The sequence below is a fragment of the Haliotis rubra genome, unplaced genomic scaffold (genome assembly GCF_003918875.1).
Source record: "Haliotis rubra isolate DU_JTF1 unplaced genomic scaffold, ASM391887v1 Scf4, whole genome shotgun sequence".
NCBI classification, from domain to species: Eukaryota; Metazoa; Mollusca; class Gastropoda; order Lepetellida; family Haliotidae; genus Haliotis; species Haliotis rubra.
Genome location: NW_025767079.1, coordinates 4,245,319 through 4,317,407, shown reverse-complemented (window position 1 = coordinate 4,317,407; position 72,089 = coordinate 4,245,319). Strand labels below are relative to the sequence as shown.

Here is a 72,089-nt window from a genome sequence, read left to right as displayed (position 1 = left end):
ACACCAAATGATGTCATTTTATTCAAGGGCACAATCAACATAACATACTAATTTTTCACTCAATGGCCCAGTAAAATATAATCATTTTACTCATTGTCACAGTTAACATTACACACCAACTATTCACTCAATGCCACGGTCAATGCCAAATATAATCATTTTACTCTTTGTCACAGTTAACATTACACACTAACTGTTCACCCAATGCCACGGTCAACGCCAAATATAATCATTTTACTCATTGTCACAGTTAACATTACACACTAAATGTTCACTCAATGCCACGGTCAATGCCAAATATAATCATTTTACTCATTGTCACAGTTAACATTACACACTAACTGTTCACCCAATGCCACGGTCAACGCCAAATATAATCATTTTACTCATTGTCACAGTTAACATTACACACTAACTGTTCACCCAATGCCACGGTCAACGCCAAATATAATCATTTTACTCATTGTCACAGTTAACATTACACACTAACTGTTCACCCAATGCCACGGTCAACGCCAAATCTAATCATTTTACTCATTGTCACAGTTAACACTACACACTAACTGTTCACCCAATGCTACGGTCAACGCCAAATATAATCATTTTACTCGTCACAGTTAACATTACACACTAACTGTTCATCCAATGCCACGGTCAACGCCAAATATAATCATTTTACTCGCTGTCACATTTTGCACAACAATGACCATTAAACACTGACACCTAATGGCACATTCTACATGATCCTCTGACATTGGGCCAAACAAATCGGACACACCCCAAAAATATGTTGTAGCATGATATTCCCCAGCACTTTGCAAAGGTTCATGCTTTAGTCCGGCATGTAACGATCAACTTCAAAATCGGACCAAAGCCACTGCACTATTTCCAGCTGTGAACTTTGTCTTGTAATAGAATTTCTTGGCTTCATTCCATGAGTATTATCATCATAATTCCACAGCATGAAATCAGGCACATTAATGCGAGTTATATCCAGGGTCAAAGGGCATTACTTTTGATTATTATCATAAGTGTGATACAATTTTCCCTTTTAAAAAACCTTTGGTCAAAATGTTCATCAGCAACTTCACGAACACATATGTTTTCTGTTTCAGGACATTGCTGATGAGAAAAGGATGTGCCCTGTCAAGTCACCGTGAAAATGTGAATCTTGCAAGATATTCATTAAAGCAACTTGAATGTAAAACAATATGTGTCATTGTTTTTAAGCATTTAAAAAAATGAAAAACAAACGAAGCAAGTTGGAACATTCCGGATTCATCCCAGGATCCTGATCAATCCTGCTTTTCGGTATGAAAAACGTGATTCTTCCAAAAAAACGTAATTCTTCCAGATGGGGGTATGAAACAGCTTCTGTGACATGGTCACCCCTGCCAGTTTCAATCTTTCCTTCAGGAAGTGGGAACTCCCCAAGAATGTTTGATTTCTTCGTCTCAAAAACAAATATAATCGAGGATCCCCGTGTGCAAAAAATAACCGGTTCTAATTATGTAGCTGATATCTTATACATCCTATCGATTCTCAGGCCAATGGCATATACGCCCAGAGGTGTACTTCATCGAGTGACTGAGTATGGCTTTACGCCGCTTTTAGCAATGTTCCAGTAATATCACAGCGGGAAACACCAGAAATGGGCTTCACACATTGTACTCATGTGTGGAATCGAACCCGGGCCTACGGCGTGACGAACGAACGCTTTAACCACTAGGCTACCCCACCTTCCCATTTTTTCTGACGATAGGATACGATGACATGTGTCAACCAAGTCAGCAAGCCTGACCACCCGATCCCATCAGTCGCCTTTTTTCGACAAGCATTAGTTACTGAACTCTAATTCTAACCCGGATCTTCACGGGTCACACAGCTGGCAGTTGAGATGAATAGGCATTGTCCGTGGTGTTGAGTTGCAGTTTGATATATGTTTGTTTGTTTGTTTGTTTGTTTGTTTAACGCCACACTCAGCAATACTCCAGTAATCTGGCGGTGGTCTGTAAATAATCGAGTCTGGACAAGACAATCCAGTGATCAACATCATGAGCATCGATCTACGCAATTGGGATACGATGACATATGTCAACCAGGTCAGAGAGCCTGACCACCCGGGTCGTTGTTGGCCTGAGCATTATCAACGGTTAAACAGAAGTTTTTTATAAGCACATCATCAACCACTCTCTCTAAAGGTCACAAAGCACATGGGTGTTAATAGCATACTTCCAACAGAAACGCAAACATTCAAAGTGTTTTCACATGCAAATTGGCAATTGCGACAAGAATTATTTAATTTCCGAGTATCTTCTTTTTGATTTTTTTATTGATCGTAATGACTGTTTCTGCCATAATTTCATTCGATTTTAATTTAGTCTTGTTAACTATGAACTATATTGATCACATTTATACAGCAGATCTAAAAAAACGGAAATGAACCTGTATGTATATGATGCCCCAAACAGTGCTGGGGTTAATATCTCTGTGTGTTGGTTGATGAACATGGAATGGATTGGTTTGTAAGGCACTTTTAATGTAGGCTGAATATCTGCCCGGCATTACCCAGAGTGTCAGAAAAGCTGTGTTCTTGACAACACAATTGGGTATTGTCAAATTGTCCGTTAAGAGGTTAGGAGGTACTAAACCTAAAGCACCAAGAACAGTGGGGAATCGAACAACATGGGTCTTGGGATGCAAGCGTGACATTTTGAATGTGAGGTCCGCGCATTTGCCATGTGCCTCGAGCTTGTCATGCACATGTGTCAAAACAGCCAGATAAAATGAATGAAAGATGATTGTATTTAATGTGACATAAACCACAAACAATCTTAAAATTTCAAGATACATAGTTTGAACTTGAGCGAGGAGAGCGCGTGAGTGAGAAGGAGAGGGGAGGGGGGAGGGGAGCGGAGAGAGCCAGAAAGGAGAGAGGGTGGGGGGAGAGCCAGAGAGATAGAGAGGGAGCGCGAGGGGAAAGACTGAGCGAGCCAAAAAGATATAGGGAGGTAGGGGGATAGAGGAATAGCCAGACAGAGAGAGAGACGGTAGGAGAGAGCCAGAGTGATAGAGAGGGAGCACAAGGGGACAGAGAGAGAGAAAAAAAAATAGTCTCACGTCAGGGCCTCGTCAACTTCCGTTTGAGGACGTCCAAGTTCGGGACAAGTCCTGGTGTCGGGGAATGCGTCTGTGAATACTAATCCCACGGAATCGTGCCATGTTGTTGAAAACGCCATTTACTCAGAAGTTGGCGGTTCATATTCTCCTCAGTGCTGCCCGTATTATACCGTTGTTATCCTTGTTGTTAGGAAGGTAGTACTTATTTTACGGGTCAAAGCTTGGAATATGAAGGATGACGAATCTCAAGCCTTTGCGCATGTCTATGAATACCGCGCTGTCATTCTTGGTCACGTGACAAGGGATCCACGAAAGTTTCCAAAGGGCGGTGAAGTGAATGTCGAAGATATTACTATTGCATTGTTTCTTACAACAGATTAAAAGATTTTCGTTGCAAATAGTATGGCCTCCAGCAAACGCAGTTCAGCGGAAGGTACGTTTTAGTATGTTCAATCTTTGCATTGTTTCATGAAGTGTAAGGATGATTTGGTGCAAGCTTGACTTTGAGAAGTCCTTCGGTCTCGAGCCTGAAACACGTTACAAGGGATGTATCCTAAGGCAAGTGACTTGCATTTATTTCACCCAGCTGTGAATGGGTACCCGGTAGGATTAGACGTTTAGGTGACTGTTAATCTGTATGTGACTGATCGTCAGCTGGGGTGGAATACTCCCCCAAATGGTAAGAATGGCATTTGAGAGAACAATGATGAAGACGCCGAGGTAGGGTGGGTGGGGGGAGGGAAGGAGTTGAGTTTAACGCCGCTTTGAAGTGTACTTCATTTCGCCATGTGATCACAGCAGAAGTCCTAAACTTAGAAGGTAAGCCAAGGAAACAGCTAGCTATCGTCCATTAGATCATGTGAAAAGATCAATCCAACACACACACCGTGATTTTGACACATTGAAAAATTAGTAATGAAGAAGTCGCCGCTTCTGAGATGACACAGTAGTGACAACTAGTTATTCGATTTTTATGCATGAATGATGTTGTCACACTTGCTTCGATTATTTGAAGTGGGATCAGAATTCCTACCGGCAAGAAAGAAGTGATTCTAAATAAATATCAGATTCCATGTCCAATGGTTGTTTAAATTCCGCTAGAGGACCAATAAGAAGCGAGGATCCAAACCGTCTTGGTTGAATATGATTTCCTTAAATGGGAAGTGTACACGCAAATATCACGTATATTCTCATGTGAAACAAAATGGTATTTTTAATTAATTATATCAATGTCTGAAAATATACACTCATTTTTCTTACAATAAACGTATAACCTTCAATATAAGTGCTGAAATGTTATGCCTTCTTGAAGCCTTTGTTGCCGAGCTAAACAGGCCAGAGTTACCGCCCTTTTATAATGACGTAACTGGTGCCAATTCATTTACATTGGCCCCTGTCTAGTCCCAAATCAAAAGATATAAATGCTGACATCAATCACATGAAAACAGTTTTGGCTGTGAAACTATTTATGCTGAAAACGTCCGGGACAAAAAGGTTAATTATCAGGTAAACTTGCCCTTTAATACTGCATGTACAGCAAACGGTTCCCTGTCTGTGAGTAACCATGCCAAGGGCAGCACGCTTCCAGACACGTATCCCACGTTCTGCCAGAAGTACACATCTCGCAGATGGCGCATCGCATTCATGATGGTGGGTGCATTCACGCTCATCCAGTCAATGGAGAACTGCATGTCGTTCGCGCTCGTCTGTATGACAAGGGACGTTACTCTGGAGCCCTACGTCAACCACACTGTCATGGCGTCGCACGAAATGGACCCTGACGTTGGGAATAAGAGCATGCTGTACAACACGTCAAATGTCGGTAAGGTATGTTGGTTTGTTGCGTTTAATAGTGACATGGCATGATACAGTTTTACATGGACAGCCCACTTATGTGTTGCTTAGTGTATTCGAGAGAGAGAGAGAGAGAGAGAGGAGAGAGAGAGAGGAGAGAGAGAGAAAGAGAGTGGGGAGAGAGATAAAGAGAGAGAGAGAGAAAGAGAGAGAGAGAGAAGGAGAGAGAGGGAGAGAAGAGAGGGGAGAGAGAGAGAGAGAGAGAGAGAGAGAGAGGAGAGAGAGAGAGAGAGGGAGAGAGAGAGGAGAGAGAGAGAGAGAGAGGGAGAGAGAGAGAGAGGAGAGAGAGAGAGAGAGAGAGAGAGAGAGGAGAGAGAGGGAGAGAGAGAGGAGAGAGAGAGAGAGAGAGAGAGAGAGAGAGAGGGGAGAGAGAGAGAGAGGAGAGAGAGAGAAGGGAGAGAGAGAGAAGGAGAGGGAGAGAGAGGAGAGAGAAGAGAGAGAGAGAGAGAGAGGAGAGAGAGAGAGAGAGAGAGGAGGAGAGAGAGAGAGAGAGAGAGAGAGAGAGAGAGAGAGAGAGAGGAGAGAGAGAGAGAGAGGAGAGAGAGAGAGAGAGAGAGAGAGAAGAGAGAGAGAGAGAGAGGAAAGAGAGAGGAGAGAGAGAGAGAGAAAGAGAGAGAGAGAGAGAGAAGGAGAGAGAGAAAGTGAGAGAGGGAAGGAAAAAGAGAGAGGGAGGGAAGGAGAGAGAGAGAGAGAGAAAGAAGGAGAGAGAGAGAGAAAGAGGCGGGAATCTAAGTCTCACATTTAGTACGACTATACCACGCACATTATATTTTCATTGCCAGGTTGGAAAAAACGTCACTATCTGACTAGTGCACAAACCAGAGTGACTGCCGATCAAAATCAACAGTGGGCCAGGGAGATTCAGAGAGAGGGCATTGAGACAGGGTGAGGGTGAATGAGCTGGGAGAAGGGTCGGAGGGAGAAAAGCGAGAGGGGGGATGAGAGAACGACAGAGCGAGTTAGAGGGGAGAGAGAGCTGGTAGAGAAACGGAGAATGATCGAGAGGGAAGGGGGGGGGGGGGGGCGAGAGAAAGGGCAGAGTGAGTGAGTACCTGCAAAGGTAAACAGATAATGTTATCCGTTCTTACTACTAATATAGCAACGTGCATATGAGATGATGTAAAAAAAATATTTTTGAAACGATATAGCATTATTAATAGACAATGTTTTAGGTATTTAAGAGGTACGGTAACTTTTCAACTACATCAAACAAGTCGTTTTTGTTAAAAAGCCATTAGCACATTCAGTTTTAACAATGATGTCCTATCTGGGATGGGAGGGAATTTCGTTAATCAGCCTAACATCGCCATATCACAATGACGTCATGTCGGACAAGAACTTTCACATCATTTTTTTAAAACTCTAATCACGCGCTGTGTGTTTTATATCTAGCCAATCAATGTATGCTTCTTTTACAGACGATTGCGGGCGAATTCAGCTACACTAGCGAGATGCAGGGGCTCTTCATTTCCTCCCCATTCTATGCTGGCATCGTTTCACCAATATTCGGCAGCCTGGCGTCTCGGAGATTTGGACCAAAGCGAGTTATCTTTCTTTGCATGCTAGCAGGGGGCGCTATGTCAGTTCTTATACCCACAGCTGCACGAACCGCGGACTATCTGGTCGTCATTTGTCGGATTATTATGGGATTTGTCTTGGTAAGTGACAGATAATCATTTCCGTGTAAGAATTATATATTCGCTGCCAGCATCATCAAATCTTTATTTCACATTTATTTCTATATTTACGCCGCTTTGAGCAATATTCCAGCAATACCACGGCGGGGGACACCAGAAATGGGTTTCACGCATTGTACCCATACGAGGAATCGAACCCGGGTTTTCGGCGTGACGAGCGAACGCTTTAACCACTAGGCTATCCCAACGCCCCTCGTTTGAAGACCTCAGGCCTATAGACATATATATATACGTACTCCAAACAGCTATGAAGGCGTTATTGACAAATTATCGAGTGTCAATAAATGAGGAACGTCAATGTGCCACAAGAATAAAAAGACAACATTCTAATATCAACGATCAAATACCCACAAACATTAAAATATCAGTATGCCCCCTTGTCACTGATGGTCAGCCATTTTACAAAGTGATTATATATACGTTTTGAGATACGCTTAATATCACATGATTCAGGCTTAAATATAAAAATATGTCATATTTGGAGGTTTTGTATTGTATATATTTTGTTTTTATGAATTCCTGAAACATTAATGATATATATGACAAAAGAAAAACACAGTGTAAACTAGTGTACAAAAAACATGTTATTGTTGCAATGAGTTTGGGGATTTCGAGGGTTTTCTCCCTTTTTTTAAAGAAAGACCCTGAGGCTCGTTGTATTTATTTAAATAATGTCTTATCTTGTAGCTTTTACCAATCAGTAACTAACGAATTTATGAAATATTCTTTTCACAGAACATGATTTTGCCGACATCCCTTGATATCTGGCTCTACTGGTCCCCTGCATTAGAGAAGGCCCAGATGGTGGCTTACACATTTGCAGGTACATCCCGATGTTTTTCAACCATAAAAGTACTTTGTTATATATTCTTTAACGTTACACCCGCAATATTCCTAGGACATGGAAATTGTCTTATATAATCGACTGATTGACATTATGAGCATCGGTCTACGTGAATCGGAAACGATGAACCTTGACCCCACAATCTATACTCTCCCAAAAAAGAAACGCAAATAGGAATTTCAACTGTATTTTTATGTTTATTTTGAAACATCTTGTAGGCTTTATGAGTCAATCAAATATAGCGAAATTGCACACTGGGAATGCAGACTTATCCGTCTTTGGCACCAACTCGAGGAAAGTCAGTTTGAGTGTCACATGGAGACGTGTGGTGGCGCTGAAGTCAATACCTCGTGTGACCATCCAGAACTGCACGGCATCGCCTCGGCATCGAACGAATAAGTCTCAGAATCTCGTGTTGCCCAATCGCAGCTGTAGTGCCTGTGCGAGTTGCTGAAGTGTCTGGGGCTTAGGGTTACGGCGTTGCACCCGTCTGTCCAGGGCATCCCACAGATGTTCGATCGGGTTTAAGTCCGGTGATCTTGAGGGCCAGGGGAGCACATTGATGTTGTGGTTCTGGGGGAAGTCTCTAGTGTGACGTGCTGTGTGGGGCCTGGCATTGTCCTGTTGAAACAACTCCCTCTGGCGATCAATAATTGGAAGGTGGTGTGAGCGTAGGATTTCGTCACAGTACCGTTGAGCTGTCAGGTTGCCCTGGATCATCACCAAATCACTTCTCCTACGGCAGGTGATCTTTCCCCACATCATAACACTTCCCCGGCCGAATCTGTCAACCTGGGGAAAGCAAGCGTCGGCGAAACGTTCATGTCGACGTCTGTACACCCGCATTCTTCAATCGCGTCGTTCCAATAGAAATCGCGATTCATCACTGAACCAGATTCTACGCCAATTCGGTAGGTTCCAGGCCTGAACATTGGTGCACCATTGAACTCGATGTGGACGATGTTGTTGTCGAAGCACAGGGCCAAAATAAGGTCTTCTGGCACGTAAACCAGCCTCTCTCAACCTGTTTCTGACGGTCTATGCAGAAAGCCTCGTCAATCCGGGTATTTGTCGAGCGGTACTGGTCGCCGTAGCTGTTCGATGACGCAGGTGATGTACCCGGATGTAGCGATCCTACGCCGCAGTGGTCGCTCGAGGTCGCCCACTACGAGGGGCATCTGCTACCGCATTCTGCCGGCGATATGACGATTGGCTTCACTTAGACGTGGCATTTTGCGTTCGTCAGCAATATTCCAAATACAGTGAATAATCGACAGACAGCGATCAACCTTTTATACCCATCATTGAGACTATCTGATCCCCAACTTGCATCTGAATTGTGTATTCTGTGACACTACACGCCGAAATTGAAAATCATGCATGCTGTTAAATACGGGTATTTTACGGATGGTGCGTCTTGTTGTGATGTTTCAAAACATAACACCATAGGACTCATAAACAGAGCAAAACCTTTTGTAAAATGAATCACGTTTTAATTCATTGCAACATGAAATTGCTATTTTCATTATGCGTTTCTTTTTTGGGAGAGTATATTTAGTCACCCCTTCTTCTTTTCTTTATTTTGGTCAGCATATAATACACTTTCTCTGAACTGAGTGAGTGAGTTAAGATTTAACGTCACATCGGCAATATTGAAGACAATATATACAATAATGATGAAAACATTTTGAAGAGTAAAACCAGTCGACGATGGACAGTAAAAATACTAGAGTATCACAGATATGAATATAAAACTAATATGGAAAAACTAAAGAATTAAAAAAGAAACACACCGAAAAACACCCAGGTCACATAATTTCAGGGCGCCATTCATCCGACCATTTAGAGCGTCAGTGTTTCTTTTACTGTTCACTGATGTTGTTTTTTTGCCACCTCGAAAAAGTTCAAAACGGGCCACTCCGAATGCCTGTTCGAGAATCGAGAACTCGGTCAGAATGTTTTTCAAAGTGAAGTTTCGACTTGAAGTCGCTATTTTGCAACCACATGTAGTTCCGTAAACCTCAAAGAAGCTGCTTTTTGATGGGCTGATGTCGACCTCGTGTAAGTCATTTCATTGGCCGGTCAAAGCTCGCGAGAGTTTGTTTTGACATGACCTGTGAAGGGATGTTCGCGGATCTTTGGTATAGCGGATACAAGGATCTGATGAGCTGCAATTCGCTGTTGCGCCCCTTAGTGCCAAAAACATGCCTTAAACGGGTGTGTCCTTCCACATCAAGCCGACACGCAGTTCTATACCACTCAAAAAGGTTAGGGAACACTCTTAGTTGGACGTCTGTTGCAGTACATGCCCACATATGACAGATGAATTATGATCACATAAAACATCGGGTGTTTTAACTTCTCTTGAGCGGTATATAACAAAGAAGCCCAAGTATCATGAACTTATTACCTAGCAGGGTACCTATAGGAATTCGTTTTTATAACAAACTCCTGAACGTAGCCTGTTTACACGCCGATATTATTGTAAATATTGTCAATTAACTTTTGTTTTAAATTTCAGGTTTCAACGTTGCCAATGTCGTTACCTTCCTGATATGCGGTTTTCTCTGCCTTATTCCAATTGATAACGGTTGGCCGTTCATATTTTATGTCTTTGGTAAGGCAATACGTGACATGATGACAGTTATATTTGATCGCTTGTTCTACCGAATCTAGATAGCGTAGTGGATAGCGTAGTACGTGAAGCGTCGAATCCCTACATGGCTACCGTTTCTTGTGTTCTCCGGCCGAAATATTGCAGGATTATTGCTAAAAGCGGCGTAAAACCACTTGGCACCCCCACCGCCCCGTGTTGGGGTAATTGTCTAACCCACGATCAAAAAGATCATTTATTAAGAAACAACGACCAATACCAATTTCATATCTAGGTCTGGGGCGGTGGGGTAGCCTAGTGGGTAAAGCGTTCGCTCGTCACGCCGAAGGCCCGGGTTCGATTCCCCACATGGGTAAAATGTGTGATGCCCATTTCTGGTGTCCCCCGCCGTGCTAAAAGCGGCGTAAAATCAAACTCACTCACTCACTCATATCTGGGTCTGGATTATTATAAACCGTGGAGATACGTCATTTAGTGCAGCAACAGAGCCATTCTCTCATCCAATGCTATATTTCTATGGGTTTGTTTACTAACAGGTGGATGCACGTTGGTGTGGTGTCCGGTATGGCTGACCCTATCCCACGACAAACCAGAACAACATCCAAGTATATCACACGAGGAAAAGTCTTACATCTTCGAACACAGGACCAACGTAGAAGATAATCGGAAGGTGAGTTATTGAGGGGACTCCGCTTGCTAGTTTCGACGGAGAGTATATTGAATTTAGATTTAATCGTTTAAAGTGGCTAGAATTTAGTCCGCAACGAGGAGTTGAACAGCAATTATGCAGGCTAATATGCTACCATCATCGATAATCTTCAGGATATACGTTCCAATAAATTTCCACTAGTGCCCTGGATGCATCTACGACTCGGTCCGATAATTGTATTACCTCGATCTGCTGTGATATACACAATGCCATTTTAGAAAGTGGTCAAATGTAACAGGGTGTGGGTTCGAATCCCGGATGGGACTCAATCCAACAAAAAGTACTAGAATCTGTACGTTACAAATGTGAGATGAGGTGAAATTGGGTTTAACGTCGTGCTTGAGAATATTTCGCTCATATGACGATGTGCATGTGTATGTATGTGTATGTGCGGCTGCTTGTACTAGCCCAGACTTCAGCTGGTTTTATAGTGCTAGCCCACTGAGATACCATGCCACAGTGAAGCATGAATACCCCACTCGGACACAAAATACTGACTCCGAGCCGACTAGTCCTTGTTGTACCCATTAATGCCGAGCGCCAGGCAGGGACCAACAAGTCCTTTGGTATGACGCGGCCGGGGATCGAACCCGCGACCTTCCGCTCTCCGGGCGGACGCTCTAACCACTACACCACGGAGGCGGTCTTCTTTACAAAGAAAGTGTAATCCCACATATAACATATGTTACACTCGATCTGCTGGTTTTGTATCCAGTCAGGTGTCTACGCTGGGAGGTTGAGTGTACCAATCACAAGGATTCTATAATAACTCACTTGTTGCAGAGGTACCCTGAAAGAGGTAGGAGTTCTTGATTGTATGATTTTTCCTTAAATCTGAGTCGCACAGCCAGCAAACCTTAGCGACTGCGGCCACCATCTTTGTTGACACTGGTAAGCTCGGTTGTAACGGCTGATCTGATTGGCTACTGTGAGAAGGCTGGGCCAGCAAAGGGAGTTAATACAATTATCGGGCCAAGCCGTAGATGCATTCAGGGTCTTGTGGAGATTTATTGGAACGTATACCTTGGAGATTATCGAAGATGATATACTATCGACAGGAAGTAATTGGCCGCATGAAATCACGCAGATGGTGGACGGATAAGGTGAGGTGAGGTGAAATTGGGTTTAACGTCGTGCTTGAGAATATTTCGCTCATATGACGACGTGCATGCGTGTGTATGTGTATGTGCGGCTGCTTGTACTAGCCCAGACTTAAGCTGGTTTCATAGTGCTAGCCCACTGATATACCATGCCGCAGTGAAGCATGAATACCCCACTCAGACACATTAAACTGACTCCGAACCGACCAGTGCTTGTTGTACCCCTTAACGCCGAGCGCCAGGTAGGGACCAACAAGTACCCTATTTTAACGTCTTTTTATGACGCGGTCGGGGATCGAACCCGCGACCTTCCGCTCTCCGGGCGGACGCACTAACCACTACACCACGGAGGCGGTCGTGGACGGATAAAAGACTGTTGAAATGTATATTTTCATATTTTCACAACACTTGCTTTTCAGAACCTTCAGCCTCTCCAAATCTCTGATTTATCGTAGTACAAATTCGGGCCAAAATGTCTTTTTCCTGTATTTTCTTCAACAAATGATTAAATTTTGTTTCAAGAAAGCTTTTACCTTAAGGTTGTCCATAAGTTTCTGTGTTTACCATCTCCCGCCCTCCCTGAATTTTTATTCTAACGTGACCTCTTGTCTCAATTTTCCGAAATTGTACACAACGATGGGAAAATACAAATACCCTAAAACTTGCTTATTTATTTATCTTTCTGGGTTTGGAGTTATTTAAATAGTGTTTCTGAAGCAAAACGACTCAATCCATATCATACAAATCTCTTCTTTAAAAAAAAAAAAAAAAATACCAATAATAAATTGCTCAATCTGTGATTTATCATATTTTCGCCTCTCCGCCCTTTCCCTGATTGGCTTCGAAATGGGAAACACATAACGAAACACTGATGGCCTAAACATCAAATGGATTGTCTAATACAAGGAACGCCGCTGTTCAGCATCTCGCTCTTAATGCAATGTTTTCAGGAAACAAAGATCCCATGGAAGAGCATCTTCTCCAGTACACCAGTGTGGGCCTACTTGCTGGTTATGTTCCTCCATTCGTGGAGCAGCAGCGTGCTCTTCAGTTATCTCCCCATGTATATGGCCACAGTGCTCAAGTTTGACGTTGAACAGGTTAGTAAGTAGTGCGTCTCATACTTCCTGACCCACACTGTTGTCCTTTCCGTAAAGTGACCTATCTGAGTGAGTGAGTGAGTTTTACGCCGCTTTTAGAAATGGCAACTGTATAATAGACTTGACCATCCTCCAGATAGTAGGGCTGCGCAATATAACCGGTTCAGACATGAAAACGATACGTATTGCAATACACTGATCGAAAACCGGTATTTTGACATGCGTTCGGAAAATTTCGTAACACTCGGAAATCTTCGGATATTTCCGCTTTTTAAATTGTTCTTTTCCTTGTTTCATTAGTGCCAAATATTACTTACATTTTTATTTTGTCATGATTAAAAGTTTTTATTAAAGGTTAATCAATCATAGTGATTTTATTGTGTTTTTGCTTTATAATCAAGCATTAACTAGATTATAAGTAGTTTTTGTTTAAAAAAATAATTCTTGCAACATATTGCAATACATATCGCAATGCAATACATCGCAATTCTCTGCAATACCCACCCCTACCAGATAGCAAAGGTCAAAAGTTATTGCAGTGGACTCCGTGTATCCTTCAACAAAAAGACGTGATGGTTTATGATTCGGGGTAATTTTGCTGAACACCGGGTGTTAAAAGCTTGATGTGGGGAGAGAGCCCAAAATGAAATGATTGAATGAGTTTGGTTTTACGCCGCTTTTTAGCAATATTCCAGCAATACCACGACGGGGGACACCAGAAATGGGCTTCACACATTGTACCCATGTGGCGAATCGAACCCGGGCCTTCGGTGTGACGAGTGAACGCTTTAACCACACCATCCTCTTATCTGTGATGAATCATAGATGTAGATGAAGTTAGTGATTATTGTTTTAGCCGTCTTTAGCAATTTCACGGGGGGGGGGACACCAGAAATGTGTGAAATTTAACGACTGGCTTACGCCATCACCCCTCAAAAGAGGAAGCATAGGTCTTCCATTTTTCTGCTGCTCCTGTTTAAGATTCTATGGAAGTATTTATTTTCAGATATACCACGTGGGTTGATTATCGGGTCAATATCTGGGGTTATTAATTTTTGTGAACAACCTCTTAAGGGGTTGGTTACCATAACAACCCCAAGGGCGGTTATCTGACCAACTCTCGGTGCGATGCCGGGAACAAGGCTCGGCTTCGCCCCACCTTATTCCCGGTATCGCACCTCGAATAGCACTTTTCCCTTGGCAGATCGGGGTTGACAACTGTATGCCTCTACCTCAAATGTTTTTGTTGGAAACATCTTCAATAAATAAACAAAAACAGAACCATTCAAAATGATTTATTTTATTTACAATATCTGCACACTGCAGTTAAGAAATTGGAACCGGCGAGATCTCCTTCCCCCTTCCCATTCTCCTCAGGGTCACTTGAATCATCTGAAAAATGAAATAGATGTTTAGACAGGATCCTCATAGATAGTTTTGTAATGAATAATTTGAGTTACAACAATGATTAATTTGATGATACATTCCTAGAACGTAAACATGACGTTTACCAACAAATTACATTCATCAATATCAAGTATAGTTTTCATGAAAATCTCAAATACCAATACACTTGGGGTTAGTACAAACTCTTGACCAATGGAATGACAGTTCGGTCGGTGGGCCACTGGCCTATGAGCAGTGCATTTTCCCCTGACCAATAACGTTAAATTGCATTAGAAGAGTCAGTAATGAGAACGTTTTAAATTTTTCCCTAAAATTTTGTTTCCACTGGGAGAAAGAAAACATACCTTCTGGAGTTGAAGCCTTTGTGTACACCTGCAACAGTTGTATAAAATCAATGGTACTATTGAACAATCAGATAAATTCCCAAATTGTGTTTGTTTGTTGTTGTTTTTGTTTTGTTTGTTTTGTTTTGTTTGTGTGTTTTTTTGTGTTTGTGTGTGTGTGTTTGTGTGTATGTGTGTGTGTGATGATTATTTATTTTTATTTTTTATTATTATTTTTTTTTTTTTTGGGGGCAGGGCGTGTCACCCGTTTTGTTCAGGGAGGTTTGTTTTGTGTGTGTGTGTGTGCGTGCGTGTGCGTCATCTTTGTACACATACACTACGGGTTGGGGTGGGTGGGCGTGGTCAGCAATTTTGTACATGACAAGCAGGCGGGGTGGGGGTGGTGAGTGGCCACTTTATATATAAAGTGTTATCTTTTTAACCCGTAACCCACGCTTGAAATGTATTCTATTAGGATTATTTCGAGGGGGTGGGGTTTAGCATTAGGTTTAGGGTTGAGGATAGGTTTCTTTCCATAAAAAACATAGGCCTATATTCTTAGGCATAGAATGATTAAAAAAGAGTACGGGGGTTACGGGAGGATGTCTTTCCCATATAGTTTAGGGGGGAGCATTCACATTATACATGCACCCCCATAACCCCTACACCCATAAATTATGAAGGGCCCTTAGCGTTAATCAGAAGAATAGGACAGTGGTACGAGGTAGTCATCTACATATGAGACACATCAATACATAACAAGCAATTCAATTTAATTTAGATTACTTCATTATCTGTGAATTTAACTTCCTTAATATGACTTCCAATATCCTAATATACTGAGTCAAAAAAGAAACTTCACATTCTTTCTTCAGCGCTATAAAAGAACAAGAGATGGTAAGATGGTTAAATTGTTATTATTTCATTGCTCAGATCTGTGTGATGTACTCGATACACTGACAGTGCCATAATCAGTTCCATTAGGCTACACCGCCGTTCCAAAACATGGGTATACAGAATGTCAAGTCACAAGAATAAAAATGCGAAATTTCTCAGTTCAATATCGTGTATGGCCGTCCCGCGCATTCACCACTGCCAAACACCGTCTCCTCATCGACTGCCTGATGCTTGTGAACACGTGGTTGGGGATTCTGCGCCATTGCTCTTGCAAGGCAGCGCCAAGTTCCTGCAAATTCTGAGGTTGGTTCCTAAGACCACGAAGCCTTCTCCCAAGTGCATCCCAAACGTGCTCTGTTAGATTAAGGTCAGGGGACCTCGATGGCCAGTCCATGACGTTGATTCCAGCGTTTTGAAGGAAATTTCGTGTCAACATCGCGGTATGCGGCCGAGCATTATCATGCTGGAACTGTAGACCTGGGCCATGAGCCGCCATGAAAGGAACGAGTTCAGGGGTGAGCACCTGGTCGCGGTAAGCAGCAGCTGTGAGGTTTCCACGGATGACCAGAAGTCGGGAACGGTTGTTCCCACAGAAAGCACCCCACACCATGCAACTTCCGCCCCCGCATCTGTCGACTTACTGTACACAACATTGAGCATACCGTTCACGACGTCGTCTGCAGACTCTATGCCTGCCGTCCGCGAATCTGAGGGTAAACCTGGATTCATCGCTAAAGACGACTCGATTCCAGTCTCTCTGGGTCCATCGGAGGTGACGTTGGGCCCACAGCATACGTTGACGTTGATGAAACGGCGTCAATATTGGCCCACGATATGGACGTCGAGAATGGAGATTGGCAGCCCGCAACCGATTTCGAATGGTCTGTGAGGACAGTCGACCTCTAAACATCTCAGCCCTGGTTCGTGTAGCCGGCAGAAATCTGTCACGTAGGTGACGTAGGACGATTTGACGGTCTTCTGCTCGTGACGTCACACGTGGACGACCCGACCTTGGGGGATCAGAAGTGGTGCCAGTTTGTTGTAGACGAACTCGCAAGTCATACACAGTACGACGGCTGCATCCCCTTGCTCTTGCGACGTCAATAACTGATCTTCCCGTTTGCAACATGCCAACGGCACGGTCACGTTGCACATTTGACAATCGTGGCATTTCAAGTACCGTTAGAAATGTGGTTTAAAAGAGTTTTTTCAATTCTTGAGGCCAATGCAAACACGTGCATATGAAGAAAACTTCGATGCGAAGATCACGTATTCGACTGCACGTGCAAAACCTGATTTGGCACTAACGTCATTTGCACGACGAATGGATGGGTTTGAGTGGGTTTTACTAACGTTTTTTCTAGAGTCGAAAGATAGGGATCCCATTTCGGATACATAGATGTATCATCAGAGAAAAATTATACATTTTGTGAAGTTTCTTTTTTGACTCAGTATATTTTCGAAAAAGAACCGCTAGATAGGCGGTAATGAGTATAGCTGTTTTGAGTACAAATACAGATATAGACAAATGCTATGTAGGGCACGATACTTACCAGATGGCCAGTTTGCTTCAAAATGCACTCCGGCCTGGAACAGAATCGTCGCAGCTCGCTGAGAAGTCAAGAGCATCTCCTTGTCGCAATTCATTTGCTGTAATGGCAGTTTAAATCACGTGGTTTTACATTGCACGTGATTGTTTAGAGCTCGACTTGCACGACATTCTGGTGCAGGAACGTATTTCGCACACTTATAGTCCGTTTGGGTTCAAATGAGAACGACAAATGATTAAATAACTCGAAATTGGGATAAGTGCATAAAACATAAGAGAGACACATAGTCCTGAAACCTCTGTACCCAACAGGATCTGAAATCAGACGTTTTATTATCGATCACGAAAAAAGTTGTTTAGTAAGAAACCATCATGTAATATTGTGCTTTTTTCACGCTTCACACCGGGGGATGACAAACGGCTGATGGAACAGCGCCTGACCAGCCAGGGTCATCTCACCTGCGTTGCACCTGAACGTTTTCGTGTGTGTTATCTGACCAACTCTCTGTTCCATACCGAGAACAAGGCTCGCCTCACCTTATTCCCGGTATCGCACCTCGAGAAGAACTTTTCCCTTGGCAGATCGGGGTTGACAGCCTGATGCATCTACCTCAATGTTTTTATTGGAAACATCTTCAATAAATAAATACAAAACCATTCATTTTTTTTATTTCATTATATCTGCACATTGCAGTTAATAATATTACACCTAGAATAAGAATGTTTTTGACCTCGTGGTATATGTGAAATAATAACCTTAAGCTCGTGATTGGCTTCGATAACCACCTCTAGTGTACTCTCGGTTCCCCCGAGGTGGTTATCACAGCGAACCACTCGCTTGGCGGTTATTATGTGACCAATAATAAGAGACCTACCTTTGAACTTTGATCAATAGTAAATTCAAATTTCTATCTTGTATTACTATGAAAATTAAATAGTTGTAATGAAAATATATGCCATGAAAATTATGTCAAATATGGACAGGTAAATTCAAAATATACTAGTCCACAGCAAATGCTAAAATAATCAAATACAAGGTGTAATAGTAAAGAACTGGTTATACTGCTTTCTGTGACAAGTAAATTTTCAAAATGATTTTTCTAAAACTATTTAATAGGGGTGGGTATTGCAGAGAATTTTCATATTGCGATGCGAAAGGATGTATTGCGATATGTATTGCAATATATTGCATGAAGTATTTTTAAACAAAAACTACTTATAATCGAGTTACTTCTTGATTTATAGAGTAAAAACACAACAAAATCACTAGGCTTGATTAAGCTTAAATAACAACTTTTAATCATGATAAAAAAAAAATGTGAAAAATACTTGGCACAAATGAAACAAGGACATATCCGAACATTTCCGAGTGTTACGAAGTTTTCCGAATGCAAGTCAAAATACCGGTTTTCGATCAGCGTATCGCAATACGTATCGTTTTCATGTCTGAACCGGTAAATACCGGTAAACCGGTTATATTGCGCAGCCCTACTATTTAATACATATGGACTGGGTTATCTGCTTACTCTGTCAAATATATATTTCGAAATGTACTAGTCCGCGACAGAGGCGGCCTGATAGCCGTGTGGAGGGCCTACTCGTCACTCCGAAAGAGGGCTCTATTTTCCCTCATGGGAACGAACAATCAATAATGCCCATTTCAGGTATCGCCACAATTGGGTGTGTATGGTTTTACGCCGCTTTTAGCAATATTCTAGCAATATGACGGCGGGGGACACCAGAAATGAACTTCACACATTGTACTACCCATGTGGGGAATCGAACCCGGGCCTTCAGAGTGACGAGCGAACGCTCGAACCACCAGGCTACCCCACCGCCCCTGTATCGCCACAAACACAACTGCAACCGTCAGTCACAACTAGAGTCTATTATCCTTTTAATCAGTCAAAAAGTGTCGGACCACCAAATGATGCTATTACGGACTGTACAGGGTTTCGCTTCACCATTTCTGGGCGGTAGGGCGGCCTAGAGGTTAAACATTCGCTCGTCACGCCGAAGACCCGGATGTGAAGCACATTTCGTCCTAAGCTATGATATTTTTGGAACATTGCTAAAAGCACTGTAAAACTACACTCACTCGTTCCTCACCTTTTAGCATGTATTTGTACCAGTATGCTGATGGAACTGCTTGTATTGCTGATGATACATGATACATGCCTATGATACAAAAGATGCACGTATCTTTCAGAACGGCGTGCTGTCCTCCCTGCCATACGTAACCCGAGTGTGTGGTACCGTGGGATGGAGCATAGTGTCTGTGAGGTTGGTGAAGGTTCTCTCCGTCACCCACACCAGGAAGCTCATACAGACTCTAGGTGCGATGATCTGCACCATCTGTACATTCACACTACTATATGTAGCATGTCAATTTATTTATTTATTTATTTATTAATTTATTTATTTATGTATTTATTTAAACTTTCATATATGTATTTATGTATTTATTTATTATTATTTATTTCTTCATTTAAGCTTATATTTCTTTCTTTCTTTCTTTTATTTATTTATTTATTTACTTATTTATTTAAGCCTTTATCTAAGCCTTTATTTATGCATCTATTTATGCTTTTTTGGATTTATTTATTTATTTATCTATTTATTTATTTGTTTTTCTATTCATTTATATATTTATTTATTTATCAAGAAGGGTTTATACACAGGTAAGCGCCTCTGTACATTCCTTCGTATTTATGTGTCTGTTAATGACAAAGTGACCTATTTATAAAGGCGCAAGCGATATTTATCAGAACAATCTATATTTGTCACAGTAATTGGAAACTATTTACTGAGCATCACCAAACAATAAAATTTATTATTTTCGCAAGAAATGACTTTTGAATATTCAAACCCTTAATTTCCTTACACCACTGCCAACAGAGCATTCATTTAAAACATACTTGAGGTAAAACTCTCGGGGTTGGTTGAATGAGGGGCATCCAACCGTGGCACCCCACTAATGTACTCGGGTACAATCACTTCACTAAGGGGCAGTGGGGTAGCCCGTTGATAAAGCGTTCGCTCGTCACGCCTAAGACCCGGGTTCGATGGGTACAATGTGTATAGCCCATTTCTGGTGTCCCAGGCCGTGATATTGCTAGAATATGGCTAAAAGCGGCGTCAAACCAAACTCATTCAATCATTTCATTTTGGGCTGTCACCCCACATCAAGCTTTTAACACCCGGTGTTCAACCAAATTACCCCGAATTATAAATCATCACGTCTTTTTGTTGAAGGATACATGGTGGCCGCTGCAATAACCTTTGGCCTTTGCTATCTGGAGGATGGTCAAGAGTATATTGCAGTTGCCATGTTCGCAGTGGCCACGCCGTTCATGGCTGTCACAGTCAATGCAGCAATCATAAGTCCAGTGGACCTTGCTCCACAGTAAGTATTGAGTGAGTGAGTGGTTTACGACGCTTTTAACAATATTGCAGCAATATTACGGCTTTGGACACCTGAAATGGGCTTCACTCATTTTACCCACGTTGGGAATCGAACCCGGGCCTTTAACTTAGTAACGTTCTATCTTACAATGCAACTGGATCACCGGATAGTCAGCTTCGGTGATAGTTTATTGCGTGTCATCGAACCCTGAAGGTGGGTGTTGCTCATGATATCAATCACTGGCTTGTGTGGTCTGACTTAACTGACAACAGGTCACCACCATTAAAATGAACTGTGACGTTAAGCAACTAAAAGCGCATTTCGAGTGTGTACAACAGGTTTGGATTTTAAACAGCAGGGGTTCAGAGTTGTGGGGCTTCGCGGTGTAGCATAGTGGTTCAAGTGTTCATTGGTTGCACCACTTATCCGGATTGATTCCCAGCATGTATAGCTGTGAGTATGCTCTTCCTGGTACCCACACACCACTCTTTTGCTTTTGACTTTTGACTTTTGCTAAATATGACTAAGTCTTACAACCGGCTCACAGTTTTTCCGAAAGTGTCAACGTTGTGACATAGCAAGTCAGACCGCTGGTATATATTGTCAGTGAAAATCAGTATATTTTTAAGCTGCTCTTTTTGTTTGAAGCTGCAACAATTTCAAACTGATGTTCGCCATGAATGATAGCTGACTTGTGAGGTAGCCTTGTGGTAAAAGCGTTCGCTCGTCACGCCGAACACCCTGATTCGTTTCCGCACATGGGAACAATCTATGAAGCATATTTCCGATGTCTATCTGCCGTGATATTGCTTGTATGTTACAAAAAGTGGCGTAAAAGCCAACTCACTCACTTCGGCCGGAAGTGATATAATCTGGTTATTGTTGACTGCTGCGGTAAGCAACAGTGACCCCCTCACCCAATTATATATAATTCTTGGCAAGAATGAAAAGAAAGCAAAATAAATAAATAAATGAATGAATGAATGAATGAATGAATGCATCGACATATATATTAGTAATCCTTCAGTGGGAAATGCTGTCTACAGTTTGGACGTTTTCCTCAGATACGCTTCCATGATAACGTCAGTTGGGATGGCCTCGTCGATGACCGCGATGTCTACAGCACCAGTATCAGTGGCCTTCATGATCACAGAGGTAATATTACAATTCTTGCACACCCATGGCAAGAAGTCCATGTCTGATAAATGGCATCAAACCACTCCCTACCCATGGGACCATACGGCCAGCATAGCACCTCTGCCACAGGGGTCTTCTGGTGACGTAAACAACCGGCGATCAATCATGGAACAATATTCACTTCTCTTTTTTGTCATTTGCAGAAAACCAGGGAACAGTGGGCTTCGGTCTTTTATTTAAACTCCGCCGTGTATGTTTTCGGAGCCTTAGTTTTCCTGATTTTTGGCAGTGGGGAGCTCCAGCCATGGGCAGATAACTCTGTCAGGAATGACGTTGAAGTGCCCAGGCCCGAAAAGCAGAGTGAAGTGAACGCAGGGTACATCAACGACGCGGACGAGATGTCGCAGATGTGATGTTGTGATGATGTGAACAGCGGAACGAGGGCTTCAAGGCAGACAATTTCTTCTCTAAAAGCGGTCAAAATTGTTTGTTTATCAAGTTTGACATGCAGTCAATATCTTTTATTCATTGTTTTGCCTACAAATAATGCAAAGAATAGTGTATTTAAAAAAAGAAACGCCTTCATTTCTCATAAACATATATAGCCTTCATTTGTCCCACTCAAACGCGCGATTAACGTAATCAGTTATTTGAGTCTTAGTCTGGTCATACAGACCGTGAACAAATATACCCAATGAAGCCCATGCAAGTCTGAAAATGAAGAAAGCCCCTCTCCAAAATTTGAACAAGACCTACTTCTCTCAGATGATATTTCTAAACCGAACCTAAAATTTAGAACATGCAACCATAAACTCCCCATAGAAACTGGGAGATGGCAAAATACCCCAAAAGAACAAAGATTTTGTAACTTATGTGACTCACATTTGATTGGAGATGAGTTTCACTATTTGTTTAAATGTAACTATTTTGCAGACATACGTAAATCGTTGTTAAAAGAACCTTATAGTTCCTGGCCAAATTTGTCAAAGTTCCGTCCACTTTTTTCAAGTAAAATATCTTCCCTTAAAATGTATCCAAGTTCATTAAGATTGTTTGTAAACATTTTAATTGATGTATCATTTAGTCATCTTGTTGGACAAGATAGGCAGGTACTCCTTTGTTATACTCATGTACCACCGATGGTGGAGTATTTTGAGCAATAAACGTGTGACACCACTATTGCACAGACGTCTTTTGGGGAGTCATAGGTGCTTCAGGGCGCTATTTGTACTGAAGGGCTGGCGTCTCACAAGCCTTGTTGCTAAATCCCGATCTTCAACTTGAGACGTCTTTCGGGGTTGACCTGGCCTTTGTCAGTCCTTACCTTTGTTGGTTTGACGGTGTTTTTGAACAAATCGAGGATGTGGTGCATGTCAAGCTGTCGCCCCATAGCCCAATAGTCGTACATTCAAATAATGTGCCATCTTCTTGCTTCTGGTAGTCTCCTTCGTGCCATTGTAACAGATATTGGTAAAATCATTAAAACGTTTTGGCGTTCTACACAGTTAGCCGCGTTGATAGTACTTCTTGAGACAGTCGTGGGTAGTGTGCTTCAACTGCATTTTGGGATGTGTTTTGACGATTGATTCAGCAAAACCCTTAAACAATATTGAAAGGGAATACAGTTCAAATAACAGTCATCGTTCCAATTCAAGATTTATCATTAGGTAAGTCAGAAACTTATAATTTGTTAGTGGGTGCTTAATTATAGTCCGTTTTTCATTTTAGACGGATGAATTGCTCACTAACACAAAATCTAATAAATGCAACGAAATAAAACTGTGCACAGTTACATGAAATCGACAGACCAACTCTGATGAATTGTCTCATAATTTTGGACACACGAATAAAAAAGTTGTTTAACAAACGATCATTGTTTTGTTGTCACGTTTCGGTATGTCTTACGAGGGAGGACCACTTGCTGGTAGAACAGTCAGGTGCGCGAGTTGTACGTGTGAAGTGAAATTTCGCAAGTTCTACTTTTTAATTTGTTCTCTTGGGTCTGAGAAACTGACTGCGTCTCGAATTTAGTGCTTTCTGTATCCGTGCACGTTCTTCTTTATCCGCAGCAATCTACTTGCACGAAGCAGGATCAAGTAACCAAAGCACCGTCAGTATCACCGACACTGGTAAATCCCCTAGCATTAACAATCACACGACGACCAGCCACGATGACAACACGGCATCGACGTACCCGACTGCGATGGAGAAGTACACGTCGTGTCGGTTCCAGCTTTGCTATATCCTGGCCATTGCTTTCACGTTAGTGCTGATTGGTCAGAATGGAATGGCCTTTGCTCTCGTCTGCATGACAGGGGGTAACGCGGCGTCCATTCGTCCTCCAACCAGGGAAGATAACTCCACATACGCGTCAAACGCCAGCTCTATTTGGACTAATGGCTCAAAGCACACGTATCCTGAGTTCAACGGAGAAGAAAATGGAACCGTATTCGAGGTAGTGTTATACTAGACAGTGGGTGAGTGAGTGAGTGAGTGAGTGAGTGAGTGAGTTTGACGCTGCTGTGACGGCGTATTGATGTGGGTCTTTGGTTATGAATGTTTTGACTAAGGGCCGTAAACTCCGAGCACATCTGGCAATCACCGTGTCCTTGCACAACTAAGGGACGCAACTCTGCACAGAGAAATGGGGCGTCTGGGACGACTTTGCTCTTTATACTAAATATCTATGGCGCCCGTCAATAATTGTGTATATATATCGGCACAATATGATGGTTAACATCAATGTTGGGTTTAAAGGGATGGTAATCTTTCTTCATGGAATCAGAGAATATGTTATATCAAAGCACCGCGCCAGAGGCTTGAAATCCACCGATGACATATTTCATCCGAAAATTTGTAAATGTAAAAATTTACGAACTCGTGTATTTAGTGTGAGTGAGAATGCAGAAAACTTTTAATTCGTGTTGCGTACGCATGTACGTTTATTATTAGTGAGTGAGTTGGGTTGTATGCCGCTTTTAGCAATATTCCAGCAATATCACGGCGGGAGTACCAGAAATGGCCTTCACGCATTGTATCCATGTCGGGAATCGAACCCGGGCCTTGAGCGTGACGAACAAACGCGTTAACCACTGGGTCACCCCACCACACCCTTTTATTAGTGAGGTCGGATAGTCATTCGTGTGAGGTGATTGTTTGTCAGGCCATAGACCCGAGTTCCAATTCCCACATGGGTTAGAATATAAGAAACCCGCTCTTGTGATCCCATCCCTCTCACCCACCCAAACCCATTTCTTGTTAACCCCCGGAATGTTGCTGGAGGGAATTGATGAAATTCTCCCTCAGAAACCCGAGTTCGACTGGGACAGCGAGACCCAAGGCCTGGTCCTCTCATCCGCCTACTACACCGGCATCGTCTCCCCCTTCTTCGGCAGCGCCCTCTCCAGGAGGTTCGGGCCTAAGAACGTCATCTTCATCGGCCTGTTTATTGGGGGGTTGTCGTCGATGTTGGTACCGACGGGGGCCCGTGCTAGCGTCTATGTCGTGGTGGTTCTGAGACTTCTAATGGGCTTCTTCTTGGTGAGTGAGTGAGTTGTGTCTCTTTGAAAAGTATTCCAGTTAAATGAAGGTGTGTCTGTTTAATGAGGGAGGAAATCCCGAAGTGAAGCAGGCCTCTAACGTTTACTACTTTGGAGCAATCCCAATCTTACGCATATGCCATTTAACAATGCTAAGGACCACACATTTGACCAAAGATGACTATTTCGGTCCTCTTTTATTGCTTCAATGATGTTCTATGAATCAGTCTAAGTAAACTTAGGCTCAGTATTATTCGTTACACTGCTATAATGAGTCTAACAAAACCTAGTAGAAGGTCGCGTCGCCTTTGAGCGACCTATGACGTCCAATCAAACGCGAGACGGCCGAACGGATTTAACTAATTCAGACAACGACTACTTGTTAGGGTTCGGCGGGACTTACAAAGCGGTTTGGGGATTTTCTCCTCCCTGGTCGCTGACACTGATCTATCAACAAACGAAAATCCGCATAAAACACATATATTTGACCTGCAGTATATACGCTTATGGGTTTTTTAATGACATGGTTACTATTTGCTTATATTATCGCAAGATGACATCCTTGAATATTGACAAAAACGCTATTTTCAGCGACTGTTTACTCATTGAGTGTACCAGTCGGAAGAGATCGTGCGGAAAATAGCATTCGGAATCATTCGAGTTTTTGAGGTAAAGGTTCAAACGGTATGTGCGAATGTTAACTTTCGCGATTTGGTAAGCTGTGTTCTGATTGGTCAGTCCAAAAGGTTAGCTGACGCGACCTTCTACTAGGTTTTGTAGACTCAGTATAGCAGTGTAACGAATAATACTGAGCCTAAGTTTACTTAGACTGTTTTATGAATATAACAGTAACGACTTTCATTGTTGTCTCCACATCAGAATCTAATCGTGCCGGCGACCCAGGACCTGTGGGCATACTGGGCCCCAGTACAAGATAAGGCGCAGCTCCTCACCTTCACCTACACAGGTAGTTACTACTGTTATAACGAACTCGAAAGGATCACTAATTACAGTTCGTCACAACCGTAGCTTGTTATATACACTTAATGGTTGACATAAGCGCTTCGTTATCAGCATAGTTTACTGTACCTACTCTCATGTAGACAAATAGGTTTCATTGGCGGATCCAGAGGGGGTTTCGGAACACACCCCCACCCCCACCCCCTTGAAAATGACTAAAGACCACATTGAAGATTTTTTTGCGTTGACGGAGGGTCCCCCCCCGCCCCCGCCCCCCAAAAAATTAAAAAAAATATATAAAATCCTGGATCCGACCATGGGTTTTCTTTATCTTTGGAGGGTTTTGTCAATCGAAACAGTAGAGCGTGTATCTGTATGAGCAGTTGTCTTTCAGGATTGCTAACAAACCGGTGAAAATCCGAGTTAGAATTGGTCTAACCCATGCTTTTCGTAAGAGACGACAAACGGGATCGGGTGGTCAGGCTCGCGGTTTCGATCCCCGACCGCGTCATACCAAAAGACGTTAAATTATGGTACTTGTTGGTCCCTGCCTGGCGCTCGGCATTAATGGGTACAACTAGGACTGGTCGGCTCGGAGTCAGTATAATGTGTCTGAGTGGGGTATTCATGCTTCACTGCGGCATGGTATCTCAGTGGGCTAACACTATAAAACCAGCTTCAGTCTGGGCTAGTACAAGCAGCCGCACATACACATACACACGCAAGCACGTCGTCACATGAGCGAAATATTCTCCAGCGCGACGTTAACCCCAATTTCACCTCACCTATCTGTGCAAGTGATAGATGCGTAGAACACTGATTTACACTGCCAACTTATTTCGACCTTCTTTCTCTAATTTTGGAATAACTTAACGTACATTTGTAATGTTTTGCATGTGTAACAAATCCAATATTCCTATATTTCAAATTTTTAACCGCTGGTTATCTTTATGTATGCACTATAAGATATGTTCTTTATCTAAAACCTTCAAGTATAACTCTTCAAAACTACAGTTACTTACATTACACTACTGAATAGTTTCACCTTAATGCTGTAGTCTTTAAATCAGAAGCTATTTTCTGAAACGCATTTCGGCATCGAAACATGGATTATGACAACTAAATCGTTTCCACTACTTTCACAGGCTACAACATTGCCAACATCGTCGCATTTGCAACCTCTGGTTATCTTTGCACAATACCGATTGATAACGGTTGGCCCTTCATCTTCTATGTCTTTGGTAAGTCTAATGTCTATGTGGTAAATTCACAAATCTACAATATATACTGACAAGAAATTATTCTTTAATGTCTTTTGAGTAGCATATGTGCTGCAAAACTATCGTTTTGGGGTGCTCTAGTTTTGGTTTAGGATGTACGGCTGCGAAGTTTCTCAGAGAATTTACTGAAATTCCGTGATTTGCAGAAACATGTTTTGGTGATGAGCGCGGTTTTTGTGTATTCCAAGGGGGACTGACCGTCTTGTGGTGTGGATTATGGCTGTTGACGGCTCATGAAACACCGGAGTCCCACCCGTCAATATCACAACAGGAGATGCAGCACATAGCCAGATACAGGCAGGGTGTGGACCCTGGCAAGGTCAGTCTATCCCTTGACAGACAAAAACCCAGTCGGACAGAAACTGTGTCCAAATTTTCTTTCACTTAAATTTCATTCATCACGCAACAGTAAACGACATTCTTCTTCAGTGACACTCTTCACAATGTATCCTTGATTTCTGCAGGAAGCGGAAATCCCTTGGCGATTCGAATTGTCCGTTACCTTTTCATTCACCCCGTAACTGTAAACGCTGTCATAGACAATACATCCGCGCAGTTCACAATCATTTGTATGTGTCACTTTACCCGATGTATCCACCGAGTGTCTAGATTTCATCAAAGAGCGGAAATCCCTTTCCGATTCAAATTTTCTGTCACTTTTAAATTCACGCCGTAACCTTACGACTATCTTAGCGCTAAGAGAGCTTCGAAAATCTAGGCCCTGAAGTGCACGGATTTTTAAGGTCACTCTTCACGATATATCCGCCGTATGTCTTGATTTCAGCAAAAAGCGGAAATCCCTTGGCGATGTCTTCTGACCAGTCCTCCGGTCTGGGCATTCGTGGTCGTTTTCTTCTGTCATTTCTGGAACTCTAGCCTCCTATTTAGTTATTTACCTGCTTACATGAGCACAGTGCTGATGTTTGACGTCGAGCAGGTGAGAAGATACAGTTCCATTGTACAATAGCCCGAGGAGAGTTACCTCCTTTGGGCGAGTGCGAGTGAGTACAGTTTTACGCCACCTTTAGCAATATTCATATCATGTCGGGGGACACCGGAAATGGGATTCACACATTGAATCCATGTGGCGAATCGAACCCAGTTCTTTGGCGTCACGAGCGAACGCTTTAACAACTGAGCTACACCAACGGTCCGTTACCTTGTTTGAGGAGAGACGGAGAAAACAGATAGAATGAGAGCCTCTATTTCTGATTAAAACGTTTGTTTAACTTGGAAAAACAACAATAAAAACTGCCGAGCCAAAGAAAGTATTCACAAATGATTGATGATGGCCAAAATTTCTTTTGGCGGTGGTGGGATGGGAGCTGGTTATGATGGTGTTGTCATCGTCGTGGCGGGATGGGTGAAGTGGGGCGGTGGGGTATCTTGTGGGAGGTGGTGGGATGGGAGCTGGTTATAATGGTGTTGTCAGCGTCGTGGCGGGATGGGTTATGGTGAAGGGGGAAGGTGGGGTAGCCTAGTGGTTAAAGCGTTCGCTCGTCACGCCGAAGACCCGGATTCGATTCCCCACATGGGTACAATGTGTGAAGCCCATTTCTGGTGTCCCTCGCCCTGATATTGCAGGAATATTGCTAAAAGCGGCGTAAAACCCAACTCACTCACTAATGGTGAAGGTTTATTCGGTGTTTTGAACCTTACGTTTGTAGTGCTGGCGACATTTAGAGCCAACTAATGTTTTGATAACGTTTGTCTATTTTAGTAACGTCCAATTTCAAAAGAAATTACTATTAGCATGCCAACATCCCTCAGCAGTCGGTTCTCATCTGATATTCTTCTAAATCTTGAATAGTATTATTACCAATTGGTCTGTTATCTTGTGCTTAGAACGGCTTGCTCTCGTCGGTACCGTACATCGCAAGGTTCTGTGGATTTTTCACGTGGACATATCTGTCTGGAGTTCTCGGTAAGAGAATCAGCGTCACCAGAGTCCGGAAGATCGTGCAGACGACAGGTAGGTGAAGCTGCTGCTGCGAAAACAGGGGTGAATTAAAGGACACAGCAAGATCACGACGATGTAACACAATACATACAGAGCTACAGATAACCCTTTGGGTCATTGAGTTATGTACTCACTTGTGTTCATCTCAGTTGGGTATCCTAATTTCTCTTTGAGTTACCAAATAAATTGTACTCACCTCACTCAAACTCAATTGGATATTTTGCCATTTTCCATTAATTTTGAAAATATAATAAAGTTTAAATGTTAGTGTTTGCTATTTATATTTGATCTGTAATATGAAAAACGATAAGAAAGACTGCAAGTTGCCAAGTTCATGTCCTGAAATAGAACCTCTCAGTACACCCCAGTTATTTTATCTATCCACCGGTACACAAGCTAAGATTTGACAGTTTTGAGTGTACGCATGTAAGATCACATTTATTGAGTATTTACAAACATTCAAGCGTACTTGTACGCAATAAACTTAACAGAAATTAAGTTTTCACATAAATATTTGCGTAATTTACTTAGATACGCAGCTTATCTGTACCTCTGATACATAGGTCACGAGGGGCGGTGGGGTAGCCTAGTGGTTAAACTGATGGCTCGTCACCCAAAGACCCGGGTTCGATTCCACACATGAGTACAATATGTGAATCCCGCCGTGATATTGCTGGAGCCTTGCTAAAAGCGGACTAAAACATACTCACTCACTCACACTGGTCACGATACATATCGCGATACACTTATTCGCGTAAAATCGGGTGGAATCTTTGTGAATATGACTCAAAAAGAGCAGATTCTAAGTGAAAAGCCAGATGAAGAGGCATGGTCGTCGAGGCTGTTTTTATTAAAGGCTGAGTACAATTCATATTGCGATATATGACTCATAGGAAGGGGGGGTCATTTAAACGAGCAGTAGGTATATTGTGGCAAATTTATTTTCTCGTACCGATATCGTGTTGTTGCATCACGATGCATGAATTAATAAAACTATAGTTAATACCTAATGTTGCTTTTTTTGTCTGGGCACATACCATTATTATCAAGGGTACAGCTTAAATAAACCTTATGCAACCAGCCATAAACTGTGTTGTTTTAAGCGGTCTGTCTTTTGGGAGGTCTGTCTTATGGGAAGATACCGTTTGAAGAGGCGTACAACCGTAGAATGGGCTTTTCGCTGATGCAGGGTGTCGCTTACTTGCTAAAAAATCATTCAGTATATGGAAACGTGTTCCCTTTCAGTTTTAGGAATTGATGGTTACGTATCCAATGACGTAGATCGATGGTCATGGTGTCCTTCAATGGATTGTCCGGTCCAGACTTTTACAGACCGCTGACAAATTGTGGACAATTGCCGCGTCTAACAACAAACACAGAAACCAGATGATTATTATAGATCGATTGGTTGGTTTGTTGTTTAACGCCGCATTCAGGTTTGTAAATAATCGAGTCCTTACCAGACAATCCAGTGATCAACACCATGAGCATCATTCTGCGCAACTGGGATACGATGAGTGAGTGAGTGAGTTTAGTTTTGCGCCGCACTCAGCAATATTCCAGCTATATGGCGAAGGTCACTGTACTTGTATGTATTCAGGGTTTCTGGCAGCGGCACTGCTGACCGTCGGAATCATCCACACCCCGGTGTCACAGAGGACAGTCCACGTCGTGCTGATTGCAGGGGTGACGTCCTGCCAGTGCTGCACCGTCGCCGGGGCCCTTGTCACAACGCTAGACATGGCTCCTCAGTAAGTAGAGGTAGCCTTGGTGAAGGTTTGGGATGGTTAGATTGGCTTATGACGGGTGGTGGTCAATGTCGTCGTGGCGGGTGGATTGGCGAGAGGACGGGTGGTGGTTGTCGTCGTCGTTGCGTGATGGGTGGTGGTGAAGGTTGTGGGGTGGGTGGATTTGGGGGATGACGGATGATGGTCGTCTTGGCGTGATGGGTGGCGGTGAAGGTTGTGGGGTGGGTAGATTGCCGGGATGGCGGGGGGTGTTCGACGTCGTCGTTGCGGGTGGATTGGCGAGAGGACGGGTGGTGGTTGTCGTCGTCTTTGCGTGATGGGTGTTGGTGTAGGTTGTGGGATGGGTGGATTGGTGGGACGACTGGTGGTCGTCGTCGTCGTCATCATTGCGGTATGGGTCGTTTTGGGCGACTTTTGTGTGACAGTTCTCGGTTCAAAAGATGAAAGTAAAACCTCACTAATCTGGACATGGTTAATCCGGAACCTCTATACTCCGAAAGACACCCACAAGAAATGCTCATGCATATTCAAAGAGGACACTTTTTCCTTTTAGATAAAGGGCCCCGTGTCTCAAAGCTATCGTAGCGCTGGGACTATCGTAATTCTGTTACAGCATAGGATGTACGACAGCCGTATCGGAATGATAGTTTTGCGAAACGAGGTCCTGATCTCATATTTTCAAGAGTTTCGCTACCATGAAGACAACAGTTTTGTCAGGTCAAAAGATGCGATTAGACAAATGTAGGGATGATTTTACAATGGGTGCTGTATGATGTTAACAAACTCTCATTCCTCTGTCAATGCATTGGGTCATTTTGTGTGTGCGTGCGTGCGCGCATGCGTGCGTCCTTGCTTGCTTGTGTGCATGTGTGAGTGTGAGTGTGATTGGAAGTGATGTGTTTGAGATGATGTTAGGCGGAAGTGATGCGGACAGTATAGGATGGGATGAAATGGACTGATGCTGTACATAGTTACGCCCCTTAGCTGCAGCAGGAGCAACTGATCCGTGGGTCAATGTCAGCGATCTCTGCTTTCGTGGGCTTACAATACGACAACGCCATATTTGCTAGTTTCTTGCTACGCCATACTCATGATGTTATATGACTGAGGCTCTAATCAGCGTGACGTCAAACACATCTCACTTATTCACTAAATGTATTCTGAACATTTGTTTATCTTATCGAAGGTTTGCGTCAGTAATTACAGCACTTGGAACAGCGGGGTCGGTGGTGGCACAGATGTTGTCCCCGTTGAGTACGTCTTACATCATCGTCGACGTGAGTGAATTCTGTATCTTTTCCAGGCTGTCATAAAGGGTGACATATATTGCCAGCCGCAACGAATTCTTCTAACTCGCCACAATTGTTTTTTAAATACTTGGATAATTTGGAGTCGACAAGACAGTGCTATCTAAAGTGATCTTAGCGTTAAGGTGATCTTAACTCCCATTCATTAATAAAGTCATTCGTAACAATAATATATCAAAGTAGAACACGCCAGAACACAAAGCTCCCTTAGCGCTATGGCGGTCGTAAGTGAGTGAGTTTAGTTTTACCCCGCACTCAGCAATATTCCAGCTATATGGCGGCGGTCTGTAAATAATCCAGTTTGGACCAGACAATCCAGTGATCAACAGCATGAGCGTCGATCTGCGCAATTGGGAACCGATGACATGTGTCAACCAAGCCAACGAGCCTGACCACCCGAGGCGGTCGTAAGAGTTAAAGTATGTGAGTTGCAATCCTCTTATAGCTCTAATGTCTCTACCCGTGAAGATCAGGGTTAGAATTGCTCTTCAGTAACCCATGCTTGTCGTAAGAGGCGACTAACGGGATCGGGTGGTCAGGCTCACTGACTTGGTTGACACATGTCATCGGTTCCCAATTGCGCAGATCGATGCTCATGCTGTTGATCACTGGATTGTCTGGTCCACGCGCGATTATTTACAGACCGCCGCCATATAGCTGGAATACTGCTGAGTGTGCCGTAAAATTAAACTCACTCACTCACTCTTATATCTCTTCGTGCAAGTTGGTCGAGGGCGCGGTTTCACAAAGCGATCATTGCTCTGAGATGATCACAATATCAAAATGTAACAGATTAACGGCAAGGGCTGTTTACCGGTTCAGACATGAAAACGACACGTATTGCAATATGCTGATCAAAAACCGGTATTTCGACTTGCATTCGGAAAACTTCGTAACACTCGGAAATCTTCGGATATTTCCTTGTTTCATTTGTGCCAAATATTATTTACATTTTTTTGTCATGATTGAAGGTTGTTGTTAAAGCTTAATCAAGCATAGTTATTTTGTTGTGTTCATGCTCTATAAATCAAGCATTAACTCTATTTTATGTTTAAAAATACTTCTTGCAATATATTGCAATACATATCGCAATATATGCTTTCGCATCGCAATATATTGCAGTATGAAAATTCTCTGCAATACCTATCCCTGCTAACGGCATACGTAGGTCTAGATCGCTTTGTGGAGCGGGGACCACCAGCTCCCAACGAGTTCCGATAAAAGAACACAAAAGAAATTGGATGCTGCACCAATACACTGTATGGTAAATGGTTTGCAGCACATGGACAGATATAGACATATGTATACCGGCACGTTAGGCGTAAAATGGACTTGTATCTCCAATTATTCATTTTATTATGTTTTACAGATTAAAGATAATATGCAGCAGAGAGGGTTCGGGTGATCCTGGCACAGTCAGGCTGGTAAGGCTCATCATCAGCTCAGGGCCCTTGCCCCCTCTACACGCAGCCCAGACAGCGAATGGGACTTCTCCCAGGAAACGCTGCCTAGTCGAACCCACCAAGAACTTTCCGGAGAATATGAAGGCTCCCCAACACTGCAGCCTTCTGCATTACCCAGAGTGTCAGAAGGGCTGTACTCCCGGTGGAGAACCCGGGCACTGTGCTGATCTGCGCCAAAAGATCAGGAGGTACCAAACCAAGGGCACCGAGAACAATGGGGAGCCTGACGACAGTGTACTTGGGATGCAAGCGATACATTTCAAAGGCGAGGTCCGCATATTTATCATGCTTTTCCTTGATCTTGTCAGTCACATTCCTGTCAAAAGGGACAGAAAATTCAATGATATATATAAATTCATGGCTTTATCCAAAAGGACAAGATCAGGTTTGTTGGCAGGAATTCTTCTGAGGCTGTATATGGGCCTATTCCACAGAAGTTTGAAAGCATCATTTTCCATGACGCCCTGGACATGTTCAGGGTCGTACCATGGATGGACCTCGGAGTCAAAGCCACAGGCATGTCGGAGACGGTAGTAAAAGCAGCGAGCCATGCCATCATGTCGTTTAAGATATGCTGTTTGTGCCAAGAAAGGGCATCCACTGACAAGATGTTGGACAGTCTCTGTGAATTCATTGCAAAGTCGACATTTCATGTTAATATTCTCTTTAAGAATCACATTTAGGCGATTACGAGTGGGAAGTGTATTATTATTATTATTTTATGTATTTTATCCAAGCTCTGATTGTATAGAACGTGACATGGGATTGGAAAATCAAATACGTTTTTATGTGTGTCGATATATCTGAAGAACCTTGTTGGTACTTCATATCATTCAACAAAAGATGCATCCATAGAATGGTTAATAAAATGCGGTCTGCTCAAAGAATGCCATGAAATTTATATATTTTCTTTGAAAAGTGAGTCAGTGTGATTTTACAGCGCTTTTAGCAATATTCGAGCAATATCACCAGAAAATTGGACACCAGAAATTGGCTTCACGCATTGTACCCATGTGGGGATTTCCCATGCCCGACGAGTGAACACTTTAACCGCTAGGCTTCCCAACCAGCCCTTCCTTAATGAAATACACAATCATTCATTCTTCATGAATTCATTCTTGTCTTTCAGAGGACTCGGGAGCAATGGAACATCGCCTTATACCTCACCGTCGGCATCTACCTGTTTGCCACCACCGTGTTTCTTATTTTCGGAAATGGCGAGTTACAGTCATGGGCAGATAACTCTCGTACTGTCAAGACCAAGGAACCAAATAAAGGTTACCTGAACAGCGCTTACAGCAGTGATACTGCACCACAGAGTGGACCGAAAGAGAAGAAAGACGTTGGTTCAGAAAGAACAATAACACACTTTTGACAATTTTCCCATGCAGATTCTGTAAATCCTCATCTCATCTCCATTTTTCGAGATATGGGTTCCACCCTCTGCATGATAATGCATTTACAAAAGTTGTCTTACTTTCTTCAATAAAGATTGTTTTCTTCAAACCTGAAGGGTTAATGCATTTTCAACAAATTTTTGGCAAACTTTGTTTGGCACATTCACAATTCTGGTATATGTTTGCGTATTGGCTGATTGCTTTAGCTAATGGACTGAAAAGAAAAAATATATCAAACGTTGACTGTCATTTGTTGTTACTGGGATGTGCGATGAAAAACTGAAACATACGCACAAGACAAAAGCATCCTTTAGCTTATTATCATATCAGCACAGGCGAAATGTTATGTTGCTGTCTACTAGTGGTGTGACGATTCATCGATACGCATCGATCCGTGGGCCGCCGATACAGTGAATCGATACAAAGTTTTACATTGTTGTATATCCCGATCTGATACTTGAAATGGGCCACAATACATCGATGTTCAACTTTGAATATTGCCGAATCGCGATATCTGTCAAGACAAAAAGACTTACTTTTGTTTGATGATTAAAACATATGCATATTTAGTTTCCCTTCATAAGTAAACGTTTTCTCGAAACAATTTGCGTCAAGAACTGTTTCCCTTCATTTACACCTCACTTGTGGCTCGTTGCCATGGGATGGATTCCTTTGTTCTAACTGTAGGTGTATGAGCCGATACACCCACCGTTTTTTCTTACACCTACAGTTTTGTTATACTTAAAAAAATAACGACAAGAATCATTTTAGTCATTTATTCTGGACCTGTTACAAACTGATATTAATGACGTTTCCCGCGGAGTTAGTACATGTAATATTGATTCGCTGTTAATTAGCGGCATCTTGATTATCTGCTGTCTCTATTGCGATCTTCTTTGATGGTTGGGAAGATGTAGCCGTGGCCTTCTTGTCCGGTGCTGGTGGTTGCAGCGTGTCCGATATCTCCTTCTGAAGACCGTCAGAAGTTCTCTTGTACAGCCTTACAGCCAAACTTCTGTGGCCTGTTCGTTCCATGACCAATTGTTCATCGACCTTATTCCCGAAAAGACGTGTAGCTGTGGTAACCTGAAACCAAGTAAAACACGAATCAAAGTATGCATACGCAGCTGAACTATTGTAACGATAATTGCAATATTTGCGAGCCATTTTACCAGCATCAAAAACATTTTATATTCAGATGCTATAATGTCGAACGATATGAACAATATTACAAATTCATATTCACGTACCTTTCCTGAATGTCCTGTGAAGTTCTGACAAAATGGCGTCTTCACTGTCGCTCATCTCCATCGTGAAAGCACATGGTGAACGCTCATGATCACGTGTTATCAAGTGGCCAAGTCAGGTGCATTGTTTGCACGACTCCACGAGTGTACCCGAAAACACTACCACTAAAACACTGTCAATTAAACTGCAGTTGAAAACTTTTCGAACCTTAATTGTAGCTAGTTAAAGATAAGAATTTTTTTATGTAAATGCGCATCTTAAAGTTAAGACTACAAGTTATATTGCAAAGTTTAGATTCCATCCAAAGCACAAAACTAAAAATCATTCTCTGAAATGGTTTACCCAAATACAACGTGTGAACCATGGGAGCAGAGCCAGGGCATGACTACTAAGCGAGATTCACGTGCAAAGTCATGGCAACGCACAGGCCCACGCTGTTGATATCGACAACAGCCGCATTGTTTAGATAGGGGCTCCAAAAAGGAAATGTTTTGTGAAAATATATAATATTGGACATAAATTACACTACTTGTAGTACTCGTCTACAAGTGAGGTGTAAATAGTTTATTTCCATACTTTCCTCAGTGTGACGGCCCATACACCTACAGTTTTGCTCGCGGGGCCCTCCGAGGAGAAGCAATTGATATTTACCATTAAACAAAAAACACAATTAAGTATGATTTGTACCGGAAAATATGACTGCTCCCTTGTGAAAGACAATCTGAAGTATCTCCCTTGTTTGCCCTTGAGCCATGAAGTTGGGGAATAATCACATAGATTTTGATTGTTAAACATATCCAAGACATTTTGTTTTATTGTGCTGCATTTCTTTTGTCACATATTATGCTCATTTTCAGTCATTTGTAATCAGATAAATCCCAAGCATGCACACATGTTCTCAAAGAGTTCAATAGTCCAAAAAGCTGTCTGCAAGCCGCCATTTTGGGAAGAGGGAGTGTTAATTGTTTCAAAATGTTTTGTATTATTCTAAAACTATGTATTTTTTGTCTTTTCATGAACCTGTAAATCACTATTTATGAAAGTTATAGGTGTGTAATGAATGGCAATACTAAAGATCGAAGGGGAAACGATGAAAATAGTATGTCAAAGTTTATGTACTGCGCAACCCACACGAAGTAAGAGCACTATATGGCAACTGCTCCTTCTCTACCATCATGGAAGGATGCTTTGGGAATATTTTTCTTTTTATGTTCAATCACTTTTATTTGATATTATTTGCGAAGAAAAATTCAATTCATGCCATCCCATCAACATATGTACAGCATGTCAAAAGGGCAGCTTACCAGGCAGGTCATGTGTGTGGTCAGTCATTCTTCCACAACCTGAACTCCCATCTCCAAGTGAGTGATACAGAAGGAAAGTGGACAGTATGTTCCCGACTGGACGACACTACACCAGAATCTTGTCAGGAGTTGGTATCGTGTCAGTACAAAGGGATGTAACAACCGATGCAAGTGCAAAAAGTCCTCACGTACATGCACTGGTGCGAGAGCCAGTGTTCAGCCATTGACTCAGCCAAGATGTTTACCTAGTATTTTGGGTCAGTATTTTTTTTTATAAGTCGTACCATTATTGTACTGATGGCAGACCCAAAGCTATAACGGGAGCCAGAAAAGGCAAAATATTATTTATCTACTGCGCATGCGCAAATTAAATTATTTTGAGTGCCTCCATATCGTATAATGTTCACTGTATCAGCCTATAAATGTGCAAAGTTTCATGCTTTTATCATTAAATGCACATTTTATCTGTTTAGCCGCTCCATAGACTTACAACTCGTCTCTGAAATGAACATAGTTTACTGAAAAAAGTTCATAGTAAAAAAAGAAAATATAATAAAAAGGAGCCTTGAGACTTTCTTCATTCCTGAAGCTGAGGAAATCTAGACTTGCCACATTTTCTAGACTTTTGTGGGCTTTCTTTGATATATTTGCTTCAGGATCTGTATGACAGACTAGCCGCTCCACTACCTGGGCTCCTTTTTATTGCATTTCATTCTAGTTCAAAATATGTTTATTTCAGAGACTAGCTGTTAGTCTATATGAGTCTATTCCTGTTTTGTTTCGCTCCCATAGAAAGTTTTGAAAGTCCACCCTCAATAAAACATATACTCCACAAAATTAGAAACTTGACACCCACGTTACAATTGTGAGGGGGTAATTCTTTCTAACTTGTAGTTGTGTTTTACACTCGACAAACACATGTAGGCTGTTTGAGCATGGTCTTGGCGACCGGCATAAAACACTGTCAAAACGTGATAAACACAACAACCGAATGAAGCAAGTAACAGCATGACCTTAGCGATCGCAGGTGCATTGGAATGCAAGTAGACATTGCTAAACAGGAAAACGCATCAAACTTTTTATTAAAAAAACGGATATGCCGCGACTCCCAAATGAGCGTGCCATGAGAGCTGTGTGCGAAATAGTTTCCAAATTTCGCTAGCCAATCGGGCTAGCTATGCCTGAAAGTTACTAGCCCACAAAATAATTCACTAGCCCGAAATTTGAATGTGGACACGGGTTTCATCATAAACATTATGAACATTTTTATCAGGCCATAATATTGCATGATTTAAAAGTGTATTATAACTTAACAAGTCGGAGTGAGTGATATATTTACCAAATGACCCCCATGAAATTTCAATAGCCAGTCGGGCCAGTCATCAGTGACATGAAGGGTTTCTGGCTACATGTGGAATCTTTTTTAGAAAAAAACCCCTGTAAAGTCAAGCTGCTAACGATAGGGCCGAACCCATTTTCCTTTTTGCAAACACCTATGCCACCCCTGAGTTTCATGAAATCATTTGTATTGTTGTCGCCGATATTTTGTCTGTATATGCCGAATGGTTTCTGCGGATAATCGAGGCGTGAGGTTCACTGGCTTTTAATTTTGACGTTAGAAATCATGTTTCACATCACACGGGCAATCGTTGTTCTCATGCAAACGAAGGGGTATGTTTTACGCCACTTTTAGAAATATTCCAACAATATTTTGGTGGGATCACCAGAAATGAGCTTTATACATTGTACACATATGGGGAATAAAACCCTGTTACCTCACCGCCCCAAATGTAAATACGTTTGATATCCAGGTATACGTACTGTAACTCCGTCTCAAGTCAAAACATTGATTACACAACAGTCTCGTTTCCTGCTGACTGGGTTCCGTCCTATTGCGCAACTTAGTACAATAACCAGTCCAGAATTTTGAGACCAACTCATTCAACTGGATATATAAATATTAATCAGTATTATTTGATACATCTAATCACTTGTATATTGCAACACTACGCATTGTACGACATCTTCAAACATGGGGTAGTCTGTGACGTCTCAGTTAACGACATGCTGCCTTAACCTCGACATAAAATATAAAAATACGATTTTGTTTAAACTTTCGAATTATGAAACAAGGAATTGGAATTCAGTGTAACTATATTTCTTTGTAGTGTCTCTTTCCACTTTCAAACGAGAAAATTCGGATCGGCTGAAAAGTAGGTCATTGTCTGAATTGGTTAATGAGCCTGTTTCGGTTTGTTATTCATCGTCTTGTCAAGAAAGCTTGGCGTAAAGAATTTACTTCAATATTCCCACCCCTAGCTCACAACTTCCTCTTTATTAATGGTGGTTTAAGATCACCCCTGAAAAATATCGCCAGGATCCCCAGATCCACTCGTACACAGCACTCAGTAAGTCAGTGAAATAGTTTCATCACACCAGCCTTATCAAATCTCCCAGGTAATATTCTTCAGGAACGCTTAGTATTTAAAACGAATCAACTTTCCTCAAATTATTGGGCAGTGTGTGTTTCATGGGACATTTCACTGCGTTTCTTTGGCAACTGACCTAGCTCAATACCAGTATGACCTTATGATATAATAAAAAATATAAATTAAAAGTGAAATTGCACCCAATTTATTGTACAAAAATAGAGTTGTGTACCTGTGTGACTTTATGATATAATAAAATATAAATTAAAGTGAAATTGCACCCAATTTATTGTGTACCTGAGCGACTATATGTGGACTTGGAGGATAAATATATCTTTGATATTGGTAAATAATATTGGTAAATATATATTTTTTCATTATCTATCCAACACAATGTTAACCACTGACAGTAGGGCTCTGTGAATGTATTTCCTGGTGTTGGCGATTCATAGTGTTGTTATATGGCCATAGCTTGTTCGCAGTGTAAGCGGTACCATTAACCCAGTATTGTGGTGGTATGTCCATAGCATACTTGGTGCGTTATCGTAGTTGACTGACTGACTGACTGAGTTTGGTTTTACGCCGCTTTTAGCAATATTCCAGCTACATCACGGCGGGGGGAACACCAGAAATGGGCTTAACACATTGTACCCATGTGGGGATTCGAACCCGGGTCTTCGGCGTTACGAGCCAACGCTTTAACCACTAGGCTACCCCACCGCCCCGTTATCGGTATTAGAATACATCCAGTACTAATATTTCAGTCACGACGATATATTGCCAAAGTATTGCGCACTTAAGCTGCGATACGATACGAATCCCGATGCAAGGGTGGCGATACGATACGTATCACGATACTAAAATCTTTAATTCTAACACCAACTATAAAAACACCTTAAGATCAAAACACAACCATTTTAAAGTATGTCGTCAAATTCCGCCAGCGTTCTTTCTGAAACGGGATAATTATGTTTGTACACGAGCTTTGTGGATGTTAATAACATGCGAGCGCTATGTCTGACACAGTTCTTGACGCAAGAATTTTCGAGAAAACGTTACTTATGAAGGGAAACTAAATATGCATATTAATCATCAAACAAAAGTAAGTCTTTTTGTCTTGACAGATATCGCGATTCGGCAATATTCAAAGTTGAACATCGATGTATTGAGGCCCATTTCAAGTATCAGATCGGGATATACAACAATGTAAAACTTTGTATCAATTCACTGTATCGGCGGCCCACGGATCGATGCGTATCGATGAATCGTCACACCACGAGTAGATAGCAACATACCATTTCGCCTGTGCTGATATGATAATAAGCTAAAGGATGCTTTTGTCTTGTACGTATGTCTCAGTTTCTCTGTTTTCATCGCATGGTGCACATCCCAGTAACAACAAATGACAGTCAACGTTTGATTTATTTTTTTCTTTTCAGTCCATTAGCTAAAGCAATCAGCCAATACGCAAACATATACCAGAATTGTGAATGTGCCAAACAAAGTTTGCCAAAATTTGTTGAAAATGCATTAACCCTTCAGGATTGATGAAGAAAACACTTCCTTTATTGAAGAAAGTAAGACAATTTTTGTAAATGCATTATCATGCAGAGGGTGGAACCCATATCTCGAAAAATGGAGATGAGATGAGGATGAACAGAATCTACATGGGAAAATTGTTGTCAAGAGTGTGTCATTGTCCTTTCTGGACCAACGTCTTTCTCCTCCTTGGGTCCACTCTGTGGTGCAGTATCACTGCTGTAAGCGCTGTTCAGGTAACCTTTATTTGGTTCCTCAGTCTTGACAGTACGAGAGTTATCTGCCCATGACTGTAACTCGCCATTTCCGAAAATAAGAAACACGGTGGTGGCAAATAGGTAGATGCCGACGGTGAGGTAGAAGGCGATGTTCCATTGCTCCCGGGTCCTCTGAAAGACAAGAATGAATTCATGAAGAATGAATGATTGTGTATTTCATTAAGGAAGGGCTGGTTGGGAAGCCTAGCGGTTAAAGTGTTCACTCGTCGCGCTGGGGAAATCCCCACATTGGTACAATGCGCGAAGCCAATTTCTGGTGTCCCATTTTCTGGTGATATTGGTGGGATATTGCTAAAAGCGGTGTAAAATCACACTCACTCACTTTTCAAAGAAAATATATAAATTTCATGATATTCTTTGAGCAGGCCGCATTTTATTAGCCATTCTATGGATGCATCTTTTGTTGAATGATATGAAGTTCCCACAAGGTTCTTCAGATATATCGACATACATAAAGACGTATTTGATTGTCCAATTCCCATGTCACGTTCTATACAATCAGAGCTTGGATAAAATACACATAATAATAATAATAAAATGAATAATAGCACAGTCTTGTCGACTCCAAATTATCCAAGTATTTAAAAAACAATTGTGGCGAGTTAGAAGAATTCGTTGCGGATGGCAATATATGTCACCCTTTATGACAGCCTGGAAAGGATACAGAATTCACTCACGTCGACGATGATGTAAGACGTACTCAACGGGGACAACATCTGTGCCACCACCGACCCCGCTGTTCCAAGTGCTGTAATTACTGACGCAAACCTTCGATAAGATAAACAAATGTTCAGAATACATTTAGTGAATAAGTGAGATGTGTTTGACGTCACGCTGATTAGAGCCTCAGTCATATAACATCATGAGTATGGCGTAGCAAGAAACTAGCAAATATGGCGTTGTCGTAACTCGAAAGCAGAGATCGCTGACATTGGCCCACGGATCAGTTGCTCCTGCTGCAGCTAAGGGGCGTAACTATGTACAGCATCAGTCCATTCCATCCCATCCTATACTGTCCGCATCACTTCCGCCCAACATCATCTCAAACAATCATCACTTCCAATCACACTCACACTCACACATGAACACAAGCAAGCAAGCAAGGACGCACGCACGCACACACAAAATGACCCAATGCATTGACAGTCGAATGAGTGTTTGTTAACATCATACAGCACCCATTGTAAAATCATCCCAACATTTGTCTAATCGCGTCTTTTGACCTGATAAAACTGGCAAATATGAGATCAGGACCCCGTTTCGCAAAACTATCATTCCGATACGGCTGTCGTACCTCCTATACTGTAACATAGACTTACGATAGTCCTAGGGCTACGATAGCTTTGAGAAACGGGGCCGTTTATCTAAAAGGAAAAAGTGTCCTCTTTGAATATGCATGAGCATTTCTTGCGGGCGTCTTTCGGAGTATAGAGGTTCCGGATTAACTATGTCCAGATTAGTGAGGTTTTACTGTCATCTTTTGAACCGAGAACTGTCACACAAAAGTCGCCCAAAAGGACCCATGCCGCAATGATGACGACGACGACCACCCGTACGTCGTCCCACAAATCCACCCGCCACGACGACATCGACCATCCCCCGTCATCCCGGCAATCTACCCACCCCACAACCTTCTCCACCACCCATCCCGTCACGACGACGACCACCCGTCGTCCCGCCAACCCACCGACGCCACAACCTTCACAACCACCCATCCCGCAAAGACCACCACCCCCCGTCATCCCGCCAATCTATCCACCCCACAACCTTCTCCACCACCCATCCCGCAAAGACGACGACAACCACCACCCGTCCTCTCGCCAATCCACCCACCCCACAACCTTCTCCACCACCCATCCCGCAAAGACGACAACCACCACCCGTCCTCTCACCAATCCACCCATCCCACAACCTGCACAACCACCCATCCCGCAAAGACGACGACAACCACCACCCGTCCTCTCGCCAATCCACCCACCCCACAACCTGCACAACCACCCATCCCGCAAAGACGACGACAACCACCACCCATCCTCTCGCCAATCAACCTACCCCACAACCTGCACCACCACCCATCCCGCCAAGACGACCACCACCCGTCGTCCCCCAATCCACCCACCCCACAACCTTCACCACCACCCATCCGGCAACGACAACGACAACCACCACCCGTCATAAGCCAATCCACCCGCCACGACGACATCGACCACCACCCATCACAAGCCAATCTAACCATCCCAAACCTTCACCAAGGCTACCTCTACTTACTGAGGAGCCATGTCTAGCGTTGTGACAAGGGCCCCGGCGACGGTGCAGCACTGGCAGGACGTCACCCCTGCAATCAGCACGACGTGGACTGTTCTCTGTGACACCGGGGTGTTGATGATTCCGACGGTCAGCAGTGCCGCTGCCAGAAACCCTGAATACATACAAGTACAGTGACCTTCGCCATATAGCTGGAATATTGCTGAGTGCAGCGTAAAACTAAACTCACCCACTCACTCATCGTATCCCAATTGCGCAGAATGATGCTCATGCCGTTGATCACTGGATTGTCTGGTAAGGACTCGATTATTTACAAACCTGAATGCGGCGTTATATAACCAACCAATCAACCAATCTATAATAATCATCTGGTTTCAGTGTTTGTAGTTAGACGCGGCAATTGTCCACAGTTTGTCAGCGGTCTGTAAATAATCTGGACAGGACAATCCATTGAAGGACACCATGACCATCGATCTACGTCATTGGATACGTGACCATCAATTCCTAAAACTGAAAGGAAACACGTTTCCGAATACTGAATGATTTTTTTAGCAAGGAAGCGACACCCTGCATCAGCGAAAAGCCCATTCTACGGTTGTACGCCTCTTCAAACGGTATCTTCCCAAAAGACAGACTGCTTAAAACAACACATTTTATGGTTGGTTGCATAAGGTATATTTAAGCTGTACCCTTGATAATAATGGTATGTGCCCTGATAAAAAAAAGCAACATTAGGTATTAACTATAGTTTTATTAATTCATGCATCGTGAGTTTCTAAACAACAACACGATGTCGGTACAAGAAAATAAATTTGCTAAAATATACCTACTGCTCGTTTAAATGACCCCCCTTCCTATGAGTCATATATCTCAAAATGAATTGTACTCAGCCTTTATCAATAAAAACAGCCTCGACGACCATGCCTCTTCATCTGGCTTTTCATTTAGAATCTGCTCTTTTTAAGTCATGTTCACAAAGATTCCACCCCATTTTACGCGAATAAGTGTATCGCGATATGTATCGTGACCAGTGTGAGTGAGTGAGTATGTTTTAGTCCGCTTTTAGCAAGGCTCCAGCAATATCACTGCGGGCTTCACATATTGTACTCATGTGTGGAATCGAACCCGGGTCTTCAGGTGACGAGCCATCAGTTTAACCACTAGGCTACCCCACCGCCCCTCGTGACCTATGTATCAGAGGTACAGATAAGTTGCGTATCTGAGTAAATTACGCAAATATTTATGTTAAAACTTAATTTCAATTAAGTCTATTGCGTACAAGTACGCTTGAATGTTTGTAAATACTCAATAAATGTGATCTTACATGCGTACACTCAAAACTGTCAAATCTTAGCTTGCGTACCGGTGGATAGATAAAATATAACTGGGGTGTACTGAGAGGTTCTATTTCAGGACATTTACTTGGCAACTTGCAGTCTTTCTTATCGTTTTTCATATTACAGATCAAATATAAATAGCAAACACTAACATTTAAACTTTATTATATTTTCAAAATTAATGGAAAATGGCAAAATACCCAATTGAGTTTGAGTGAGGTGAGTACAATTTATTTGGTACCTCAAAGGGAAATTAGGATACCCAACTGAGATGAACACAAGTGAGTACATAACTCAATGACCCAAAATGTTATCCGTAGCTCTGTTATGTATTGTGCTACATAGTCGTGATCTGACTGTGTCCTTTAATTCACCCCTGTTTTCGCAGCAGCAGCTTCACCTACCTGTCGTCTGCACGATCTTCCGGACTCTGGTGACGCTGATTCTCTTACCGAGAGCTCCAGACAGATATGTCCACGTGAAAAGTCCACAGAACCTTGCGATGTACGGTACCGACGAGAGCAAGCCGTTCTAAGCACAAGATAACAGACCAATTGGTGAGGTGAGGTGAAATTGGGTTTACGTCGTGCTTGAGAATATTTCGCTCATATGACGACGTGCATGCGTGTGTATGTGTATGTGCGGCTGCTTGTACTAGCCCAGACTGAAGCTGGTTTTATAGTGGTATCCCACTGAGATACCATGCCGCAGTGAAGCATGAATACCCCACTCAGACACATTATACGGAGTCCGAGCCGACCAGTCCTTGTTGTACCCATTAATGCCGAGCGCCAGGCAGGGACCAACAAGTACCATATTTTAACGTCTTTTGGTATGACGCGGCCGGGGATCGAACCCGCGACCGTCCGCTCTCCGGGCGGACGCTCTAACCACTACACAACGGAGGCGGTTAGGCCAATTGGTAATTATACTATTCAAGATTTAGAAGAATATCAGATGAGAACCGACTGCTGAGGGATGTTGGCATGCTAATAGTAATTTCTTTGAAATTGGACGTTACTAAAACAGACAAACGTTATCAAAACATTAGTTGGCTCTAAAAGTCGCAAGCACTACAAACGTAAGGTTCAAAACACCGAATACACCTTCACCATTAGTGAGTGAGTTGGGTTTTACGCCGCTTTTAGCAATATTCCTGCAATATCACGGCGGGGGACACCAGAAATGGGCTTCACACATTGTACCCATGTGGGGAATCGAATTCGGGTCTTCGGCGTGACGAGCCAACGCTTTAACCACTAGGCTACCCTACCTCCCCCCTTCACCATCACCCATCCCGCCACGACGCTGACAACACCATCATAACCAGCTCCCATCCCACCACCTCCCACAAGCTACCCAACCGCTCCCCTTCACCCATCACCCATCCCGCCACGACGATGACAACACCATCATAACCAGCTCCCATCCCACCACCTCCCACAAGCTACCCAACCGCTCCCCTTCACCCATCACCCATCCCGCCACGACGATGACCATCATAACCAGCTCCCATCCCACCACCGCCAAAAGAAATTTTGGCCATCATCAATCATTTGTGAATACTTTCTTTGGCCCGGCAGTTTTTATAGTTGTGTTTCCAAGTTAAACAAACGTTTTAATCAGAAATAGAGGCTCTCTCTCCCCAAACAAGGTAACGGGCCGGTGGTGTAGCTCAGTTGTTAAAGCGTTCGCTCGTGACGCCAAGGAACTGGGTTCGATTCGCCACATGGATTCAATGTGTGAATCCCATTTCCGGTGTCCCCCGACATGATATTGCTGGAATATTGCTAAAGGTGGCGTAAAACTGTACTCACTCGCACTCGCCCAAAGGAGGTAACTCTCCTTGGGCTATTGTACAATGAAACTGTATCTGCTCACCTGCTCGACGTCAAACATCAGCACTGTGCTCATGTAAGTGGGTAAATAACTAAATAGGAGGCTAGAGTTCCAGAAATGACAGAAGGAAACGACCACGAATGCCCAGACCGGAGGACTGGTCAGAAGACATCGCCAAGGGATTTCCGCTTTTTGCTGAAATCAAGACATGCGGCGAATATATCGTGAAGAGTGACCTTACAAATCCGTGCACTTCAGGGCCTAGAATTTCGAAGCTCTCTTAGCGCTAAGATAGTCGTAAGTTAATGTCAATGTATGGCACCTACGACTATCGTAGCGCTAAGAGAGCTTCGAAAATCTACGCCCTGAAGTGCACGGATGTATTGTTTATGACAGCGTTTACTGTTACGGGGAGAATGCAAAAGTGACAGAAAATTTGAATCGGAAAGGGATTTCCGCTTTTTGCTGAAATCAAGACACTCGGTGGATATATCGTGAAGAGTGACACATACAAATGATTGTGAACTGCGCGGATGTATTGTCTATGACAGCGTTTACAGTTACGGGGTGAATGAAAAGGTGACGGACAATTCGAATCGCCAAGGGATTTCCGCTTCCTGCAGAAATCAAGGATGCATTGTGAAGAGTGTCACTGAAGAAGAATGTCGTTTACTGTTGCGTGATGAATGAAATGTAAGTGAAAGAAAATTTGGACACAGTTTCTGTCCGATTGGGTTTTTGTCTGTCAAGGGATAGACTGACCTTGCCAGGGTCCACACCCTGCCTGTATCTGGCTATGTGCTGCAGCTCCTGTTGTGAAATTGACGGGTGGGACTCCGGTGTTTCATGAGCCGTCAATAGCCATAATCCACACCACAAGACGGTCAGTCCCCCTTGGAATACACAAAAACCGCGCTCATCACCAAAACATGTTTCTGCAAATCACGGAATTTCAGTAAATTCTCTGAGAAACTTCGCAGCCGTACATCCTAAACCAAAACTAGAACACCCCAAAACGATAGTTTTGCAGCACATATGCTACTCAAAAGACATTAAAGAATAATTTCTTGTCAGTATATATTGTAGATTTGAGAATTTACCACATAGACATGAGACTTACCAAAGACATAGAAGATGAAGGGCCAACCGTTATCAATCGGTATTGTGCAAAGATAACCAGAGGCTGCAAATGCGACGATGTTGGCAATCGTGTAGCCTGCGAAAGTAGTGGAAACAATTTAGTTGTCATAATCCATGTTTCGATGCCGAAATGCGTTTCAAAAAATAGCTTCTGATTTAAAGACTACAGCATTAAGGTGAAGCTATTCAGTAGTGTAATGTAAGTAACTGTAGTTTTGAAGAGTTATTCTTGAAGGTTTTAGATAAAGAACATATCTTATAGTGCATACATAAAGATAACCAATGGTTAAACATTGGAAATATACGAACATTGGATTTGTTACACATGCAAAACATTACAAATGTACGTTAAATTGGGTTTAACGTCGTGCTTGAGAATATTTCGCTCATATGACGACGTGCATGCGTGTGTATGTGGGCCTGCTTGTACTAGCCCAGACTTTAGCTGGTTTTATAGTGCTAGCCCACTGAAGTACCATGCCGCAGTGAAGCATGAATACCCCACTCAGACACATTATACTGACTCCAAGCCAACCAGGCCTTGTTGTACCCATTAATGCCGAACACCACACAGGGACCAACAAGTACCATAATTTAACGTTTTTGGTATGACGCAGTCGGGGATCGAACCCGCGACCTTCCGCTCTCCGGGCGGACGCTCTAACCACTACACCACGGAGGCGGTCACTTGCCTAGATAAACAAAGCCCTATGTTTGGAGAATGTACCGTTATCAGTTGTTTATTTGTTTGTTTGTCGTTTGTGGCCGCACCCAGCAATATTCCAGCTATATGGCGGCGGTCTGTAGATAATCGAGTCAAGACCAGACATTCCAGTGATCAACAGCATGAGCATCGATCAACGAAATTGGGATACGATGACATGTGTCAACCAAGTCCGCGAGCCTGATCAACCAATCCCGTTTGTCGTCTCTTACGAAAAGCCTGGGTTAGACCAATTCTAACCCGGATTTTCACGGGTTCGTTAGTAATGAAAGACAACTGCTTATACAGATACACACTCACCTGTTTCGATTGACAAATCCCTCAAAATATAAAGAAAGCCCATGGGCGGATCCAGGATTTTTATTATTTTTTGAAAACACACACACACACACACACACACACACACACACACACACACACACACACACACACACACACACACACACACACACACACACACACACACACACACACACACACACACCATTGGCTCCGCCAACGCAAAACAATCTTCAACGTGGTCTTAAGTCATTTTCAGTGTCGGGGTCGGGGTCTAACCCCCTGTACACACACACACACACACACACACACACACACGCACGCACGCACGCACGCACGCACACACGCACACACACGCACGCACGCACACGCACACCCTCTGGATCCGCCAATGAAACCTATTTGTCTACATGAGAGTAGGTACAGTAAACTATGCTGATAACGAAGCGCTTATGTCGACCATTATGTGTATATAACAAGCTACGGTTGTGACGAACTGTAATTAGTGATCCTTTCGAGTTCGTTATAACAGTAGTAACTACCTGTGAAGGTGAAGGCGAGGAGCTGCGCCTTGTCTTGTACTGGGGCCCAGTATGCCCACAGGTCCTGGGTCGCCGGCACAATTAGATTCTGATGTGGAGACAACAATGAAAGTCGTTACTGTTATATTAATAAAACAGTCTAAGTAAACTTAGGCTCAGTATTATTCGTTACACTGCTATACTGAGTCTAACAAAACCTAGTAGAAGGTCGCGTCAGCTAACCTTTTGGACCGACCAATCAGAACACAGCTTACCAAATCGCGAAAGTTAACATTCGCACATACCGTTTGAACCTTTACCTCAAAAACTCGAACGATTCCGAATGCTATTTTCCGCACGATCTCTTCCGACTGATTACACTCAATGAGTAAACAGTCGCTGAAAATAGCGTTGTTGTCAATATTCAAGGATGTCATCTTGCGATAATATAAGCAAATAGCAACCATGTCATTAGAAACCCATAAGCGTACTTTCTGCAGGTCAAATATCTGTGTTTTATGCGGATTTTCGTTTGTTGATAGATCAGTGTCAGCGACCAGGGAAGAGAAACTCCCCAAACCGCTTTGTAAGTCCCGCAGAACCCTAACAAGTAGTCGTTGTCTGATTGGTTAAATCCGTTCGGCCGTCTCGCGTTTGATTGGACGGTCATAGCTGACGCGACCTTCTACTAGGTTTTGTTAGACTCAGTATAGCAGTGTAACGAATAATACTGAGCCTAAGTTTACTTAGACTGATTCATAGAACATTAATGAAGCAATAAAAGAGGACCGAAATAGTCGTCTTTGGTCAAATGTGTGGTCCTTAGCATTGTTAAATGGCATATGCGTAAGATTGGGATTGCTCCAAAGTAGTAAACGTTTGAGGCCTGCTTCACTTCGGGATTTCCTCCCTCATTTAACAGACACACCTTCATTTAACTGGAATACTTTTCAAAGAGACACAACTCACTCACTCACCAAGAAGAAGCCCATTAGAAGTCTCAGAACAACCACGACATAGACGCTAGCACGGGCCCCCGTCGGTACCAACATCGACGACAACCCCCCAATAAACAGGCCGATGAAGATGACGTTCTTAGGCCCGAACCTCCTGGAGAGGGCGCTGCCGAAGAAGGGGGAGACGATGCCGGTGTAGTAGGCGGATGAGAGGACCAGGCCTTGGGTCTCGCTGTCCCAGTCGAACTCGGGTTTCTGAGAGAGAATTTCATCAATTCCCTCCAGCAACATTCCGGGGGTTAACAAGAAATGGGTTTGGGTGGGTGAGAGGGATGGGATCACAAGAGCGGGTTTCTTCTATTCTAACCCATGTGGGAATTGGAACTCGGGTCTAGGGCCTGACAAACAATAACCTCACACGAATGACTATCCGACCTCACTAATAAAAGGGTGTGGTGGGGTAGCCCAGTGGTTAACGCGTTTGTTCGTCACGCTCAAGGCCCGGGTTCGATTCCCGACATGGGTACAATGTGTGAAGCCCATTTCTGGTACTCCTGCCGTGATATTGCTGGAATATTGCTAAAAGCGGCGTACAACCCAACTCACTCACTAATAATAAACGTACATGCGTACGCAACACGAATTAAAAGTTTTCTGCATTCTCACTCACACTAAATACATGATTACGTAATTTTTACATTTACAAATTTTCGGATGAAATATGTCATCGGTGGATTTCAAGCCTCTGGCGCGGTGCTTTGATAAAACAAATACTCTGATTCCATGAAGAAAGATTACCATCCCTTTAAACCCAACATTGATGTTAACCATCATATTGTGCCGCTGTATATACACAATTATTGACGGGCGCCATAGATATTTAGTTTAAAGGGCCAAGTCGTCGCAGACGACCCATTTCTCTGTGCAGAGTTGCGTCCCTTAGTTGTGCAAGGACACAGTGATTGCCAGATGTGCTCGGAGTTTACGGCTCTTAGTCAAAACATTCATAACCAAAGACCCACATCAATACGCCGTCACAGCAGCGTCAAACTCACTCACTCACTCAACGACTGTCTAGTATAACACTACCTCGAATACGGTTCCATTTTCTTCTCCGTTGAACTCAGAATACGTGTGCTTTGAGCCATTAGTCCAAATAGAGCTGGCGTTTGACGCGTATGTGGAGTTATCTCCCCTGGTTGGAGGACGAATGGACGCCGCGTTACCCCCAGTCATGCAGACGAGAGCAAAGGCCATTCCATTCTGAACGATCAGCACTAACGTGAAAGCAATGGCCAGGATATAGCAAAGCTGGAACCGACACGACGTGTACTTCTCCATCGCAGTCGGGTACGTCGATGCCGTGTTGTCATCGTGGCTGGTCGTCGTGTGATTGTTAATGCTAGGGGATTTACCAGTGTCGGTGATACTGACGGTGCTTTGGTTACTTGATGATGCTTCGTGAAAGTAGATTGCTGCGGATAAAGAAGAACGTGCACGGATACAGAAAGCACTAAAGTCGAGACGCAGTCAGTTTCTCAGACCCAAGAGAACAAATTAAAAAGTAGAACTTGCGAAATTTCACTTTCACACGTGCAACTCGCGCACCTGGCTGTTCTACCAGCAAGTGGTCCTCCCTCGTAAGACATACCGAAACGTGACAACAAAACAATGATCGTTTGTTAAACAACTTTTTTATTCGTGTGTCCAAAATTATGAGACAATTCATCAGAGTTGGTCTGCCGATTTCATGTGACTGTGCACAGTTTTATTTCGTTGCATTTATTAGATTTTGTGTTAGTGAGCAATTCATCGGACTAAAATGAAGTCAAACGGACTATAATTAAGCAACAAATTTTAAGTTACTGACTAACCTAATGATAAATCTTGAATTGGAACGATGACTGTTTTTTGAACTGTATTCCCTTTCAATATTGTTTAAGGGTTTTGCTAAATCAATCGTCAAAACACATCCCAAAATGCAGTTGAAGCACACTACCCACGACTGTCTCAAGAAGCACTATCAACGCGGCTAACTGTATAAAAAGCCAAAACATTTTAATGATTTTACCAATATCTGTTACAATGGCACGAAGTAGACTACCAGAAGCAAGAAGATGGGACATTATTTGAATGTACGACTATTGGGCTATGGGGCGACAGCTTGACATGCACCACATCCTCGATTTGTTCAAGAACACCGTCAAACCAACAAAGGTAAGGACTGACAAAGGCCAGGTCAACCCCGAAAGACGTCTCAAGTTGAAGATCGGGATTTAGCAACAAGGCTTGTGAGACGCCAGCCCTTCAGTACAAATGGCGCCCTGAAGCACCTATGACTCCCCAAAAGACGTCTGCAAATTGCAAATTTTCATGATTTTGTTGTTGTTTACTCCAAAATGTCAGGAAACAATGGCGTTTAAGCCTTCAAGTATACATACTTCTGGTCATGGTTGCTCAGTTTCATGGCAATATGAAAAGAATCGGGGGTTGCTTAATTAATATATTGGGGCGTATGCATTCACTTCAGCTTCCTATTAGTGCAATAAAAGACTTATTATCCCTTACGACTTGCCTGAAATCGATAATTGAAACTGCGAGGCGAACAGCTTCCAAACAGAGAACGCTTGCCATATATGGAATGTAAACAATTCCTCCGTGGTGTTGTCGGTGTTTCAAAACAAGTTATAACAGGATATAATGAAAAAATGTTCGGCCGGTTGAGAGCGCTAGAGACAGACGATTTAATGCAACGTTGCATTAATTCATTCGAACTTTATAATTAATTTTAATATTGTAATCTAAATACGTAAATTATTTGGGAATAAATTATATGGTAGCTTCCCTGAGGACTGATAGTATTATTTAGAGAAATACAATATTTATTTTAAGAGAAGTGTGGTGTGATATAGTGCCTTTAAGGTCCAAAAGCCTTCGTGTTCTGGTATGTATTATATACACCCAGGGGCAAAAGAAACGATACCATATTATTGAGGCTAATTAATGAAAGATGACAAAAGACAAACAGAAAATCAATGTTGTAATTTGAAGACAAATAGGTGAGGAGCATGGAAAATCAAATTCATTAATCGAGGCCAATAATTGTTTGAGATAATTGCAAAAAAAACACATAATATTCATATGTCCTGTATTCGATCACTCCAGTATGATGAGATAAGTCAATGTCAGTGACACAGGGACACTCCTGTGAGTCAATATCGAATGTGGTCACCACAGGCATTAACTGACATGTTACTGAGTGCGCGTGAAACATTTTAAAAATTCAAGAAATAGAAAGCATAAAGCCTTACTTACATTTTGCGTCTCCGGAAATTTTTGCAGTCATAATGTCGGGTATGAACAATTCCAGGACACTGTGTAAGGTATTGAAGCCAGGTGACTGCCCTCTCAGCCGACCTTGCTGGTGAATGTTATTGGCTAGCGCCCGTGCATCCACAACACACCCGTGGATATATACAGCATGCCTCAGCACTTTACCTTCTTAATCCAGTGTAAACTACACTCAATGTACTTACAGTATCGTCCATAAATATTTGAGGTTCTCTTATATAATAACTGACTGAACCTAAATGGAATCGACATTTTGATTACAGTATATCTACAAGCAAATCTAACAGTATACGTTTATGTGTCAGACTGAACACCAACAGCTACAGAGCAGGCTCCAGTGACGTGAGATGGACACATCGATCAAAGCCATCGGGCCCGCTGACTGTCTATTGTATGGCGGACGCAGTTGCATCTCAGGACAAGATATAGTTACGTAACCATACAGCAGCGACGTATGATCGGTCACGATTCACTTCAAGACAATGTACAATTCACACAGTAAGGGATTACTCAAGTCCAAACATAGCAGGGCTATTACTATTAAGGATGGCTGTGTATTGGCAAATAAATTGTATTGCAATATATTGCGATTCAGGTACCCGTATTGCGATACCTATTGTCAGTCTGACACTAACTTTGCATGCCAGTCCTATTTTCTACAAATATTTCTACAAAAATGTTAAGGTTCTGATAACAGCAATCTCAAAATTACGTTGCTTAGTCAGGGATTCTATTTTCATTTTTATACAATTTATACACATTTTGTATAATAATTATAATAATAATAATAACTTTGGATTTATATAGCGCTAGTATCCAGTGATCACTGCTCAAAAGCGCTTCCGAATATACAATAAATACACGAATCTGAATCATTTGAATAATATGGTGACATTTTTAATTTTACTAATATTGCATGTAACATCAACAAATACACAACTTTTCTTACAGCATCTCCAGTGGACAGTTTGGTTTCTTCTTGATTCCACTATAAATTTATAACCATTAAATACTAAACTCTGGCCACCCCAGGAATTGGGAACAAATTGAACATGTGCTTCTGCCATTGTAGAATGACTTGTCGTAAACCAAATTTCTGTTTTATAATCCCCATGCCTCATGTCATGTTTTCTTCACGATATGGCTGCGATATTGCCGATGTGACGTTAAATATTAACTCACTCACTCATGTCATATTTGATTACTTTTAATGACTGAGTTCATTAATCACTATAAACTGTGTGGTCAGTGAATGAACTTGCGGGGAGTGAGTGAGTTTAGTTTAAGCAATATTCCAGCAATATCACTGCGGGGGATACCAGGAATGGGCTTCACACATTGTACCCATGTGGGGAATCGAGCCCGGGTCTTTGGCGTGACGAGCAAACACTTTAACCACTAGGCTACCCCACCGCCCCTGGTGGCAAGTGAACTCCACTTACTCGAACAGACTATAATTGTGCAAGCACTGGACTGTTATACACTCATTGTGTCCACGTGGGGAATCGAACCCGGGTCTTCGGTTTGACGAGCGAACGCCTTAACCACTAAGCTACCCCACCGCCCCTATTACTAGAGGTATACAACAATTTACAGTTTGCAACAGGATCGCAAAAACAAAACTATGTAACGTGGTGTAATAAATTATATTTTTGATAAAAAAGAAAAGTTGTTTCCAAGATCAAAATTTCCGTATGCGTGTTCATGCATTTTCAAGAACAGGATAGTTTATCAAAACTTTCAAGTTGTCTAGTACTGGTGTACAGCTGGAATATTGTTGAGTGAGGCGTTTAACAACAAACCAACCAACCGACCGACCAACCAACCAACAACCAAGTGATCTAAATATTAACCTGACCTTACCGCCCTCTTATGACAAGCATGGGTTGCTGACGACAGCCGCCATACAGCTGGAATATTGCTGTGTGCGGCGTAAAACTAAACTCACTCACTCAGTATTTCATATGAATATAAATGTAAAGGTACTTCAAGACTTGCATTTCAGACATAATGAGTGAGTGAGTTTGGAGTCTGAACCAGACAATCCAGTGATCAACAAACAGCATGTGCATCGATATACGCAACTGGGATCCAATGACATATGTCAACCTGACCAATTTTAACCCTAACCTTCACGGGCCCCGTTGTTATATTGAGCATTTGACTCCTCTTTTCCGGAATTGCGATCTTTGCCAAAGAATACCGCCAAAAGACACAAACGTACCCTCGATGACGTACGGGTGGTGGGGTAGTCTAGTGGTTAAAGCGTTCGCTCGTCACGCGAAGGCCCGGGTTCGATTCCCCACATGGGTGCAATGTATGAAGCCCATTTCTGGTGTTCTCCGCCGTATTATTGCTGGAACATTGCCAAACGCGGCATAAAACCATACTCACCTTCACCATGAAGTACACCTCTCGGCGTATATGTCATTGACCTGAGAATAGACAGGATATCAGCTACATAATAAGTGAGTGAGTTAAAATTTAAAGTCTCTTTGGCAATATTTCAGCCATATCGTGAGCTACATAATAAGAGCCGGTTATCTTTTGCATTCGGAAATCCTCGATTATATTTGTTTTCAGATGAACAAAACAAACTCCACTTCATGTAGGCAAGGTTGAAAGTGGCAGGGGTGACTATGTCACAGAAGTTGTTTTACACCCCAATCTGGAAGAATTTTTGGAAGAATTACGTTTTTTGAGAGAATTACGTTTTTGGAAAGATTTACCTTTTTGGGAAGAATTAGGTTTTTGAAAGAATTAGTTTTTTTGGAAGAATTACGTTTTTTGAAAGAATTGCGGTTTTTGACAGAATTACTTTGTTTGAAAGAATTGCGTTTTTTTAAAAAACAATTACGTTTTTCAAACAGAAAAACGATCGGTTAATTTCGAATCAATAACATGATTAATCAGGATCCTGGGATGAGTCTGGAATGTTCCAAGTTGTTTTGGTTTTCACAAAAAATAATTAAAAACAATGACACACATTTTATTCAGACATTCAAGTTTTATTCATCACGTCATGAATATCTTGCAAGATAAACATTTTCGCAATGACTTGGTGACAAGGCACATCCTTTTCTCATCAGCAATGTCCTGAAACAGAAAACATGTGTGTTCGTGAAGTTGCTGATGAAGATTTTGGCAGAAGGTTTTTTAAAAGGGAAAATGGTATCACACTTATGATCATAATCAAAAGTAATTAATTAATTTGTCTGAGTTCATGTTATAGAATTATAGAATCTTTACCCTAGATGTAACTTGCATCATGTGTCTGAGTTCATGTTATAGAATTATAGAATCTTTCCCCTAGATGTTACTCGCATCATGTGTCTGATTTCATGTTATAGAATTATAGAATCTTTAACCTAGATGTAACTTGCATCATGTGCCTGAGTTCAGGTTATAGAATTATAGAATCTTTACCCTAGATGTAACTCGCATTAATGTGTCTGATTTCATGTTATAGAATTAGAGATTCTTTACCCTAGATGTGGCATTGGGTGAACAGTTAGTGTGTAATGTTAACTGTGACAAAGAGTAAAATGATTATATTTGGCGTTGACCGTGGCATTGAGTGAACAGTTAGTGTGTAATGTTAACTGTGACAATGAGTAAAATGATCATATTTGGCGTTGACCGTGGCATTGGGTGAACAGTTAGTGTGTAATGTTAACTGTTACAAAGAGTAAAATGATCATATTTGGCGTTGACCGTACCACTGAGTGAACAGTTAACGTGTAATGTTAACTGTGACAATGAGTAAAATGATTATATTTGGCGTTGACCGTGGCATTGAGTGAACAGTTAGTGTGTAATGTTAACTGTGACAATGAGTAAAATGATTATATTTTGCGTTGACCGTGGCATTGGGTGAACAGTTAGTATGTAATGTTAACCGTGACAATGCGTAAAATGATTATATTTGGCATTGACCGTGGCATTGGATGAACAGCTGAAAAGTTAGTATTTGAGGTCAAAGTGGTTTCAGTAAGTGAAAGGTTAGTATTTGATGGTGATTGTTGGGCCATTTGGTGTTCATTGTTAGTATTTTAGGTAGGGATATGTTAGAATGTGGTGTACTAGCACACTATTGCTAAATAAACACTTCGATATACGTACGGAATTATGCATAGCAGTATGACGGAATGTTGAAGAGAGAGACGTCCTTGACACCGGGGAAGATGTAAACGTACGCCTTAACGTAAAGAACCTTTCCCCCTGAAGAGTAAGAATAGCACATTCACTATATTCAGTAAAGCACAGTGACTTACATAAGAGTTACATAACGGCAGCTTGTACATAATTAAAACTGTCCCAGGCAAAGAAATGGTTGGTCTCGTGTCACTGAGGCAGACAACTAGCACACTGTTGTTGCTTTTTCGTTGTGTTTGTTTTGTTTTGTTTGGGTTTTTGGGTTTTTGGGTTTTTTTGCTAATGTGTGTGTTTGTGCGTGTGTGTGGGGGGGTGTGTGTGTGTGTGTGTGTGTGTGTGTGTGCGCGCGCGTGCGTGCGTGCGTGCGTGCGTGCGTGCGTGCGTGCGTGCGTGCGTGCGTGCGTGCGTGCGTGCGTGCGTGCGTGTGTGCGTGTGTGTGTGTGTTATCACTTTTTATGCCTTCAGGTAATTCAGTTTTTAAGGCAGAAATTAACGTGTGTTTTTTTCCAGTGCAGAATGATCAGGCAATAGGACTTGCATTGAAGCCAGTCCATATGCTCTCAAATCTTTTACTGCTGTACGATGTCTTGTGTGAAGATCTGACAATTCCTCACACATGGCCAAACATGAATTGCGTGGGTTCTTGAGACAATCAGATGTATTTCTTAAAAAGAAATCGGTTTTATGTCTACGCTCGCTCGCTCACTCGCCAACTCGCCCACTAACTCGTCCGGTGACTCCCTCCTTCATCTGGTTCAATTCGTATCATGGGTACATTGTGTGAAGCCCAATTCTGGTGTCCACCGCCTTGATATTGCTGGAATATTGCTAAAAGCGGCATAAACTAAACTCACTCACTCACTCATACCAACCTTCGCCGTTGCCAGTTATGATCGTGTTGCTGATTATCGGTATACAATCTTTTGAGACGACAGCAATGACGTTCTGCTGCCTGCCGTCGGGAGTGGTGCTGTTGCTGGAGTACGCTGTCCCATGTAGGGTGTCTTGATCGTACCCAAAAAAGAGAGGGCCCTGGTTGACAGCGCCACCTGAGAATAAACATTGTTTTATGATAGAGGCAACCATTAAATATCATGGGTAGAGGAGAATGGGCCAGACCGGAACAACAAGAAGAGCTGACTACCGCGTAAAACATTATGCATTTAATTTTTATTCCAATCCCGTTATATCGATCCTGGCAATACCAGAACATAGGTTCGAGATATCGGTACATCCGCGATACGTGGCCTGGATATTACGATATAGCAAAGGTATTAAAGATTTAATTACCGCATGATGTGCAAGATGTATTCGCCCTTCCTAAGACAGTTAATGTGGCAAATACCGACATGCGCGATCGCAATTCTATGACGAATTCGAGATAAGCAGGCAAATCTATGTTTATTTATATAGTGAATCTGTCGTACCGGAAAATAAGCTCGAGATATGGGTACATTCGAAACAACGGAGTTCGAGAAGAAGGGGAGGGGCGTTTCTTTGTCAGTATGTGTATCTGGTTTGGGTATCCGTGTTAACCTGCAACATGGTATCTCAGTGGAATATCACTGGACAGTGGTCACGAATAGGTCAGCAGTGTTCCAGTTATATAATAGCCGCCAGAAATGATCGAGTCTGGACCAGGCAAACCGGTGGTTGATAACGCGATGACTCAATATCATTATGTATTTCCAAAACGTCCAGCAGTCGACTTCAGTTGACTATTGAGACATGAAGGTATCTTCCCTGTCTGGGTTATCACGAAGGGATTTGTAAACAGAACAGACAAACATTTGAAAAAATGACATACCAGGAACACAGACATTCTCCTGATCCAGGAACTTTCCCTGAGTGGGGAATGTTGTGCAAGTACGGGCCACGGAATCTATCCTGTATGCAGTGCCCTGCGAACAAAAATTATTGTTATTTTGAAACTAAACAGAAACAAGTCTTGTGATCCAATCTAATCTAATCTAATCTAATCTAATCTAATCTAATCGTTTTGTATAGCGCTGAAGGTTCCAGGTTGACTGTTCACTGGCGTTTTCACATATTCATATATTACACAGTTTATACACAGTGTCTCTTGTATTAACAGGCATGGGCAATTTTGAAGAAATGGGTTTTTAAGCTTGTCCGAAATGTTGATGGCGTTTCTGATAACTTGATGTTGTCTGGAAGAGCATTCCACATAGAAGCTGCGGCGCATCTGAAACTGCGCTCGCCCATATCTGTTTTGCAGAGAGGCTTTTGGAGAAGGTCCTTGTCTTAGGAACCCAGTGTCTGGCTTGGTGTGTGAGGCTGAACAAAGGCTTTGAGAAGAAGGGGCAGGTCCGTCTTGAGGCATTGGAAAGTGTGGAATAGGATTTTGAACTTGATTCTGCTGGAAACTGGTAGCCAATGGAGTTGTTTGACTGACTGACTGAGCTTGGTTTTACGCCGCTTTTAGCAATATTCCAGCAATATCACGGCGGGGGACACCAGAAATGGGCTTCACATATTGTGCCCATGTGGGGATTCGAACCCGGGTCTTCGGCGTGGAGTTGTTTGAGATCAGGAGAGATGAGATATATTGGTGTTCACGTGCTTATGTAGCAACTAAATAGAAACAGGTCTTTGTGTCGTCTAAGTGTGTGGGTATGGTTTCATGCCGCTTTTATCAATATTTCAGCAATATCACCGATAATGGACACAAGAAATGGGTTTCATACGTTGTACCCACGTGGGGCATCAAACCCATGAGCTACGAAAGAACACTTTAAACACTTGGCTACCCCACAAGTAAGTTTGCGCCGTGTGGCCATACTCGAAATTGTCATCCAAATACGAGTGAGTGAGTTTTAGTTTTACGCCGAATTTAGCAATATTCCAGCAATATCATGGCGGGGGACACCACACATTGTACCCAAGTAAGGAATCGAACCCCGGTCTTCGGCGTGACGAGCGAACGCTTTAACCACTTGGCTACTCCACGGCCCCCTCATCCCAATATAAAGACATATTTATCCAAGAAGTGACAGTGAAAGCCTTACTCCAGTTATTTAGCTGGTATTGTAGTATGTCCAACTGATATCGCATGTGATATATTTGATGAGTCTTGCTTATTTCTAACAGTAGGTTTATATATTGTGTTTCGCCGCGCGTAGCCATATTCTAACTGATGTGCCGGCGGTCTGTAAATAATCGAATCTTGCCGAGACAATCCAGTAACTGACATCATGAACATAGATCTACGCACAAGGGTTACAATGACGTGCAATAACGTGATGTTATACGATGATGAGCCTGACCATCCGATCCCCTTATTCGTATTTCATGACAACCATGGGTTGCTGCAGAGTAGCCAATCAAGGGTTTTTCTTTTCTGGGTACCGCCTCCGTGGTGTAGTGGTTAGAGCGTCCGCCCGGAGAGCGGAAGGTCGCGGGTTCGATCCCTGAGCGCGTCATACCAAAAGACGTTAAAATATGGTACTTGTTGGTCCCTGCCTGGTGCTCGGCATTAATGGGTACAACAAGGACTGGTCGGCTCGGAGCCAGTATAATGTGTCTGAGTGGGGTATTCATGCTTCACTGCGGCATGGTATCTCAGTGGGCTGGCACTATAAAACCAGCTTCAGTCTGGGATAGTACAAGCAGCCGCACATACACATACACACGCATGCACGTCGTCATATGAGCGAAATATTCTCAAGCACGACGTTAAACCCAATTTCACCTCACCTCACATCTTTTCTGGGTTTCTCACCTGAGATGTGTAAGAAAACGGTATTTGTCATGAGTAACGGGTAGCAGGAGATGGAGTTGATGAGAGATCATGAAAAAAATAACAGCAAATAAGGAAAAGGGAGTCATGAATAAATCTAAAATGTATTGCAGCGGGGAGGGATCTTGAACAAATGGTATATAAAACGTATATTTATACATTTTGTGCTCGTCCACTAAGCTAACCCGCCACGCTTAAACACAGAAATAGCCCTCGGTAAATCTCTCCTACCTTCTTGTAGTCGTAGATTGTTTTCTTGGTCCCGTAGTAATTGCTGGCGACACGGTTTTCGCCAAAGAAGTATCTTTGGTTGGGGCCGTCCCAGACGAAGTAATGCAAGCCCTGAAACATACGTTCTGCATTGTCAGCTTTGAAAAATTCAGATTATTTCGTAAATCTAAGCAAGACAACTACGATAAAGTATACAAAATACAGGGAACTTTCTTAAACTATCAACTCTTGTCCCCCGCCGTGATATTGCTGGAATATTGCTAAAAGCGGCGTAAAACCAAACTCACTCACTCACTCACTCCAAATAACTGGAGATATCAGATAAGAAACACAACATTTACATTCGATCAATCACATATTAATAATATATGCAAATTTATTATCTGTAATGCTAAAGGCTCAAGGATATTTTATGACGAAATAATTAAGAATGATTCTACACCCAAGTCCTTAGAATATTGGAACACTGTCTTTCAACATCAGATTGATTGGAAAGATGTATTTAGCTATTATAGGAAATGTACAAATGACTGTAAACTCTTAGACTTTCAATACAGATTTATAAACAGAATAATTTATACAAAAAAAAGAATGATTGGAAATGAAGTTGGTTGATGATGATACATGTACAGTTTGTAAAACCGCCTCAGAAGATATATCACAGGTCTTCTTTGAATGTCAATTTGTTCGGAACTTTTGGGTTAAAGTTGAAGAATTCCTAATGATAACCTCCAAACCAATATGACACTATCTAAATTAATCATTATGTTGGGACCGCCCTCAAATAACCAAGTAGTACATCACATTTTACTACTTGCAAAAAGATTAATCTATACTTCAAGCCTAAAACAGCAAGATATATCCTTTGCAGAATTTCTCAAGTTACTTAAATACATATGCTATATCGAAAGGTTTATTGCAATGAAAAATAATAAATTTAGTGGTTTTACTAGGAAATGACAACACCTAGATACGGTACTCTGACATTTTAATTTAGCACACGTGCAGTTTGACCTCCTCATTCTATTGTGTCCACTGCAGTGATAATATTTTCAAACTAACTCCTATTTATCTATATATGTACACCCTCATATGTGTAAACAATTTTGTACTAACTTGATAATGTAATGCCAAAACATGTCACTCTTCTGTCTGTACATGCAACTTGAAATGGAATAAAAAAAAGATTTAAAAAACTACGATAAAGTACGAGCTGGAACATTGCCGAGTGCGGCGTTAAACTACAAACAAAACGTGCAGTATCAGAAGCACGTCCTTCATCTAGAAGGTCCCTTAAACCATAGTATACGTCCGTGCATGTCTAGAATATGTGGCAAGTGTAACTTATCACAGTTTCAGGGAAATGAAATGTTTGAAAATGATCAAAGTTTCTCGGCTCCTACTTATTATATTTATAAAGATATTTTACTTACCGTTTTTATTCTGTAATATATGTTCATTTCAGGGACCAGAAGTCAGTCAAACCTTGAGCTACCTCCAAAGATAGTACAGTGAATGAGTGAGTTTGGTTTTACGCCGCTTTTAGCAATATTCCAACAATATCACGGGGGGGGGGGGCTTCAGAAATGGGCTTCACACATTGTACCCATGTGGGGAATCACACCCCTACACCCCATACACCCCAAAGATAGTAACTGACCCTTGATAAACGCTTTAAATAGATTGTTGCGTTGCCCTTTTCGCAGTAGAAGATCTGTTACGTTTTTTGAAGCAGTCACTAACGAAAATATACAGCTCGAAAAAGTGAAAAGACTCTACTGTAGTTATTCTGTCTGGCATGAGAAATAAAGTTGAGGTTACTCTATGGGGTGTTTCATATCTTAAGATACACTAATTCTACTTTTGAGTAAATCTATCTCAGAAACAACTCTCCTCTTCCCCAAGAATAAATGACTTCCACCAACTTAAAAGCGTATTATACCTACAAACAAAGAGTATAAGGTCAGTTCACAGAGAAGCAGAACTAACCTTTCAAGATGCCATACAACATTTCCCGTTTGTTTATTATATGAATATTATTTTCGAAATCTTGCCCATTAAATAGTCTATTTTTTAGCTTTTGATTTATTAGGTTTGTCTTCCAATTTCACTGGCATAAATGTCAAATTATTCTCGAGCGTTTTATGGCATACGGAAATATTTTCAATTTAACTTTGAACCTTTTGCATATGCTACTCATAGAAAGTAGGAGTGAGTTTAGTTTTAGGCCGCACTCAGCAATATCCAAGCTATATGACTGCGGTCTGTAAAAAATCGAGTCTGGATAATGTCGTGATCAACATCATGAGCATCGTTCTACGCAAATGGGATACGACGACATGTGTCAACAAAGTCAGTGAGTCTGACCACCCGATCCCGTTAGTCGCCTCCTATGACAAGCATGGGTTACTGAAGACCAATTCCCTCCCGGGTCTTCACGGGTATCATAGAAAGTCAGTCACCGTGAATTTGCCACTGTTATTTATAATTTATATTAAACTTTAAACGTTTGCATAAACTGAAATATCTGGGTTCAAGACACAATAATTCAATTTGTCTCTTTTTGGAAAACTGGAATTTTATCAAATTGTTTTGGAAATTTATACGGCGCCTAAATCCAAATTTTGCTTTAAGGCGCAAATCTTCCGTATCAGTTTATGAGCGAGAGGTTTACGGAAAGGGGAAGGTGGTTACATATGTAACATATTCTGTCTTTGGGATTCATATGGTTACAAAGTCCATATTGGTACACATGATAAACTCATGGCACTGTACTTACTTGCGTAGTGGTCGTGGAGTTGGAGACGGTGAGATGTTGGAAGGCAGAGAATCGCGAGGGTGGACAACAGACGGGGTTACTGGCAGCCACTGATAAAGCAGCAAGGGCAAGTGTTACCTGGAGGATCATTCTGGAAGGTCGTCGCTGGAGATGTGCCTGTGTCAAGTTCACTGCCAATGTCGTCCTTACGAAAAGGATTAGATGTCTCCCTTATATGCACACAGAACAGAATCACGTGACATGTTTATGGATTCTGGAAACAAAAACAGAATATAAATAAAAATATCTATTTGTTGGAGACGAAATATAATTTGACGTTTCCTTGATAAATTAGTACATGTAAAGCTGACTTGACAGACATTCATACTGCATGTATATGCGTGTTGCAGTCATACAATGGTTAATGAGGTTAAGTCAATTAAATCGTTAAGAGGCGTTGCACTTCATATTTTAAAGAAATATGAACGTTTCAATGTTGAAATTTATACATTGAATAAGTATTGAATATTACATGGACTGACTGACTGACTGAGTTTGGCTTTACGCCGCTTTAAGCAATATTCCAGCAACATCACGGCGGGGGACACCAGAAATGGGCTTCACACGTTGTACCCATGTGGGGATTCGAACCCGGGTCTTCGGTGTGACGAGCCAACGCTTTAACCACTAGACTACCCCACCGCCCCGAATATTACATTAAAGTGATAAACATGAGACAAACTGATTTACGATAACATTCGACTTAGATGCTTGATTGGCATTTTAGAAGATGCTATTTGATGAACATAGAGATTTTCCTTGATGACATCTGGGTTAAAAATATTTGGGATTAAAAAGAAGATGTAACCCAGAAAAATCTCTATGTTCAACATTCGACTAATAGCGTTTTGACTTCAGCAGATAGATGTATTACGAGTAAAGGCCACGGGTCCAACGATCAATGGCCGCGTAATTCATGTCCAGATACATTGCAATACAAATGTTCAAATTAATTTAGAAAATATTCAAATGATAGATATTGAAGATTTAACACATTAAACATTATTCTTCAAGCTGATTTTGATTCCATGTGAGAAAGTGAGTGAGTTTAGTTTGTACGCAACTTTTAGCAATATTCCAGCAATATCACGGCGTACGACAATAGAAATATATCACATGTGAAGTGCGTGACGTTGAATATCTGAGACAATATCGGGCATAATATCAGACATAAGACACCTAGATATATCACATATAAAGTGTGTGACGCTGAATATCTGGGACAATATCGGGCATAATATCAAACATAAGACACCTAGATATATCACATATAAAGTGTGTGAGGTTGAATATCTGTGACAATATCGGGCATAATATCAGACATAAGACACCTAGATATATCACATATAAAGTGTGTGACGCTGAATATCTGGGACAATATCGAGCATAATATCAGACATAAGACACTGAGATATATCACATATAAAGTGTGTGACGTTGAATATCTGAGACAATATCGAGCATAATATCAGACATGAGACACCTAGATATATCACATATAAAGTGTGTGACGTTGAATATCTGAGACAATATCGAGCATAGTATCAGACATAAGACACTGAGATATATCACATATAAAGTGTGTGACGTTGAATATCTGAGACAATATCGAGCATAATATCAGACATAAGACACCTACATATATCACATACAAAGTGTGTGACGTTAAATATCTGAGACAATATCGAGCATAGTATCAGACATAAGACACCTAGATATATCACATATAAAGTGTGTGACGTTGAATATCTGAGACAATATCGAGCATAATATCAGACATAAGACACCTAGATATATCACATATAAAGTGTGTGACGTTGAATATCTGAGACAATATCGAGCATAATATCAGACATAAGACACTGAGATATATCACATATAAAGTGTGTGACGTTGAATATCTGAGACAATATCGAGCATAATATCAGACATAAGACACCTACATATATCACATATAAAGTGTGTGACGTTGAATATCTGAGACAATATCGAGCATAATATCAGACATAAGACACCTACATATATCACATATAAAGTGTGTGACGTTGAATATCTGAGACAATATCGAGCATAACATCAGACATAAGACACCTTGTAAATCACATATAAAGTGTGTGACGTTGAATATCTGAGACAATATCGGGCACAATTGGGCTTCACACATTTTACCCATGTGGGGAATCGAACCCGGGCCTTCGGTTGGACGAGCAATTGCTTTAACCACTAGGCTACCCACCGCCCCAGGCAAACGAAACATGGTCACATCACAAGTAATGTGTGACGGTGAATAACCTACAATGAATGTGCGTACTTCAGTCCGGTTTGACAAAATGAATGCAAGTCAAGATGAGTCAAGACGTGTTGAAATAAAAATTGGTGAATGTATATTCATGTAAAGAACACAGGACCAGTTTTACTAGCAATGAATATATGAAGACAACTGTGGCCATTTAACTTCAGGTACATCAAAGGTCACAACATCGAGGTGTCCCTGTTCCGTGGCCTACTGTTTCTCACCTTGAACATAACCTCTAACGAAGTGATAAAGTTCAGATATGTATAAACCCGTGAAGGTCCGGGTTAGAATTGATCTTCAGTAACCCATGCTTGTTGTAAGAGGCGACTAACGGGATCAGGTGGTCAGGCTCGCTGGCTTGGTTGACACATGTCATCGTATCCTAATTGCGTAGATCGATGCTCATGCTGCTGATCACTGGATTGTTTGGTCCAGATTCGATTATTTACAGACCGCCGTCATATAGCTGGAATATTGCTGAGGGCAGCGTAAAACTAAACTCACTCACTCACTCAGATATGTATAACGTGTCCTTGATTGCATGACCCTTACCAAACATGTATTATATTGTTTTTACTTCCCCTTGATGCTGTCAGTTTTGGTGACCTTCCTTGATTACTTCTGATCCACCAAATCCCGTAATATAATACCAGTTCCTTTAGAAGATAATATATAGTGACAAAACGATGTCAGATGTCTTAAGAAGCGGATCTGGAATACTTGTAAGCTCATAATGCAAAGCGTCACTTGTTGGGCACATGATGAGTTTATTGGACAGACTTGAGGACCCAGTTTGAAACCTCGAAATTTTCGGAAATTAAGTTATGAGAACTGAAAAAAGACAAGCTTAACTCGCCCATAATGTTTAAAGTAATAGGAGTAACAGTGTTTGTTTCTGCTATGTGTGAAAGATCAGTAGGTCAAACCCAGGGATCAGTGGCGATTTCCGCTAATCCGCAACTGTTTTGTTTCATGTACTAATTAAAAACAATTCTTTTCGTCATAATTCTTAGTTTGGTTAAGCGTGCGACAATAACGTCCTCTGGCACAAATATTCTGTAAGCATCACGCAAGACAGAAAGTGTATCTAATTTAATTCATTGGTATGGAAAAGATGTAAATATAAACTGGCACAAAACAAAACTGGCACAATAACGCCTGGCTTCATTGTTTCTTCTTCATTCCAGCTGTATAGCGGCGGTCTGTAAATAACCAAACAATCCAGTGATCAACATCATGAGCATCGATCTACGCAATGGGGAACCGATGACATATGTCAACCATGTCATCGAGCCTGACCACCCGATCCCGTTAGTCGCCTCTAACGACAAGCATGGGTTGCTGAGTACCAATTCTAACCCGGATTTCCGCGGGTTTCGTTGTTTCTTGACCAACACGCTTCATATACATGTATAGTAGAACCACGGAGTTTGGACTGGTTACCCCCGAGACGGTACCTGTTGTTACCATGTCTGTCGGTATCAAGGGAATAAATCTGGGACTGGTTGACTGATACCGTGACTGAATGGGGTATTCATGTTAAAACTGTGGCAGTGGGCTTGCACTATATATCTGGCATTAGTCCGGACTAGTATATACAGCTAAACACATACGCAAAGGAAGCGCAATTATCTTGAACGAGAAGTTAAACACCATTTCACTGCACCTTCCTTTCAGAATGTCCATATCGTTCTCGTTTTATTACTGAAACAACTCTGATCCGATGGTAACTTTTAACCCACCTCTATGATGCAGGAAACAGAAAAGGGTACTTGGGTAGCCTCCTGGTTAACGCGTTCTCTCGTCGCACCGAAGATCAGGGTTCACTTCCAATATGGGTATAATGTGTTCCGCGCGTGATATTGCAGGAATATTGCGGCGTAAAACTTTACTCACTCATCCAAAACGTTAAACCTGTTGCTTATTTCTTAAACCGCTGCTTTACCCCGGCGCTTATGAGAGACCATGTGCTTATTAGAGATAATACGGAATAACGAATTGCTGTTAATTTATAATAACACTTAAAATAAAAATACCGGGTTATTTATCAACCTGTTATTTGTCTGTGGTGCCTTGTCTTGGACGCATGAAATATGCGTGCGAACCGTCATCTCTTGGTTTCAAATGTCCCCATTTACATTTGTTTGATAGACAGAATACACATAACTGTTTCCCCCGTAACGTGTGTGTACTTATTTCCCTAAGATAACAATAACAGGTTGTATATACGAAACAAAACGAATGTTGATTTATACAAACTTGAAAATTCAAATCAAGAACTGGATTAATATATCATAGGTTTGCTTTGTACCCACACATTTTTGCTTTACGAGAGAGTGAGTGAGTTTAGTTTTACGCTGCTTTAGCAATATTCCAGCAATATCACGGCGGGGGACACCAGAAATGGGCTTAACACATTGTACCCATGTGGAGAATCGAACCCGGGTCTTTGGCATGACAAGCCAACGCTTTAACCACTAGGCTACCCCACTTCCCTTTTGTATTACGAAGCATGAATGATTAACAAATAAGGAAACAGTTCAGGATAAAGTGGGATAAAAGAATCTGGAATGTGCCAACTTGTAGTACTGACGAAAAACGTAAAGACAACATAAGACACGTGTCATTCTGAAATAATTTTTATTGATCATATCATGAATATCTTGCAAGATGTTGTTTTCTCGGTGACTTCAAATGGCATATTCGTTTCACATCAGCAATGTTCTGAAAAAAACTTAGACAGGTTCTTGAGGTTGCGGCGGAACATTTTGGTCAAAGATTTTACATTTTCGTTAATTTTCAAAAGTAATCCTTTAGTGTCTTATGATCAGGGACATGAATAATTTCATTAATTTTGGCAAAACTGTGTCTGATTTAAGTGTATGGAATGATAATGTTTATACCGATGGAAATAGAGGAAAGAAACACTATTGCCAGACAATGTTCAATGCCATATCATAGAGTGAAAAGTTTAATGTTGAATGTGCCATAATGTGAACAGTCAGTATTTATTGTTCACTGTTGTGCTATTGTGCAAAAGGATAGTATTTAATGTTGTGGTATTGAGTGAAAACTTTGAGTGAAAGGATTGTATTTGGCTTTGTTGTCGTTAAGAACCTTGGAGGTATCCTTACCGTTTTGTTGTCGTAAAGCACCATGGAGGTGTCCTTACCGTTTTGTTGTCGTAAATTGAACCATGGAGGTCTCCTTACGGTTTTGTTGTAGTAAAGAACCATGGCGGTATCCTTGCGGTTTTGTTGTAGTAAAGAACCATGGTGGTCTCCTTACGGTTTTGTTGTAGTAAAGAACCATGGAGGTCTCCTTACGGTTTTGTTGTAGTAAAGAACCATGACGGTCTCCTTACCGTTTTGTTGTCGTAAAGCACCATGGAGGTATCCTTACGGTTTTGTTGTCGTAAAGCACCATGGAGGTATCCTTACCGTTTTATTGTCGTAAAGCACCATGGCGGTCTCCTTACCGTTTTGTTGAAGTAAAGCACCATGACGGTCTCCTTACCGTTTTGTTGTCGTAAAGCACCATGGCGGTCTCCTTACCGTTTTGTTGTCGTAAAGCACCATGGCGGTCTCCCTACCGTTTTGTTGTCGTAAAGCACCATGGCGGTCTCCTTACCGTTTCGTTGTCGTAAAGCACCATGGCGGTCTCCTTACCGTTTTGTTGTCGTAAAGCACCATGACGGTCTCCCTACCGTTTTGTTGTCGTAAAGCACCATGGCGGTATCCTTACGGTTTTGTTGTCGTGAAGCACCATGGCGGTCTCCCTACCGTTTTGTTGTCGTAAAGCACCATGGCGGTCTCCCTACCGTTTTGTTGTCGTAAAGCACCATGGCGGTCTCCTTACGGTTTTGTTGTGAAGCACCATGGCGGTCTCCCTACCGTTTTGTTGTTTGTAAAGCACCATGGAGGTATCGCCCTCAGCAATATTCCAGCTGTATGGCGGCGGTCTGTAAATAATCGAGTCTGGACCAGACATACCAGTGATCAACAGCATGCGCAGCGATCTACGTAATTGGGATACGATTACATGTGTCAACCAAGCATGGGTTAGTTACTGAAGATCAATTCTAACCCGGATCTTTACGAGGATGCGCTGACTTTTACTTTGGTCAAAAATTTTGCCAATATTATATTATGTTTACGACACTCGTTCCTAAACATCGGTATCTCTCTCTCTGTCTCCTGCTGACTGGG

General features: G+C 42.1%; 4 protein-coding genes and 3 long non-coding RNA genes across 7 annotated transcripts in view; 3 read left to right on the top strand and 4 right to left on the bottom strand.

Annotated features, from left to right (window-relative positions):
- LOC124287118 overlaps positions 1 to 1,207 on the top strand; it is a 4,250-nt gene extending 3,043 nt beyond the window's left edge. Inside the window, exon 4 of the long non-coding RNA XR_006901193.1 lies at positions 1,116 to 1,207. This is a non-coding gene — a long non-coding RNA (uncharacterized LOC124287118). The remainder of the gene's footprint in view (positions 1 to 1,115) is intronic.
- Positions 1,208 to 14,320: 13,113 nt separating this feature from the next.
- Positions 14,321 to 17,442, bottom strand: LOC124287120. The gene is made up of 2 exons (XR_006901195.1): positions 17,219 to 17,442; positions 14,321 to 14,430 (listed from the first exon to the last, which is right to left on the bottom strand). It is a non-coding gene; the product is annotated as an uncharacterized LOC124287120 (long non-coding RNA).
- A 6,518-nt stretch (positions 17,443 to 23,960) lies between these two features.
- Positions 23,961 to 27,733, top strand: LOC124287101 (uncharacterized transporter slc-17.2-like). Its single transcript, XM_046723581.1, has 5 exons — positions 23,961 to 24,212; positions 25,064 to 25,297; positions 26,176 to 26,263; positions 27,402 to 27,517; positions 27,683 to 27,733. The coding sequence occupies exons 1-5, from the start codon at positions 23,961 to 23,963 to the stop codon at positions 27,731 to 27,733; spliced, it is 741 nt and encodes a 246-aa protein (XP_046579537.1).
- A 707-nt stretch (positions 27,734 to 28,440) lies between these two features.
- On the top strand, positions 28,441 to 35,574 carry LOC124287100 (sodium-dependent phosphate transport protein 3-like). Its single transcript, XM_046723580.1, has 5 exons — positions 28,441 to 28,473; positions 29,382 to 29,508; positions 31,097 to 31,247; positions 32,431 to 32,521; positions 35,144 to 35,574. Exons 1-5 carry the CDS (start codon positions 28,441 to 28,443, stop codon positions 35,387 to 35,389), a joined length of 648 nt encoding a protein of 215 aa, XP_046579536.1. The 3' UTR covers positions 35,390 to 35,574.
- A 599-nt stretch (positions 35,575 to 36,173) lies between these two features.
- Positions 36,174 to 36,974, bottom strand: LOC124287116. Its single transcript, XR_006901191.1, has 2 exons — positions 36,662 to 36,974; positions 36,174 to 36,497 (listed from the first exon to the last, which is right to left on the bottom strand). It is a non-coding gene; the product is annotated as an uncharacterized LOC124287116 (long non-coding RNA).
- A 4,838-nt stretch (positions 36,975 to 41,812) lies between these two features.
- Positions 41,813 to 51,561, bottom strand: LOC124287099 (uncharacterized transporter slc-17.2-like). The gene is made up of 9 exons (XM_046723579.1): positions 51,292 to 51,561; positions 50,336 to 50,423; positions 48,771 to 48,866; positions 48,413 to 48,585; positions 47,693 to 47,845; positions 46,216 to 46,342; positions 44,478 to 44,628; positions 42,887 to 42,977; positions 41,813 to 42,320 (listed from the first exon to the last, which is right to left on the bottom strand). The coding sequence occupies exons 1-9, from the start codon at positions 51,559 to 51,561 to the stop codon at positions 42,075 to 42,077; spliced, it is 1,395 nt and encodes a 464-aa protein (XP_046579535.1). The 3' UTR covers positions 41,813 to 42,074.
- A 6,052-nt stretch (positions 51,562 to 57,613) lies between these two features.
- Positions 57,614 to 65,708, bottom strand: LOC124287114 (ependymin-related protein 2-like). Its single transcript, XM_046723603.1, has 6 exons — positions 65,547 to 65,708; positions 62,768 to 62,878; positions 60,584 to 60,677; positions 59,649 to 59,825; positions 58,744 to 58,842; positions 57,614 to 57,717 (listed from the first exon to the last, which is right to left on the bottom strand). The coding sequence occupies exons 1-5, from the start codon at positions 65,673 to 65,675 to the stop codon at positions 58,748 to 58,750; spliced, it is 606 nt and encodes a 201-aa protein (XP_046579559.1). The 5' UTR covers positions 65,676 to 65,708; the 3' UTR covers positions 57,614 to 57,717; positions 58,744 to 58,747.
- Positions 65,709 to 72,089: the final 6,381 nt, after the last annotated feature.

What these genes read in the sequence shown, in the direction of transcription:
- LOC124287099 (XM_046723579.1), bottom strand. Translation starts at nt 51,561, where the DNA reads ATGTTGCTGGAGGGAATTGATGAAATTCTCTCTCAGAAACCCGAGTTC. An exon ending in TGATGTTTGACGTCGAGCAG is followed by an intron (nt 46,343 to 47,692) that starts GTGAGCAGATAC and finishes TCTTGTGCTTAG; the next exon opens with AACGGCTTGCTCTCGTCGGT. An exon ending in CGTCTTACATCATCGTCGAC is followed by an intron (nt 42,321 to 42,886) that starts GTGAGTGAATTC and finishes CTTGTCTTTCAG; the next exon opens with AGGACCCGGGAGCAATGGAA.
- LOC124287101 (XM_046723581.1), top strand. Translation starts at nt 23,961, where the DNA reads ATGGAGAAGTACACGTCGTGTCGGTTCCAGCTTTGCTATATCCTGGCC. An exon ending in TTCTAATGGGCTTCTTCTTG is followed by an intron (nt 25,298 to 26,175) that starts GTGAGTGAGTGA and finishes TCTCCACATCAG; the next exon opens with AATCTAATCGTGCCGGCGAC. An exon ending in GTAAGTCTAATGTCTATGTG is followed by an intron (nt 27,518 to 27,682) that starts GTAAATTCACAA and finishes CGTGATTTGCAG; the next exon opens with AAACATGTTTTGGTGATGAG.
- LOC124287100 (XM_046723580.1), top strand. Translation starts at nt 28,441, where the DNA reads ATGAGCACAGTGCTGATGTTTGACGTCGAGCAG. An exon ending in TGATGTTTGACGTCGAGCAG is followed by an intron (nt 28,474 to 29,381) that starts GTGAGAAGATAC and finishes TCTTGTGCTTAG; the next exon opens with AACGGCTTGCTCTCGTCGGT. An exon ending in GAAGATCGTGCAGACGACAG is followed by an intron (nt 29,509 to 31,096) that starts GTAGGTGAAGCT and finishes GTATGTATTCAG; the next exon opens with GGTTTCTGGCAGCGGCACTG.
- LOC124287114 (XM_046723603.1), bottom strand. Translation starts at nt 65,675, where the DNA reads ATGATCCTCCAGGTAACACTTGCCCTTGCTGCTTTATCAGTGGCTGCC. An exon ending in GGAGAATGTCTGTGTTCCTG is followed by an intron (nt 59,826 to 60,583) that starts GTATGTCATTTT and finishes GTTTATTCTCAG; the next exon opens with GTGGCGCTGTCAACCAGGGC. An exon ending in CATAACTGGCAACGGCGAAG is followed by an intron (nt 58,843 to 59,648) that starts GTTGGTATGAGT and finishes CTTACTCTTCAG; the next exon opens with GGGGAAAGGTTCTTTACGTT.